The following is a 72,089-nucleotide window of genomic DNA, read 5'->3' as shown; positions in this document are numbered from 1 at the left end:
AATAGGATAAATGTTCGTATTATAATATGGAATAACATCGCATACATCATTTTGCATATTAATTTCCTGCCTCTTCATAAGCTGCAGTCGTTACACCTAATGGCTTCGTACCCTCAACTTCCCGGAGCGACACCGCACATCTCAAGACTTTAATTAAAGTTAAGTAAATAAATATTATAATATATAATAATATATTATATATTATTATAATAATAATATATTAGTATATACTAATATATATATTAACACTAATATATTAGTGTTAGTTATATAGTTATATTATCTATATAACTATATAGTTATATTATTATATATATAATAATATACTAACACTAATTTATTATACTACTAATATATTAGTATAATAAATTAAATAAATAAATAAAATAATAAATAACATTGCATAACAATTATTCTGCAGCTCTGCTAATTGGGACACCACGCTTGACTATGTGTATTTATGTGCAGTAATAACTGATAATCAACAAAAGACAATTATTTACGTATCATAATAAATTATAATCAACAAAAGACAATTATGTGACTTGAAAACACTTGTGTGTCTATCCTTACAATACTTGTGTCTTTATCAGAACAATTGTGTGTCTTTATCCCAATAATTTTCCGTCGTTATCCTAACACTTGAGCGTCCTTTGTTATCAGGAGACAAGTTTACGTCTTTGTCTGAAAAATTTTACGCCTTTATCCGGACAGCTGTGCGTCTTTGTCTAGAAAATTCGTGTCTTTATCCGTATTATAGGGCGTCTCTATCCGGACGTTTTTGGTTTTTATCAAAACAATCGTGTATCTTTATAATTAGGCGTCTTTGCCCGGACATTCGGCCGCCTTTATCCGGACACATGAGTGTCTTTGTACGGTGGATTTTGCGTTTTTTTCCGGACACTCTTGTTTTTTATCCAAACATTCGTGTTTCTTTATAATTAGGCGTCTTTGCCCGGACATTCAAGCGCCTTTATTCGGACACATGACTGTCTTTGTACGGAGAATTAGACGTCTTTATCCGGACACTACCCCGAGCACTCACCGCTAGAGATGCATGAAATCAAAGGCATTTAGTGCACTTAGTTTAACAAGATATATCCTACAGCATTAGAATATGCAGTATTAATTGAATTAATACTGTACATAGAATATACAGTATTACTGTATATTCTGTATGCAGAATATACAGTATTAATTAAATTACAGTATTAATTGAATTAAATTTTTATTCGAGCGAATCAATAATTGTCGGATGGTCCTTATATTAGGCACTTACGGGACACCGTTTTAATTTCAAGGTTTAATTATAATTTAAATCAAATATTTAGCACCACTTATGATAATAATCCATGATAATAAACTATGATGATATATATTGATAATTAATCATTGTAATAATCCATGATAGTAAATCATGCTAATTTTAGTTATATAGTTATATTATTATACATATAATAATATACTAACACTAATTTATTATACTAATAATATATTAGTATAATAAATTAAATAAATAAATAAAATAATAAATAACATTGCATAACAATTATTCTACAGTTCTGCTAATTGGGACACCATGCTTGACTATGTGTATTTATGTACCATAATAAATTATAATCGACAAAAGACAATTATTTACGTATCATAATAAATTATAATCAACAAAAGACAATTATGTGACTTGAAAACACTTGTGTGTCTATCCTTACAATACTTGTGTCTTTATCAGAACAATTGTGTGTCTTTATCCCAATAATTTTCCGTCGTTATCCTAACACTTGAGCATCCTTTGTTATCAGGACAAGTTTACGTCTTTTTCTGTAAAGTTTTACGCCTTTCTCCGGACAGCTGTGCGTCTTTGTCTTCACAATTCGTGTCTTTATCCGTTTGATTGGGCGTCTTTATCCGGAAGTTTTTAGTTTTTATCCAGACACTCATGTATCTTTATAATAAGGCGTCTTTGCCCGGACATTCAGGCGTCTTTATCCGGACACATGAGTGTCTTTGTACGGAGAATTAGACGTCTTTATTCGGAAGTTTTTAGTTTTTATCCAGACATTCGTGTGTCTTTATAATTAGGCGTCTTTACCTGGACATTTAGGCGTCTTTATCCGGACACTAGAGTGTCTTTGTACGGAGAATTAGACGTCTTTATTCGGAAGTTTTTAGTTTTTATCCTGACATTCGTGTGTCTTTATAATTAGGCGTCTTTACCTGGACATTCAGGCGTCTTTATCGGGACACATGAGTGTCTTTGTACGGAGAATTAGACGTCTTTATCCGGACGTTTTTAGTTTTTATCCAGACACTCGTATGTCTTTATAATTAGGCGTCTTTGCCCGGACATTCAGGCGCCTTCATTGGCACACTTGAGTGCCTTTGTACGAGGATTGGTCATCTTTATCCGGACGTTTTTAGTTTTTATCCAGACACTCGTGTGTCTTTATAATTAGGCGTCTTTGCCTGGACATTCATCTGCCTTTATCCGGTCACTTGAGTGTCTTTGTACGGAGAATTAGACGTCTTTATCCGGACACTACCCCAAGCACTCACCGCTAGAGATGCATGAAATCAAAGGCATTTAGTGCATTTAGTTAACACGATATATCCTACAGTATTAGAATATGCTTATTAATTGAATTAATACTGTATATAGAATATACAGTATTACTGTATATTCTGTATGCAGAATATACAGTATTAATTAAATTAATACTGGTTATAGAATATACAGTATTACTGTATATTCCATAGAATATACAGTATTACAGTATATTCTGTATGCAGAATATACAGTATTAATTAAATTACAGTATTAATTGAATTAAATTTTTATTCGAGCGAATCAATAATTGTCGGATGGTCCTTTTATTGGGCACTTACGGGACACCGTTTTAATTTCAAGGTTTAATTATAATTTAAATCAAATATTTAGCACCACTTATGATAATAATCCATGATAATAAACTATGATGATATATATTGATAATTAATCATTGTAATAATCCATGATAGTAAATCATGCTAATCAGCCGACGACATAAACTCTGATAATATATAATGATTATAAACCATTAATAATACTCGTAGTAAACAATGGTTATAATAACTTTATTGTTTATTTNATCATTTTACACAATCATCATTTTACACAATCATCATTTTACACAATCATCATTTTACACAATCATCATTTTACACAATCATCATGTTACACAATCATCATTATACACATCATCATTTTACACAATCATCATGTTACACAATCATCATTTTACACAATCATTATTTTACACAATCATCATTTTACGCAATCATCATTTTACACAATCATCATGTTACACAATCATCATGTTACACAATCATCATGTTACACAATCATCATGTTATACAACATTTAAAGAATGTAAGCTTAGAATTGAATTATATTTCAGTTGTATGATCATATTTGCGGATTGATTTATTGTAAATTTTGTAAAATATTCAGAGAGAAAAAATCTATATGAATTTCTGCCTCTTCAGTACTAAATACTTTATATTGGATTGGATAATAATAACTAATAACTTTACGATGTAATTTTACGTGCCACCATATCCTTAAAGAGCGAATTTATATATATTTAACTGTGACAATGACATTATTACCATAATATCATAACAGACTTGACAATAATGACACTAGTTGCAGATGTGACCACTAGTTGCCGATGTGACCACTAGTTGCAGATGTGACCACTAGTTGCAGATGTCACTAGTTCCAGATGTGACCACTAGTTGTAGCTGTCACTAGTTACAGATTTGACCACTAGTTACAGCTGTCACTAGTTACAGATGTTACCACTAGTTACAGCTGTCACTAGTTACAGATGTTACCACTAGTTGCAGATGTGACCACTAGTTACAGATGGGACCACTAGTTGCAGATGTGACCACTAGTTACAGACATGACGATTAGTTACAGACATTACTATTAATTACAGACATGACCACTAGTTGCAGATGTGACCACTAGTTACAGACATGACGATTAGTTACAGACATTACTATTAATTACAGACGTGACCACTAGTTACAGATGTGACCACTAGTTATAGATGAGACCATTAGTTGCAGAGCTGACCACTAGTTACAGATGTGACGATTAGTTACAGACATGACTACTAATTACAGACATGACCACTAGTTACCCACGCGACCATTAGTTACATAATTACCCCGCTTGTCATGCTTTACCACCGCCTTACCCCGTGTTCATGTCTGTAGAAATAAAAAGCTTTAAAAAACATGAAATTATTTTCATTTTTAACCCTTAATTGTCTGAGGCTCAAAGCTTGTGAATTTTCGGAAAAAAATAATAATTCTTATTTAACAAGCATTTTCTTATTACAGCTAAACCGATAAAAAAAATTTAGTGTAAAATACTTAAAAAACATGAAATTTTATTTTATTTTTAACCCCTAATTGTCTGAGGCTCAAAGCGTGTGAATTTTAGGAAAAAAATAATAATTCTCATTTAACAAGCATTTTCTTATTACAGCTAAACCGATAACAAAAAATTTAGTTTGCACTGTATTATAGAAAAAAAATGCCCCAATTCTGCATTGTTTTACCAATTGACAATACTTAGTAAATATAATATTTTACTTTGTTATAAACAAAATATTACAATTTATATGATATAAATCTCAGTTTATTATTCCCGGGCAACATTCATATAAGTTTCAAATTTTAAGACATATATGTAAATTTTTGATGATTCTATATATAATTAAGTTCAATGATTTCATGAAACTAATTGACGAAAACTATTCCGAGTTGTTTCTAATAGTTTTCCTTTCGATTAATGTATGCTTTTTAGAGTTTCAATCTGTGTAATGGCAAGATTATATGTAAAATTGCGCCAACTTAGGAATAATATCTAAATTGAACATTAAGGTACATAGTACGAATAAACTAAATCCCAAAGAAAGCAATTTAAGACATTTGTCATGTTATAATTTAATCATGTTACACAATATTCAATGTGCAAGCTTAAAACTGAGAGTTGCAAACAAAAAAAAAACATTTTTCAAAATTCAATAAAAATCATTTTCTTACTCAGCCGCAAAAACAAAAAAAGGATATATTTATTGTATACATCAGTTGTACGATCATATATGCGGATTGATTTATTGTAAATTTTGTAGAATAATCAGGGAGAAAAAACATGTATGAATTTCTGCCTCTTCAGTACTAAATACTTTATATTGGATTGGATAATAATAACTAATAACTTTACGATGTACTTTTACGGGCCGCCATATCCTTAAAGAGCGAATTTATATATATTTAACTGTGACAATGACATTATTACCATAATATCATAACAGACTTGACAATAATGACACTAGTTACAGATGTGACCACTAGTTACAGCTGTCACTAGTTACAGATGTGACCACTAGTTGCAGATGTGACCACTAGTTGCAGATGTGACCACTAGTTGCAGATGTGACCACTAGTTGCAGATGTGACCACTAGTTGCAGATGTGACCACTAGTTGCAGATGTGACCACTAGTTGCAGATGTGACCACTAGTTGCAGATGTGACCACTAGTTGCAGATGTGACCACTAGTTGCAGATGTGACCACTAGTTGCAGATGTGACCACTAGTTGCAGATGTGACCACTAGTTGCAGATGTGACCACTAGTTGCAGATGTGACCACTAGTTGCAGATGTGACCACTAGTTGCAGATGTGACCACTAGTTGCAGATGTGACCACTAGTTGCAGATGTGACCACTAGTTGCAGATGTGACCACTAGTTGCAGATGTGACCACTAGTTGCAGATGTGACCACTAGTTGCAGATGTGACCACTAGTTGCAGATGTGACCACTAGTTGCAGATGTGACCACTAGTTGCAGATGTGACCACTAGTTGCAGATGTGACCACTAGTTGCAGATGTGACCACTAGTTGCAGATGTGACCACTAGTTGCAGATGTGACCACTAGTTGCAGATGTGACCACTAGTTGCAGATGTGACCACTAGTTGCAGATGTGACCACTAGTTGCAGATGTGACCACTAGTTGCAGATGTGACCACTAGTTGCAGATGTGACCACTAGTTGCAGATGTGACCACTAGTTGCAGATGTGACCACTAGTTGCAGATGTGACCACTAGTTGCAGATGTGACCACTAGTTGCAGATGTGACCACTAGTTGCAGATGTGACCACTAGTTGCAGATGTGACCACTAGTTGCAGATGTGACCACTAGTTGCAGATGTGACCACTAGTTGCAGATGTGACCACTAGTTGCAGATGTNTATTCACCTCACTATTCACCTCACTATTCACCTCACTATTCACCTCACTATTCACCTCACTATTCATTCAATAGAAACTGCAGATAAAAATGGACGCTCCCAATAAAGGTAATTCCAATGAAGGTAATTCACTGAATGCACTCAGAAAATGAATGGGTCACATTGTCCAAATATACACTTTATTGGCACACTTTCTTCCTGACACACTTTCTTGCTGACACACTTTCTTGCTGGCACACTTGCTGACACACTTTCCTGCTGACACACTTGCTGACACACATTCTTGCTGACACACTTTCTTATAAAGAACTCGAGCAGAGAGTGGCCGTAGCACTGATACGTGCAGCGAGTGGCCGTAGCACTGATACGTGCAGAGAGTGGCCGTAGCACTGATACGTGCAGCGAGTGGCCGTAGCACTGATACGTGCAGAGAGTGGCCGTAGCACTGATACGTGCAGAGAGTGGCCGTAGCACTGATACGTGCAGAGAGTGTCCGTAGCACTGATACGCCCCTTTAGCCGGGCCAAACTGGGTCAGGATGACCCATACAAGAGCAAAAAGGGCACAGCTTTTTGCACAAAATCTCACATATTTCTGTGAGTGTGAGCTTAAATAGACACACATACAATGAGGTCAACGGGGACGCAGAGAGAGTGTGACAGTAACTTAAATTATATGAGTAAACAAATGCCCTCATACAGGCCTGTGTAGTAAACAAATGCCCTCATACAGGCCCGTGTAGTAAACAAATGCCCTCATACAGGCAAGTGTAAAGAAAAGAAGTAATCGATGCGTGATTAAAATATATTACGCTTCTAATAATTTTGTTTATATGTTTGTTTATTTTTGCGATGGCAAAAACGTGTTACATGCGAAGATAAAAACGTTTATCGCCATCAGTTAAGCTGCACATTTCCTCAACAAGACACAAACAGATTTTTTATTGCTTTCATCTTAAATAAAAATCAAAACGTTGAAAGAGAAATAGGTAATAAATCCCAACACAGGTAATCTCGTTTGTATGCTTAAATAAAAATGCGTCAAGGCTTTAATAAAAATGCGATATACGTAGTTAAGAAATGCACGCTCATCGGCCTATTATAAATAAAATACGATACCCTTAGTTTACGATGCATTACACGTCACCAATGCTATTCGTACCTAAAAGCTTGGTGACGAGAGAGATAGTCAGTTTAATAAAGCTGAACCCTTATTTTACTTATGCACTGTTAGAAAAAACGGTGAAAAAACGGTCCCACTGGCGTTCTAGTGGCCGGTCACCCCGTGAAAATTCATACAGGCCCGTGTAGTAAACAAATGCCCTCATACAGGCCTGTGTAGTAAACAAATGGCCTCATACAGGTAAGAGTAAAGAAAAGAAGTAATCTATGCGTGATTAAAAAATATTTCGCTTCTAATAATTTTGTTTATTTGTTTGTTTATTTTTGCGATGGCAAAAACGTGTTACATGCGATGGCAAAAACGTGTTACATGAGATGACAAAAACGTGTTACATGAGATGACAAAAACGTGTTATATGAGATGGCAAAAACGTGTTACATGCGATGGCAAAAACGTGTTACATGAGATGACAAAAACGTGTTACATGTCATGGCAAAAACGTGTTACATGAGATGACAAAAACGTGTTACATGCGATGGCAAAAACGTGTTACATGAGATGACAAAAACGTGTTATATGAGATGACAAAAACGTGTTACATGCGATAGCAAAAACGTGTTATCAGTTGAAATGCAAATTTTCTCAACACGACACAAGCAGAATTTTTCTTGCTCTAATTTTAAATAAAAATCAAAACGTTGAAGGAGAAATAGATGGTAAATCCCATCACAGGTAATCTCGTTTGTAAGCTTAAATAAAAATGCGTCAATATGCTTTAATAAAAATGCGATATAAGTAGTTGAGAAATGCACGCTCATCGCCATATTATAAATAAAATACGATGCCCTTAATTTACGATGGATTACCCGTCGCCAATGCTATTCGTACCTACAAGTTTGGTGACGAGAGAGATAGTCAGTTTAGTAAAGCTGAACCCGTATTTTACTTATATAATTACTGTCTACGCACCTAGAGGCGTGATAAGGAAAGTTACCATCACAATATAAATGGTTTACCTTTTGTGTGAAGATAAACAAACGTTATAATTATATATACATATATTATTATCAAATATATTTCACAAAAGAGTGCGAATATTTCAAAAACTAGACGTACTAGAGAAACAAAAACTATCTTAACCATCGATCAATGATATTCGTAACTAAACTAAATGCCCTGACTGCATTAAGAACTGAATAATATAAACAAATTCAAGCAAACAACTCTGACGCTCAATTCAGTTAACATTCATCTCATTAGTTTAATTATCCCCCTCCCCCTCACCCAGCAAAATTGGGAGTAAAGTTCAATGCACAACCAAGTCTTTATGATTTATCAATTAATTTCGTTAGGTGTGGCTGGAAAAACACGTTATTAATTATATTAAATCATAACTAATGTCCGTAGTTACTGGACATAGTTAATGGACATAATTAACTACAATAAAAAATAACTATTGTCCGTATTGACTGGACATAACTAATTGACATAATTGAATAGAATAAATGGTAAATATTGTTCGTGTTGACTGGAAATAATTAATGCACATAATTGATTAGAACAAATAATAAATATTGTCCGGGTTGACTGGACATAAATAGTTTAATGACATTATATATGTGCGTTTGGCCTAAATATCTAAAGGTTTTGCGGAATAGTTTGATTGTAATCGAACTTGTCGTTCGATCCCAAGTTTCGTCCAATTTTTCACGTAAAGTAATGGCGTGTCCTAAATTATTCACTTAGTATGATCGTATCACCAAAATTCTTTGTTACACTGGGTGATTAAACCACCAGCATAGATACAACTATGCCTAAACTCGGGACGATTATATAACATTGTATAGTTTTGCATTATTCATGAAAAATAGTATTAATTCACTTAATTCAAATATTATTCATTTATTCAGTTATTTTTATTATTATACATGGGGTATATCCCTATCATTTTAATATAATTTCACCCACTCAATACGTGATCGGCACAGATTATTTTCTGCGAGAGAATACAGGAATAGGATACTATAACGTTATAGGAATAGGATGCGATAACGTTATAGGAATAGGATGCGATAACGTTATAGGAATAGGATATGATAACGTTATAGGAATAGGATGCGATAACGTTATAGGAATAGGTTCTGATAACGTCATAGGAATAGGATACTATAACGTTATAGGAATAGGATGCGATAACGTTATAGAAATAGGATACAATAACATGGATTACAAAATATTTTTAATCAAAACTATAACCAAATTTTCGTAGCGCTCATACTAACTCATAATTAAACGTGACTTTCCAAAAGAACTTCGAAGAATTATGAACGTTTTTAGATTTTCGTGAGCTGCTAAAATCCTCTGAAAAAATTGTGTCTCATTAAAACTTCCCTGCAGACTAATTAGGAAGAAGCGCGGCACTTAATAAGCCTGCTGAATCTGCAACAAACTTCGTGCATCTAATTAGCGATTGGGAGCTATTCTTAGGCATGCGTAGGGTGCTGTCATTCTACTTAAAACCAACATCTAATTAGCGATTGGGAGCTATTCTTAGGCATGCGTAGGGTGCTGTCATTCTACTTAAAACCAACATCTAATTAGCGATTGTGAGCTATTCTTGGGCATGCGTGGGGTGCTGTCATTCTACTTAAAACCAACATCTAATTAGCGATTGTGAGCTATTCTTAGGCATGCGTAGGGTGCTGTCATTCTACTTAAAATAAACTTGTTTGTCCTAGATTTGAAAGCTGCTAGAGTCCTAGTAAATCAAACTGATTGACTGAATTGCTTTGATTGTAATTTTGCTAATTATTTTGCTAGTTTGTACAGGAATAAAAATTAAAGCTGACTTTTCAGGCTTGTAATTGTTTAGATTCTTTTAGATCCCGGCAGCCAAAATCGCTTTGAATTAAAATATCGACTTTGACAAACAGTAAAATTAAAATAAATTCTATATAGTAAAGAATTTATTTACATGACTATTTGTTCAATTAGAATTTAGTATATTATGTAAAAATTAAATTAATGATAAGAAGATAGCTGCATAATCAAGCGTTGCTGAGGATTGATGATATCTAAGATTGAAGGACCGCCTTACATGATTTTTTTTATAATTTTAACGCTAAAAATGGCGAATATGAAAGACCTCTTAAATTCAAAACCTTCACACTAACTTCCATTAAAATCAAGTCGAGAAATTTCAATAAATTATAATATTGCAGAAATCGTTTAACATTCAAATTACTCCCAATATTGTTGGGTTTACGAGGAATTTGAAAGTAAACTCCAAATAAATTACCATATCTTCGTTTCATAGACGAGCTTCATCATCAGTTCCAAAATATTTATGGAAAAAAGTGCAATAAAAAGATAACATCTAAATATTCATCGAAGAAATAGGTTTATATGGGGCCCTCAAAACAAAGGTTGGCAATGCATCGTCATACAACAACTAGTTAATAATGAGTCTTGCTAAAATTATTATATATCATATTATATAACTACATATAAAAGCACATATATATTACTATTGTTAATATATATTATTATATATATTATCCAATTATACACGGTATGAATTGCGGATACGAACTTCTTATATATTGACGGTAAAATTTACTGAATTGCTTTACTAATAAACGAGTTTCGTTCAGTTATAAACTGACTTTGGAGACCTGAATTTCAGTATTTCTTTCCCTGCGATGAATACATGCAGTGAGTAACTGTAAATAATTTTAGCAAACCTTTTGTAAGCCTAGTTTTTAATTGTCTATTCTTATGCGCTTGTTTATCAGACCTTTAGTATGTCTATCAGACCTTTAGTATGTAAAGCTAGTCGACAATGTATCAAATAGTTTCATGCTAACTCAGTTGTTCGTAGCTCGCGTTAAAACTGCCCAAAATATTTCGGTTCGTTAATTTATGCCTTCTTATATTTTGTTTATAGTTCTGCGCCCATACTTTCAAAGAAAGTTAAGAGATCGTAAGTTCATCAGCCAATCATTGACGGCCTTTCAAGCCACTCTTTTAAAAACAGTTAAGAGATCGTAAGTTCATCAGCCAATCATTGACGGCCTTTCAAGCAAAATCCACCAATCGTAGACAAGAAAATAGAGCGTAAGTACTTACGTTCACTTAGCGAGTTTTGAAAGTATGGCCCCAGATGATTATTTGTTATATTTGAATGTTATAAGCATACATTGAAGTTTATGGGGTTAATATATTTATATTTGTTCTTACAGATACAGTTTTCTCATTCAATACAAATGAAACTTGTCGGAACTGTGGTTATCCTAAAACTTGAACGCGGACTTACGACAACCTAAATTCAACAAAACGAAAAGTGTTTTACAGTAACTCTTGAATAGAGTAGCAGGGGAGTGAACTATGTTATTTTAAATAAAGTAAGTGTAATTATTAAAATGTATTAAAATAAATCAAATCTCCCCACATTTTTATTATAATCATCATAACCTATCTTACCTGTCGTCTATCTTTTACAGAAAAATGACTGAAATATGTATTTACAAATTTTTAAGAAATGCATCTTAGCGCTTTTTTCTCCCACCCGCCATTTCGCATATGAAGAAATCGTGATTTGGCTGTTCAATTGAAACATTTACAGTTGAAACATCTACAGCTGAAATATTTACGGTTGAAACATTTTGAAACGTTATCCTTACATCAAGGTTTACCGCTGCTATAGATATGGCGGTCATTTCACAGTTGTTTAAAATACGATATCTCGCTCACTGCCCTGGCATGCGACTGGTACAGACGCAAGCAGCTGTACACAAATATGCAGACAACGCTGCGTCAATACAGCTGCTTATGTGAGGCGCATATACAGCTGCAGGTCAAGGTACACTCAGAGAAATTTATATATAAATTTCTAAATTATATATATATGTCTTCTAAATTATTATATTTCTTCTAAATTAGATTATATTATATTATTATTATTATTTAAATAAAGAAATATATAATATAATTATAGAAATATAATATTAAACTATTATATTTCCATAATTATATTATATATTTCTTCTAAATTATATATAAAGTTTCACAGAGTGAAACTTTGTCCAAAGAGTGGCCCACTTTTGCCTTTGTCTGGGTCATCGTGACTCAGTTTGTCCCGGGAAAAGGTCATATCTGAGCTACATGCGGGAAGTGTATCAAAATTTCGACAATATGATCCATTAATCATTCTGAGTGTCTTTTCCAAGGTCACCGACCCTTTGGCATCATAAAAATAATTGATATTACACAAGTTATTTTATTACTATTATTTAGTTATTATTATTTAGTTTATTATCAAGTTGTTTATTCAGTTATTCCATTGTACAGAATATTATTATTATTGTACAGAATATCTTTCACTGTTTCATTTTTGGGTTGAATATACTGGTGACTTTGATATACCCTAATTTTAATCTGACCCAAACACTCATGCAAGTTAACTATCTATTTATATAGAATAATTACCTATTGATATCTATATCTATTTATCTATTTATATCTTTATCTATTTACCTATATCAATTTATATAACATATCTAATGAATTTAATCGTATCCTGTAGTTTTAACACTCTGACCATAGTCATAGTCTCCAGTCATTCATAGTCATAGTCTCATAGTCTCTAGTCATTTGTTACTAAACTCTTCATCTAAATTCTAAAACATGAAGGCATTCCTAAGCGAAATATAACTGTCAAATTCACAGGAATTTGGCTCAGTGAATTCAATGGTAAAAAGTTTTATTTTAATGAAAGTTCAACATGAAGAAAGCTTCATTCTACGTCCAACGTCTCCGTAGTTCGGGTGTACGATTCTTGTGACCAAGTGGCAGGCTTTAGTTCCGAATTCAAATTCATTTAACTTTCAAAATTTGCCGCTTTTTAAGAACCTAATTTCTCGGAGTGGTAGTTTTTAGCTCAGTCTCTTTACACTTTTATTTTTTATTTATAATTATATATCAGTTTTACAACCTAATTATTTTTATTTCAGTCCCATTAACATTTGTTTATATTTTTATTTATAATTATGTATCAGTTTTACAACCTAATTATTTAGTACCGTATAACTTTGACCTTTTATGAACCCGTTTTACAGGTTACTCTCCACGCTTTTCAGTAAAAAAATCAATAAATAACTGCATTAAATTTAATATCAGTATCAATAACCATTAAAACCATTTAAATGTAAAAACTTCTTTTAGAACGTTTTTTACCCGATTCTGGCTGGAAGGTTTTAATGTGATTATTAATTAGTTATGCAGCTCAGTATAACTTTATTTAGAGCCTTCAGCCTCATAAATGATATTAAAATGATATTATTTAGCCTCATAAATGATATTTAAACGTCATTTTTGTGTTGGAAGAATTAGTTAATTGGAAGTTAAGTAAACTTCGACATGAAAACTATCTGGACCAGAAAAATATTTTTGATCCCTCTACATTGTTAAAGAAATATCTTGCTGAAACATATATTATATGCATCAATACTTGATGAAACATATTTATGGAAGGTTTTTATGGGAAAAAAATTTTTCCCATAATTTTTTTTTATTTTATGGGAAAAAAAATAAAAAAAATATGCATATATTATATTATTTATTATTATATATAATTATACAATAATATATAATATTATATTATTTTTTATTATATTATGTTATAGTATTAATATCATATATATGAAACATATATTATATGCATCAATACTTGATTAAACATATGCATCAATATACTCCACATGTAAAAAAAATCTATCATTAGGGGTAACAATTTCAAGAGCTTAAAGGTTCTTTCCAGCGCCTCTGCAACATAATAATTAGTTACCTTTAATAAATACCTTTAATTACATTTAATAAATGTGTGATTAACGCAGGCCCTCGCATGGCACCATAATTACAAGCTAAGATTAACAATAACATTTTTTAAAGCAAATCAACCAACATTTAATTATCCGCTTGTATTAAAATCAATATTGCCATATCTTATATTCGTAATAATATTCTCATTTAAATTCTTGCACAATTTTATTCGTTGGAATATTTTAAAATATCAATTGTGTAATCTCATTTTAATTTAGAGAATATATTGGCCTATGTTATCTACATTATATTGATTTGTCTATTTTTGCCAATCGGCAAATATACATCACTCTATACCATTTCTCATCACGATAATGATTTAAAATTTATAACAATCCTAATTTATAATGTATCACTTAACAATTTGTTACGAAACTCATATATCCAATTACTGCACTTTAATTCGTATACTTTAATAATGGTATTAGTACGACGCAATAAACAATCTATTAAATAGAATCAAACATTTATTTAAATTTTCAAAGTTGACACTAAGCCACAATAGGAATAATAATAGGAATGTCAACACATATATTATTGAGTATTATTATTTATTATTAGTATTATTATTACATATATTATTGAGTATTTTGTGACCTTTTTAAACAAAAACAATGAATTTTCCAAAGACAACACTACAGTTGGAAAAATGAATGGTTCATATTGTCCTGATAATGACACACTCTCAGCTGGTAGCACTGGCTTGTTATTTTACCGGGCCAAACTGTGTTATTTTTTGTGTGCTATTTGTCGCCCCACACAAAGGAAAAAAGTGCACCACTATTTGGATAAAGACACATTTATTTCTCTGGGTGTATCATCAGAAAATCTACGGTATTCCACGTGAGAGTGAAAAGCGGAAGATCAGCTTTATATTTTTTGAGTATTTTTGGCCAGTTTTGAAACTTCTTTTTTTTACTAAATTTACTTTCGAAGTAAAATATGGAGCACACGACATGGATTTTACTATAGAAATCTATTTTCTACATAAATAATAGATTTTTATTTTGTTGCACAATTATATTTCCTTTAATTATATGAATATTATCTATTCCAGGGTGAAATTACTGATAACAATAATTCCTGATAACAATAAATAAGGCCTGCCATCATGGATTTTGAACAAACAGAGAGTAAGTGATAATTCGGGTGAATCTTTTTTATTTTAAATGCGTTATTTTATTAACGGCATTTTATCTCCTGGTTTTTAGTCGTGTTAAATTTTTTACTTATTAATTGATAATCAGGCAGTCGTAATTAGGGCATGGGCCCTTATGCTGATAAATAAATAATAATAATAATAATAAATAAATAATAATAATGAAATTGCACTTGATTATTGATTAAGTCTAAATGCTCAATCTACGTAGTATTCATTATAAAGATAAAAAGCAGACCAGTTAACATAAATTAAATCGCCATACCGCTAAAAAAGCTCAAACATATATTAATAATTCGTAAATTTCGTACGATTATCTGTGGTTAATTTTCAAGATTATCAGTACGTTAATCCGTGATCATTGATGCGGATTAATATTATAATTTTATGTAATTAATGAACAGGATTAACATTGAGATTATATGTGATCAAAAGTCCGTATTTCAATGTCCCGGCCTGAAACTGTGGAAATATGCCTGTCTTTAACATGATAAACATCATAAACATCATTAACATGATAAACATCACAAACATCATTAACATGGTAAACATCATAAACATCATGAACATCATTAACATCATTAACTTCATAAACATCATAACATCATAAAAATCATAAGCATCATAAACATCATTAACATCATAACATCGTAAACGTCATAAACGTCATAACATCATAAACATCGTAAACATCGTAAACATCATAAACATCATAACATCATAAAAATCATAAGCATCATAAATATCATTAACATCATAAACATCATAAACATTATAAACATCATAAACATTATAAACATCATAAACATCATTAACATCATAAACATCATTAACATCATAAGCATCATAAACATCATAAACATCATAAACATCATAAACATCATAAACATCATAAACATCATAAACATCATAAACATCATAAACATCATAAACATCATAAACATCATAAACATCATAAACATCATAAACATCATAAACATCATAAACATCATAAACATCATAAACATCATAAACATCATAAACATCATAAACATCATAAACATCATAAACATCATAAACATCATAAACATCATAAACATCATAAACATCATAAACATCATAAACATCATAAACATCATAAACATCATAAACATCATAAACATCATAAACATCATAAACATCATAAACATCATAAACATCATAAACATCATAAACATCATAAACATCATAAACATCATAAACATCATAAACATCATAAACATCATAAACATCATGAACATTATTAACATCATAAACATCATAGAGTGGAATCGAATAGAAGTGTCGGCATTGAAGAAATAGGCCCATGGCCTATTCATAAACATCATTAACATCATATAATATAATAGAATAGAAGTGTCGGCATTGAAGAAATAGGCCCATGGCCTGTTCATAAACATCATAAACATCATTAAAATCATAAACATCATATTTCGGTCATCATCTCACTTCCTCGCTGCAGTTTGTAGAAGATTCAAGAAGCTCGAGCCTGGTTTTGAGGTCGCCTTTGTTTTTAAATTGTGCAATAAATTCAAGTTATTGACTGGAAATTTTTGATCAAAAGTTGGAGCCGTCAAGAAATTTATGACGTCCTTGGCACCGATAGGATATTTCTGAAGTTTTTTTTAGTTATTTCTTTTTGTTATTCTTTTTAGACTTTGGATATCATCTTTGAACTTTTAAACGAGTAAACTTCAGCTCACAATTTCAAATAAAAAACAACACGTGTTCCATATTTTAAAAATGTAGTTATGAAAGTTTTTGACGCACTTACAAGTCCAATTTTTTCAAATTGAACTTTTAGATTAAATTTTCGTTTAGACTTAGGAAGTTGTGCTTTGAAACTTTTATGATTACTTGAGATACCAAACAGGATTTATTGTAGTCGATAGCAAAAACTTATTTCAAATTATTTCCTCAGTTTAAATACAACTGCCGTGCTAATTTTTTCTAGCTAAAAGTATCATTTAAGTTTCTTGAAATCACAAAAAAATCTGCTCAGTTTTTAGAATTCTGCGATCATGGAAATTTCCAGAAAAAAACAGGCTTCATAGTAAATATATTTTCAACGAAATTAAATTCCGCACAGTTGATTTCAGCACTGATGAACTTTAGAGTTCGGGTTAAGTAAGATTGAAAACTCAAATTCGCCTCAGAAATGCGCGTTTTCAGTAACATTTCATCGTAACCAGCAAAAGTACACGTAGCGACCTATAAGTAGACGTAGCGACCTATAAGTACACGTAGCGACCCATAAGTGCACGTAGCGACCTATAGGTACACTTAGCGACCTATGCGTACACGTAGATATCAATAAGTACACGTAGCGACCTATAAGTACACGTAGCGACATATGTATATGTGCACGTAGCGACCTATAAGTACAGGTAACGACCTATACGTACACGTAGCGACCTATAAGTACACGTAGTGATCTTTAGGTACACGTAGCGACCTATAAGTGCACGTAGCGACCTATAAGTGCACGTAGCGACTTATAAGTACACGTAGTGATCTTTAGGTACACGTAGCGACCTATAAGTGCACGTAGCGACCTATAAGTTTATAAGTACACGTAGCGACCTATAGGTACATGTAGCGATCTATAATTACGCGTTGCGACCTATAAGTACACGTAGCGACCTATAAGTACACGTAGCGACCTATAAGTACATGTAGCGACCTATAAGTACACGTAGCGACCTATAAGTAAACGTAGCGACCTAAAAGTACACGTAGCGGCCTAAATGCGCGTAGTGCTTGTTTCTCGTCAGTGATTATTCAGTAGCTTGAAAATTACTCAATTATTGGCTGAAGGATCGACGAAATTATAAATATTTTCGATACTATGTCCTTAGGCAAGCATCTACATTCTTTTTAGCGCTGATACATTTAATTTCTATATCTTGTGTCACAGGCATGCAGCTTTATTATTTGTAACGATAATAAATAATAATGGTCAAGATAATAATAATAATAATAATATTAATAATAAGATAATAGTAATAATAATAATACTAATAATTATAATTATAATAATAACAATAATAATGATGATAACAATAATAATAATAAGTAGTATAGCCTCATGTTGTAATCATCTCATCAGTAATTAATTCTTGATGACAGCAGAAGAACGACTCGTCAGCCCTTGACATATTCGGGGCACTGCGGTCGCGGCTGCTATGGACGATAATAAATGTGTTCGGGCGACCTAATATTTCTTTATTATCCAATGTAAACATTACGCAATAGGCGACCAATTATTCCTTTATTATCCAATGTAAACATTACGCAATAGGCGACCAATTATTNGGCCTAAATGCGCGTAGTGCTTGTTTCTCGTCAGTGATTATTCAGTAGCTTGAAAATTACTCAATTATTGGCTGAAGGATCGACGAAATTATAAATATTTTCGATACTATGTCCTTAGGCAAGCATCTACATTCTTTTTAGCGCTGATACATTTAATTTCTATATCTTGTGTCACAGGCATGCAGCTTTATTATTTGTAACGATAATAAATAATAATGGTCAAGATAATAATAATAATAATAATATTAATAATAAGATAATAGTAATAATAATAATACTAATAATTATAATTATAATAATAACAATAATAATGATGATAACAATAATAATAATAATAATAATAATAATAATAATTACAATTATAATAATAATAATAATAATAACAATAATAATAGTAATAATAATAATGATAATAATAATAATAATAATAATGATAATAATAATAATACTAATAATTACGATTATAATAATAATAATAATAGTAATAATAATAATTATAACAATAATAATAGTAATAATAATAATAATGTCCTGTGCAGCGATGAAGAAAGTGTTCGCCATGTTTGACCAGGCGAAGACTGGCTACGTCGACACGAGCAGATTTGATGACATCCTCAGACAACTGGGCTGTAATTTTGATGAAGATGATTTGCATAACAAGATCAAAGACGTTGATGTAAATAGTGAGTATTTGATGTAGATGAATTGTATAACAAGAGTTACAAGATCAAATACGTTGATGTAAATAGTGAGTATTTGATAAAAAAGACCAAAGACGTTCATGTAAATAGTAAGTATTTGATGAACAAGATCAATGACGTTGATGTAAATAGTGAGTATTTGATGAAGATGACATGCACAACAAGATCAAAGACGTTGATGTAAATAGTGAGTATTTGATGAACAAGATCAAAGACGTTGATGTAAATAGTGAGTATTTGATGTAGATGAATTGTATAACAAGATCAAAGACGTTGACGTAAATAGTGAGTATTTGATGGTGATGAATTGTATAACAAGATCAAAGACGTTGATGTAAATAGTAAGTATTTGATGAAGATGATTTGTATAACAAGGTCATAGACGTTGATGTAAATAGTGAGTATTTGATGAAGATGATTTGTATAACAAGATCAAAGACGTTGATGTAAATAGTGAGTATTTGATGTAGATGAATTGTATAACAAGATCAAAGACGTTGATGTAAATAGTGAGTATTTGATGTAGATGAATTGTATAACAAGATCAAAGACGTTGATGTAAATAGTGAGTATTTGATGTAGATGAATTGTATAACAAGATCAAAGACGTTGATGTAAATAGTGAGTATTTGATGAATATGATCTGCTTAACAAGATCAAAGAACTCCTTTTAACAAGAACTCCTTTTAAATGGACAAAGAAATTCAACTAAACTATACATTTTTCTTTTAAAAATTGTGTAATTCATAAAAATTTCGTTATACTTTGTTAACTCGCCATGCGAGTATTAAAATCTATTTATTTTCATATCACCAGCATAAAATTGTCATAAATGCACATTTTTTAATTGAGCTTCATTTTAGCTCGACGCGCAAACGCCCCCCATAAATTCGAAACTTCAGCCGAAATTTCGAAATATAAAAAAAAATTGCCAATCCGCCAAAAAAAATCAACAATAAAAGAAATATAAATATTGAAGCAAGTAATTATAATTTTATCACCGAAATAATAAATAAATAATTCCTTTATAACACGAGCGACTTCGACGAAAAAAACTGTTAGCGTTCAACTAAATCTGTCATTCAATCCATGGAACCTTTGCAATATTCAAAGCTAACATATTTTTAAAATATTACAAATTTTGAAATATGGAAAACAATTTTTAGTTATGAAAATATTTTAAAATCATAAGCTTCTTTACCGATGATATCTGGTAATGACAATAAATTGGATTTTAAAAACAGTTCGGTAATTTGCAAAAATGGCTAACTATTCAATTTTTAAAATCAGCGTCAACTTAATAATACAAAATTACTTATACAATAATTTACAATGTAAAGTAAAAAATTTGTCTGCTACAGAGATCGTGTTAATAAATTGGATTTTGGGATTACAGTTTGGTAATGTGCAAAAATGATTAACTATAGAATTATTAAGACTATCGTCAATTGAATAATACAAAATGAAATATACAATCTTTAACACTGAAAATTAAAACATTTCTCTGCTACAGAGATAGTGTTAATAAATTGAATTTTGCGATTACAGTCCAATAACTTGCCTGAATGGCTAACTATACAATTATTAAAAGTAGCATCAATTTAATAATACAAAATTAAATATATAATTATTAAAATCACTTGTTTGCTTAAATCGCAAGTTAACTAGGAATTTAAAAGCAAAAACAATACCACAAAAATTCACCATATCTTTATAAGAGAAAACGTTTCGGAGTCCAACTCCATCGTCAGTTTACAAAATTCAGTTCAGATATATATAATAATTAGCAATGTAAATTGAAACATTTCTCTGTTACAGAGATCGGCTACAATTATTAAAAATAGCATCAATTCAATAATAAAAAATGAAATGTACAATATTTAACACTGAAAATTGAAACATTTCTCTGTTACAGAGATCGGCTACAATTATTAAAAATAGCATCAATTTAATAATAAAAAATGAAATATACAATATTTAACACTGAAAATTGAAACATTTCTCTGTTACAGAGATCGGCTACAATTATTAAAAATAGCATCAATTTAATAATAAAAAATGAAATATACAATATTTAACACTGAAAATTAAAACATTTCTCTGTTACAGAGATCGTGTTAATAAATTGGATTTTGGGATTACAGTTTGGTAATTTGTAAAAATGACTACCTATAGAATTATNCCATCACTAACACATCCCTTATACGTCACTTATACATCACTAACACATCCCTTATACGTCACTTATCCATCACTAACACATCCCTTATACGTCACTTATACATCACTAACACATCCCTTATACGTCACTTATACCTCACTAACACATCCCTTAAACGTCACATATACATCACTAACACATCCATTAAACGTAACTTATACATCACAAATACATCACTTATACATAACTAACATAACCCTTATACGTTACTTATACATAGCCAACACATCACCCATACATCACTTATACATTATTTATTCATCACCCGTAGAAACGCAGCATCAGTTATCGGTTTCCATCGTTAATACATCAGTTATACATCACCCGTAAGAGAAGTACGTATCATCACTCTTAAGCCACTTTACATCACTTATACATCACTTATACATCACATGAATTAAATAAATAAAATATTGTAATTTGAAATGTCCGTGAAGAAAATCTCGCGATATCTTTTATCTGCAAAAGTTTTATCAACTGCGCCATTATTTAAAGCGAGAATATTATATATTATATATATTATCGATTATATTATACGTAAGCAATATTATATATTATACATAAGTGTGACACATATGGAGCTACGTGCAATTATTAATGATAAAAAACATAGCTCCATCTGTAGTTTAAACTTATTTTCTCTGAGTAATGTATAAGAATTTATAATGCAATCTTACAAGATGCTAGGCACATGTCGAAATTCAAAGTGTATGTGATGTCAGTGAAGGGGAAATTCAATGTGTATGTGATGTCAGTGAAGGGGAAATTCAATGTGTATGTGATGTCAGTGAAGAGAAATTTAATGTGTATGTGAGGGCGGAAATTTCTTTCTGAATTTCATCCTGGAATTCAGTACGAATATTGACACTGAAAATAAGATTATGTCAAGAAATTCTATAAAAATGCATCATCACCTTTTTTTATAAAAACAATACCATGTTTTTGATTTGAAATATTACTTACCTTTAATTACCTTCATTCTATTACATTATTAATTCATTCATTACATTATTATTACAATATAATTACCATTACATTGACAAATTTAATAAAGTAAAAAATGTTCAGTAATTAATTATTATAAATTTTATATTACATATACTCTCGAATAAATTTTATTGATCCACAAATAAATCATAAGGTTTTGGATAATTCACAAGAATTTCCAAGAATTAAGTACTTACATATTAATTTAATTAATTAGTCACCCCTAAATTATTACCAATAAAAATAATGCAAGACCTAATAAACTTAACTAATAAATTCAATAATAAACTATAATAATGAAATGAAATAATAAATGTAACATAAAAATATAATAATGAAAAATAATTTAACGAAATAAATAAATCTATAATTAAATAAATAAAGAAATAAATGAATAAATTTGTATATAAATAAGTGAATAAATAAATAAGTAAATTAAATAAATGTAATACAAATATTTAATATTGAAAAAAATTAACAAAGTAAATGAATATATAATTAAATGAATAAATAATAAAATAAATAAACAAATACGTAAATAAATAACCAGAAATAATCTCGTTATGGGCACAGATGAAGGCTTCATCACGACGCAGGTGCTAAAGGAGATCCTGAAGGAGCTGGACTAAATAGATAAATGAATAAATAGATAAATAATTAAATAAATAAATGTAATTAACTAAAAATAATTGCATTATGGGCACAGGGGAAGGCTTCATCACGACGCAGGTGCTGAAGGAGATCCTGAAGGAGCTGGACCCGAAGTTGACCAAGGATGACCTGGAGAACATCATAGAGGAGGTGGATGCTGGGACAGTCAGTGGGACGTGGCTGGGACGGTCAGTGGGACGTGGCTGGGACGGTCAGTGGGACGTAGCTGGGACGGTCATCACTCATCACATCACAATACTATGCATATATATTTATATGCTGCTTATAATCAAATAACTACCAAATATAATTATTTTAAATTCCTACGTATATACGTACGTATACCTACGTACGTATACGTATACCTAACTTATTGTGCCGCACTTTTGTCTCGGCACATTGTACGTAAGTTCAAGTCTTTATTCAAGTCAAATTTGAGGTTAAATGTTTTTTTCTTAAATGTATTTCGGTGTTATTGTAGAAAATGTGAACTGAGAGTCCACTTCCGGGTTCAAGTTCCGGAAAAGTTCCGATTGGAGCAGCGAGTTGTGGGTTCGAAACCCTCAAATGGGTGCATAAGTTATTGTCAAAATCAGTGAGGTTTAATCGATTTTGACCAGAATGAGGCGTTGAGGTTTTTGATTTGAAGTTTTTAATCAAAATCGTTTAATAATCAGCGACATGCCAAAAGGGACCAAGGAAAGCTAGCTCCCTTATTTTATATTATTAAATTCAATTTAAATATTTAAAATTTATGTAAGATGTTTAATATTCATTTTCTTCTCCCCACAGAGTTCATGGAAATGATGAAAGGATGAACATTCTTACTATCAAAACTCAACAGGGATATTAATGTTCGCAAATTTTATAATTAATAAAATAATTTCGAATCAACAAAGTCAACAATTGACAATCGGATCTTTAAAAGCAAGTTTTCATCTACATCCTGCATTTTTTCCAGTAAACTGATTCGATTCAAAGTATTTTTTATCCCTATTTTTGTCAGCCATTCAGTCTTATTTCTAATTCTGTAAATAAATAATTAAATAGTTTAATGATTCATCAATAATTAGGCTCAACCGAAAACTAATTTTTCGTGGAGACTCAATTAAATCATAAAAGTTTTGTCTCCAAGTTTACTTAGCTGTTACTTAATCAGAATAAATCCAATTTTCCGCCAATCGCATTGAGCTTCCCGGATTTTTTGCGCGATATATTTTTTAGGGGAACGATGACTCAAAAAAAATATCTTTAATTGAACAAAGAAAATATTTGACATTTTAAAGGACTTTTCTCCAGTAATGCTAAGCCAGCATCATGAATATTCTCGTTTTATAAGCAAATAAATAAATTTGTTATCAATTTATCAACGCTGGCAGAGTTCGGGGTAAGAAATGCGCATATTTGGGGTAAGAAATTCGGCAAAAACGCAGGGATATCTAATTCAAATTTTCAGGGACAAATAAACAATTTGATTACGAAATTCAATTATATTAAATTCACTTTCTGTCCTTTTCACATGCCTTTCTGCTAGGTCATACTAGGTCAGGTTGACCCAGACAACTCCAAAAATGTTATCACTATTTATTACAAAGTCTCACTTATTTCCCTGAGAGTGTCCAGGTTAACAGAGGGTAGAAAATAAAGGCAAGAGAGGCTGGATAAGTGAGGGAGATAAGTGAAAGAGATAAGTGAGTGAGATAAGTGAAGGAGATAAGTGAGGGAGATAAGTGAGGGAGATAAGTGAGGGAGATAAGTGAGGGAGATAAGTGAAGGAGATAAGTGAGGGAGATAAGTGAGTGAGATAAGTGAGGAAGATAAATGAGATAGATAAGTGAGGGAGATAAGTGAGGGAGATAAGTGAGGAAGATAAATGAGATAGATAAGTGAGGGAGATACCTGAGATAGATAAGCGAGGGAGATAAATGTGATAGATAAGTGAGGGAGATAACTGAGGGAGACAACTGAGTGAGATAACTGAGGGAGATAAGTGAATGAGATAAGTGAGGAAGATAAGTGAGATAAGTGAGTGAGATAAATGAGATAAGTGAGATAAGTGAGATAAGTGAGATAAGTGAGATAAGATAAGTGAGTGAGATAAGTGAAGCATATCACAGTTCATCAGGCAGCCCAGCAAGCCCCCGTCGCGCCCTGGCCCTGGTGGCGCGCAGGAGGCGGCGGTGGCGGTGCAGCTCCGCGACGCTCAGGCGGCCGTTGCCATCGTCGTCCGCGTGCGCGATGATGTGCGCAACTATGCGCTGCGCCGCGCGGCTATGCGCAAAAATTATAAATTATTTACAATTTATTATGATAAATTATCTTAATTTATATAAAGTAACAATTGCGAGCGTGCAAATTAAATACAATTTTTATATTCATATAAAGTATAAATTGTGAGCTTTTATACGCGCGGCTATGCGCATAAATTATAAAATTATTTACAAATTAATATAATAGATTATTTAGATTAATACAATAAATTATTTGAATTTATATAAGACCGTTGCCGTCGTTGTCAGCGTGCGCGATGATGTGCGCAACTATGCGCTGTGCCGCGCGGCTATGCGCAAAAATTAATAAATTATTTAAATTTATACAATAAATTACTTAAATTTACACAATAAATTAGTTAAATTTATAGAATAAATTATTTAAATTTATATAATAAATTATTTAAATGTATATAAAGTAATAATTGCGGGCGTACAAATTGCAACTATACGCTGTGCCGCGCGGCTATGCGCACAAATTATAAAATTATTTACAATTTATACAATACATTATTTAAATTTATACAATAAATTACTTAAATTTATATAATTTATATATTAAATTTATATATATTTGCGCAAAAATTATATTATTATTTACAATTTAATATAATAAATTATTGAAATTTATATAAAATAATAATTGCGAGCTTACAAATTAAATAAAATTTTTATATTTATATAAAGTACAAATTGTGAGCTTGTATACGCGCGGCTATGCGCACAAATTAATAAATTATTTATATTTTAACATTTATAAAAAGAACAAATTGCGAGCTTCAATAGCAGAAGTGTTTTCTTCATGGCTGCACGGGAATTAAATTGTAAGATTATTTACAATTTGATATGATAAATTATTTTAATTTATATAAAGTAATACTTGCGAGTGAACAAAACAAATTAAATATAATTTTTAAATTTATATAAAGTACAAATTGCGAGCTTTTATAACAAAAAATTTTTTTCATGGCCGCAATGGAGAATGATATTTTGTTCATTATCATTTAAAACGAATAAAATTAAGTGCCAGGGGCCGTACAATCAGAAATACTTACAAGCTCGTAACTTGCGTTTGTCATGAGCATTTATTAAAATATTTATTCTAGGTATTTATTATTATTATTATTATTTAAGTATTTATTCAATGTATTAGAGTATTAATTACTAAATAAATCAGCATTACTTACCTGTGTCCTGCCGACGCCCACAATCTGATGGCACCGAGCGGTAGATTGAATAACGGTTCAGGAGCAACTTCTACAGTCGGGAGATCTGGCAACGAATATTGTGGTGGAAATCTGGCAACAAATATTGTGGTGGAAATCTGGCAACAACTATTGTGGGGGAGATCTGGCAACAAATATTGTGGCGGAAATCTGGCAACAAATATTTTGGCAACGAATATTGTGAAGGAGATCTGGCAACGAATATTGTGCTGGAGATCTGGCAACGAATATTGTGAAGGAGATCTGGCAACGAATATTGTGGTGGAGATCTGGCAACGAATATTGTGAAGGAGATCTGGCAACGAATATTGTGAAGGAGATCTGGCAACGAATATTGTGGTGGAGATCTGGCAACGAATATTGTGGTGGAGATCTGGCAACGAATATTGTCTGGAGATCTGGCAACGAATGTTATAATGGAGATCTGGCAACAAATATCGTGGTGGAGATCTGACAACGAATATTGTGGGGGATATCTGGCAACGAATATTGTGGGGGAGATCTGGCTACGAATATTGTGGGGGATATCTGGCAACAAATATTGTGGGGATATCTGGCAAAAAATATTGTGTGGGGATATCTGGCAACAAATATTGTCTGGGATATCTGGCAACAAATATTGTGGGGGATATCTGGCAACAAATATCGTGGGGGATATCTGGCAACGATTATTGTGGTGGAGATCTGGCAACGAATATTGTGGAGGAGATCTGGCAACAAATACTGTGGGAGAGATCTGGCGACGAATATTGCGGTGGAGATCTGGCAACGAATATTATGGTGGATGTCTGGCAACGAATATTGTGATGGAGATATGGCAACGAATATTGTGGTGGAGATCTGGCAACGGATGTTGTGGTGGAGATCTAGCAACGGATGTTGTGGTAGAGATCTGGCAACGAATATTGTGGTGGAGATCTGGCAACGAATATTGTGGTGGAGATCTGGCAACGAATATTGTGCTGGAGATCTGGCAACGATTATTGTGGGGGATATATGGCAACGAATATTGTGGTGGAGAGCTGGCAACGAATATTGTGGGGGATATATGGCAACGAATAATATTATGGAGATTTGAGAACGAATATTGTGTTGGAGATCTGGCAACGAATAATATTATGGAGATCTGGCAGCAAATATTGTGGTGATCTGGCAACGGATGTTGTGGTAGAGATCTGGCAACGAATATTGTGGTGGAGATCTGGGGCAACGAATACTGTGGTAGAGATCAAACACAACAAAATACCGTTGCCTAAACATTTAAAGGGATCAAGAACATGAAACAACATTATAAAATATATTGAGACACTTTATAAAATATCTATGCCTATCTAAGATGTGTGCACCATAGTTCATAAAAATATAGCTCAGTACTCACTGCAATGAGTGAAAACGAGCGCATTTTCTCGTCGATGAAAACTTGAGGTCACGGACGGACGGACAGACAGACAGACGGACATGGCGAGCACAATAGTGCATTTTTTCTAAAAATGAGAAAATGCGCTAAAAATGAATGCATTTACGTATACAAATGTTAAGTTATCAGTTTTAAATGGTCACCTGCAAATTGCGGAAGAGCGTCCAAGGACATACGGAAAATGAGCGGCAGGAATGCGTCGAAATCGTGATCGAAACTGCAATACGTAACACGCTATCAAACATTACAATAATTATCAATTAGTTATACATAGTCTGAATAATTAAATTAAATTTATTAATCTTACATTCAATGCCTAACAACTGTTTTATTTGGTCTGATTTAGGTTATGGCTGTTAAATACATAATTAAAATTAAAATTTTCGAAGAATCTATTGGCCTTTTACTTGTGATTATTTTGATCATACAAAATGCCGTGCTACATAGTTAGTTATATGAATTACTTAATTACTGAACGTTTATGAAAATTGAACCAAAAAAATCCCTTTGAATTCTGAACACTGATTTGTTGGCTGATTTGCTGTCGATCACAATCTTCAACAAATGATCTTACTATCTTATTTGATCAAAATAATGTATTACTTTCATATATCATGAAAATATTCTATTAATTTCGGTATATTTAAAAAAACATCACATTAACATAATACTGACAGATGAAGCTTCTTCTTCATTGAAGTCAATACTCATCTTTTGTATGTGGCTATTGTATTGAAATATTCACTGTGAATGAATACGTTGTTCGCACTTCATCCATGAACATTTTACTCGCACTTCATCCATGAACATTTTACTCGCACTTCATCCATGAACATTTTACTCGCACTTCATCCATGAATATTTTATCGAAATTATCAGAAATTCACATGTATTCACTTGACTCACGGGTCCGATGAGTAGCCCAAGTCTTTTGTAGCGTCGCTCTGCCCCTGAAAACGAATTTAATCAAATGAATTCCATGAATAGATTTATTAACTTTCTTGAATGAATTAATATTACGTTATTTAAGCGTTATTTTATAAATAAATCAGCAAAATTCCCTTCCAGAACTTTTTTTCAAAATTTTATACAAGACTTTTGAAGAATGGATTTAAAATTAATGACCGGGTTAGACAGATTCATCTTATTCCTACATTTATTTCTGCTAATTCCCTTCTTTAGATAACTAAATAAATATTCTTAATTAAATAACATAATAATAAGGTAATATTACCTCGGTGGGCGGCGGTGCGCGTTGCGCTGCCGCGTCTGGGTCCCTGTAACAGAAGAGACACTAATTATTGATAAATATTAATAAATATTGGTAAATATTGATAAATATTGATAAATATTGATAAATATTGATAAATATTGACAAATATTGATATATATTGATAAATATTGAGAAATATTGAGAAATATTGATAAATATTGACAAATATAGATAAATATTGACAAATATTGATAAATATTGATAAATATTGATAAATCTTGACAAATATTGATATATATTGATAAATATTGGTAAATATTGATAAATATTGATAAATATTGATAAATATTGGTAAATATTGATAAATATTGATAAATATTGATAAATATTGATAAATATTGATAAATTGATAAATATTGATAAATATTGATAAATATTGATGAATATTGATCAACATTGATAAATATTGATAAATATTGATAAATATTGATTAAATATTGATAAATATTGATAAATATTGATAAATATTGATAAATATTGATAAATATTGATAAAAATTGATAAATATTGATAAAAATTGATAAATATTGATAATTGCTCATAAAGTTTAAATAGTGATGGGTTTATAACAGGAGTTTGATGTACACTCAGACTAATGCAGAGGTCACATTGACCAAATAGTGACACGCATTCTTAAGCATGAGCACAGAGCGAACGTAGCACTGATATGCACTTTAGCTGGGCCAAACTGTGTCAGGATGACCCACATAAGGGTAATAAGTGCATCGATATTTGGACAAAGTGTTCATAGAGAATGCAACCATTAATTTTAATTGATATATTAATTCAATTATTACAATTTCTGCAATTGATTAATAAATAATTAATAACAAATAATTAATGCATGATATTGCTACTAATACCGATAAAAATGATAACAATATTAATATTTATAATAATAATAGTAATAACAATAACAGTAATAATAATAATACTAATATCAATAATAATAATAACAATAATAACAATAATAATAATAATAATAACAATAATAATAATAATAACAATAATAATAATATCAATAATAATAACAATAATAATAATAATATCAATAATATTAACAATAATAATAATAACACTAAAAGCCTCTCCATTCACAAACATCACCTGAATGCCTCCAGCATCCAGGCATGGAGTTCCTCCATGTCCACCTCCATGTCTCCATTTTTATCCATTTCCTGCACCAGGCGCAGCAGCGCTGCCTCCACCGCAGCTGAGGGCACCTCGTCTGACGTGGAAATTAAAATTTCATTTATATTTTTTATTTTAAAATTGAAACACATAAAAAAACGAATTTCTTGGACGCTAGAAATACCAGCATTAAAATTTTATTTTTATTTTTTTACTTTAAAATTGAAAGACATAAAAAATGTAACTCAGTACTCACTGCAGTGAGTGACAGAGAGCGCATTTTCTCGTCGACGAAAACGTGAAGTCACGGACAGACGGACAGACAGACGGACAGACGGACGGACGGACGGACATGACGAGCACACTACACTTAAAAAAATAAATGGGCAATATTATCCGAATAGTGGCACTATTAACCCACAGCACCTGAGTAGAGAGCTGCGGCGTGGTGCTGATACGCCCAGGCTAAACTGGGTCAAACTGACCCACACCAAGGAAAAAAACTGCCTCGATATTTGGACATAATCTCAGTTATTTCTCTCAGTGTACGATGACGGTTTTGAGACTTGAAAAAATTTTCTATATTAATTTCTTTTAAAGACGCATTAAAATACGAAAGGTTATGCAGCAAAATTCACCTCCGCTAAATCAGTAGTGATAAGCCATTTAATGTAATATTAAGGCTTCGACTAGCTCCTATTATAACTAACACGATTTTAACATTTTACCATAATGATATCAAAGCCGATATTAAAATTAGTGTTTAATAATGATGTTAATGAATACACCAGTAGCATTAAATAACATTCTCCTCCTCAAACGTAATAGTAATGCTATAATTAGTTTCGGAACTTCTGCAAGCTTTAATCATTCTAAACATAATGGCTAACATTTCATACATAATAGTATAGTATAGTATAGTATAGTATAGTATAGTATAGTATAGTATAGTATAGTATAGTATAGTATAGTATAGTATAGTATAGTATAGTATAGTATAGTATCTTCGGCATTAAAGAATAGGCCTGGATAGGCCTGTCGCCGATTCTTATACTTTTCTTGACTAGACTGGCCTTTTGATCAAATCTTTTCAACTGATGGTAGATTTAAAATCGCTTCTGAGTTATTTAATGAGTTAATGAATGTAAAGTATTATATATTTATTAAGACCATTAAAAAAAACTAGCACCCACCAAGATGGCTGTACAGGGTCGACAAGCGTCGGTATTGCTGCGCCGTCAGACCCGCGGGGGAGCCCACGCTGGTGTGGGCTACCCACAACATCGTTAACAAACTCACGCACAAACTCATTTTGCTCGCAAATATGGAATAAATAGAACGAAATTGTTAATATTTTCACCGGAACAAGAAATTGGAATGAAGAAAGTTAGTTATGATTGATAGCGCTAGCGTTACTTCTGAATGATGGCACTATCATTGCATATGAATGATGGCACAATCATTGCATATGAATGATGGCACTATCATTACATATGAATGCTGGCACTATCATTACTTATGAATGCTGGCACTATCATTACATATGAATGCTGGCACTATCATTGCATATGAATGATGGCACTATCATTACATATGAATGCTGGCACTATCATTACATATGAATGCTGGCACTGTCATTACATATGAATGATGGCACAATCATTACATATGAATGATGGCACTATCATTACATATGAATGATGGCACTATCGTTACATATGAATGATGGCACTATCATTACATGTGAATGATGGCACTATCATTACATATGAATAATGGCACTATCGTTACTTTTTAATGATGGTGCAATCGTTGCTTATGAATTCGTAATTTTCGTGCTAACTAACGCAATCACACAAATAATGAAGAACAATTTGTGATAAAATAAAATGAAAGTGATGATGAAATTCGGTCGATCAAAAAAATAACTACTTTAATTATATGAATAAAATAAATAATATAATATCGAACACACGAAACTTGAAGAAAATAGTTGTAAAATATTCTAGTATTCGTGCAGCAATCCACGTGACTTCACCAGACACCACACAGAGATGCACTGTATCGTCATCACCACCACCTGCATCACTCGACAGGCTACAAGACATCATTAATAATCATGGTGACTGTTTAAACTTAACCTTATTTACTTAGTTGATGATAGTTGATATTATTTCAGGAGTTACGAGTTGAGAATATATGCTTGTATTCGGTCTCAAAATAAGCATATTTATGGTTGTTGAATTAAAGGTCGAAGTTTTAAATCATTACAATAATGCGGTATAATAAAAGTTAAAAATATGATAATAAATGTATGAGAACAGCATGGCCGGCACGAATGCTGATGATGTTGCACTGCACCTGTGCATACGGAGCACAGCTGCTGGATTCTCGGCTATCGGTCAGCTCAAACTTTAGTTTCGACGGGGCGCAGCCGTGGGTAACAAAATTGACTCGTAAACAGGCCCTGGGTCCAACGCCAATCATCAGCATGCAATATCTACACATAGCCTCAGATCAATGAGCTGTGGGTAACTCCGGCTAACAGTAAATCCGCTTTGCACAACACAGCCACTGCTTCACAGAGCTGGAGTACAACTGGCCGGAGCGCAACAGGCCCTACCGCAAGAGGCGGCGCAGGTTAGGTTAGGTTACGTTAGGAGTAGCTGTTTCGGTATGGCCTGTTGCGCTCCGGCCAGTTGTGCTCCGGCCTGTATGCGCTGCGGCCTGTGACTGAACGGCGTTGTTGTGGTGGGCGCTTTGTGTCAAAAGCCGTGAAGATGCCCGGCTGCGTTACGCTGCTAATACTTTAGCTTCGAGTTCAACTCTCACTTCCGTTCTGACTTCGGCTTCAACTTCAGCTCACACTTCAGCTTTGAGTTCAGTCTTAACTTTAGCTTCGCATTCAGCTCAACACAATTATCTTCTTATGAGTAATCAAAATTATTCAACATGATACATAAAAACCGATTTTCTTTTACGTTCGCTATAATTACGTATAGTGGGGAAGGGTATTATATTAGTATTATAACAGTTTCAGCGCTAAATGGGCCGTTAAACCTGTCACCAATTTTGGACATCGCAGAACACTCACAGTTTAATGCGGGTCTCGAACACGCAATTCACGTTTTCAATTTTTTTGGGCCTAACCGCCCGGTCCCCTTGCCGATTTGACAAGAGCTATCACAGGAAGCTGGGATCAAAGGCACAGCGCACTTCTCCAATCCTAGTACTTTGGACTGTTACCACTGGTCCACTCTGCAGCACCTTTGTACTGGCCACAGCCCTGCTCTCCGCCGGGTCTGACTTCCTAGTGGTTCGACGGCTTAGTGGTAAAAGGGTGCTCAGCCGTAGGCCAAAAAATCATCTCTTAAAAAGAACATGGAGACACCGTAAAACCAAATTATGCGCTAAGCGTCTTTTCGCCTTCTACTATCGTTTCCGTTTCCACTTTTTCTTTCTGACCACCCTGAGCCACCTCTTGATTTTTTCCCACATTTCCTTGTGGCACCGCCACCACCACCACGCCCCGTAACCAAAGCTCCTTCTAAGCATGCACAGCTAAACTCAGCCTCAGAGCTACAAAGACGCAGACCCGCAAGAATCGTCTGGTTCCACAACAGTGGGCCTATACTTTCAAAAAAAGGTAAGAGATCGTAAGTTCATCTGCCAATCATTGACGGCCTTTCAAGCAAAATCCACCAATCATAGACAAGAAAATAGAGCGTAAGTACAGGGTGCGGCGCGGGAACTTACTTATTTGAATTGCGCGCCACGTGGCGGCCATTAGTCCTAGGAAGGTGGCTAAAGAATTAAAACGCTATCTTTAATACTTTTTACTTTGTGATTTTTTTAAAAGAGTAAGTTCCCACGCCGCACCCTGTACTTACGTTCATTTAGCGAGTTCTGAAAGTATGGCCCCAGTTCCGTAGCGGCCATGCTGCCGTAAGTCCATAACCACTTATAGTTCTACAGTTTATTTAATCTTCATGGATGCGTAACCCCAGCATGGCCCTACCTCCACTCTTACCTCACCTCTCCATCCTGCTACAGCAAGTGACCTCCTTCACTTTCTCTCCTGTCTCGCATCTCCATCTAGATGCAGGTAAGCTAATAAGGTAAGGTTAGGTCCGTAAAAGTTTGTTTGGGTTAAGAGTCGGGGCCTATACTTTCAAAACTCGCTAAGTGAACGTAAGTACTTACGCTCTATTTTCTTGTCTTTGATTGGTGGATTTTACTTGCAAGGCCGTCAATGATTAGGTGATGAACTTACGATCTCTTAACTTTTTTTGAAAGTATGGGCCCTGTCTCGCATCTCCATCTAGATGCAGGTAAGTCAATAAGGTTAGGTTATGTCCGTAAAAGTTTGTTTAGGTAAAGAGCCGGGACTGGATTTGGGGCGTGGTGACTCTGAGAAGGACATTCCGGAGTCAGTTTATAACGGCCATCGGCCACGCAACACATGTTCATTTTGTTATTAGGAGAGAAGAGGGAAACCATGCCAGGTAGAAGCAACATTTAAGCAGAGACCAGGGGTGTGTGAAAGTTTGTGTTAAGGGTGAGATGAAAACAAGGGAAAGAGAAATTCATCTGATAATTTTTTCGGTTTACTATTGCTATCTCATTTGCAGAGCTGGGCAGCGCTACTTTGAAATGTAGCGGCCGCTACCGCTACCGCTACATGCTCTAATTGTAGCGGGCACTACCGCTACCGCTACACCCACTAGATTGTAGCGAGCGCTACCGCTACAGTAAAATGTAGCGCCGCTACATTAGCCTCTACAATGGCCAAAATTATTGGAAATCTCTAAATATTTATTCTTCTGCTATTGGGATTTACTATTAAACATTTAAGGATAATAAAACATTTTCAAAACATATCAATGCAACTTTATTGCAATTAACCTAACCGAAATAGTACGGGTTAGATGCGTACAGTAAATAAAAGTTACAGTTCATTTTATGTTTTACCGTTCTCTACATGGATGTCTACTTTAATCTACCAATCTTAAAAATTATCCACATATACCTACATATAAAGAATCAGTCTTTTATTTGTATATATATGTGGGTTACTTTTGAGATTGGTAGATTAAAGTAGACATCCATGTAGGGAAGGTGAAACATAAGAATAACTGTGTAAAAATAACTGTATGCAAACTGAAACATGAAAAAATACCTGTAAGTTGTAACTGATAACAACTTAACAAGTAACAACTAACATGTTGACACTAGTAACAGGCTGATGGTTGATAACATTACACCGAAATCTTTCGTACAGTTTTATTCTGTAATTTATGTTATGTATGTATCATGCTGGTTTTTAAATAATATTTAATACTCTTAAGTAAAATCTAACGGCTTTATCTATAAATGTAGCGGTAGCGCTGTAGCGGCAAAACCTCGTATCGCTACTTAAATATGTAGCGGGCGCTACCGCTACTTCTACATTGCCTTAAATGTAACGCCGCTACCGCTACCGCTACTGAAAATGTAGCGGCCGCTACATGCAGCGCGCTACTGCCCACCTCTTGTCATGGCAACAGTCACCCCTACTGACAGACAGACTATCATTGCAATCCATTGGTCTCCAGTTCGCTCATACATCACACCATCACCCTCACCCCTCTCATCCACTATCACTTTCGTCATTTCCAGTTTCTCCCTCTCATATGCAACACACTCCATCATCAGATGCTCCACAATTTCACTCTCCCATCTGCCACACATAAAACAAATATCCTCTTTTTTTCATTCCACCTGTATATCCATACATTCACACTCGAAACTTTTGCTCTCACATAGAACATTAGGTTCCCACCTTTAAAATGCCATCTTAAATGCACTCATACTATAAATGTTTCCCAATTTTTATTGACAGTGATAAGATGACTCGAGACTTTTATCAGGTTTATTGATGGCGAGTTTCTGTACATGAAGACAAGACAATGTTGTACGACGAGATAAAAAGGTTAACGTGATCTTCACCAATATGATGCAAGAAGATAACATACGAAAGAAAGACATCAGGCGAAATGAGCTCACCTAATCATAGGAGGAACTGGGGGTAAATTTCGAATAACAACTTAGCGAAACGAATAGCGAATTCCAAGGTTGCGTATTGCCGTGGGTCTATAAACGTTCTATCTACTGAATGATATTGGCTCCACACTGCACCTACTATTACAGCATTAAGGGATGGAATCAGTTGAGCACGATAAGCCTCAGTACATAATTTGGCATCTCTTTTATCTTGTACAATATCAGGCTGTCCTTTCTTTCCATTCCTTGCTTCCATACTCTTAAACCACATCATTTCATTCTCTTTTCTATTTCTTTCTTCCATTCTTTGACATCCCATTCGATCCCTGTTACATACTGTACTGTTATCATCCATTCCTCTCTTGGTCTATTATTCCCAGTGCGCGCATATGTTTCATGTAACTCACACTTCCGTACTACACCGCACGCGAGTTCGCTGAAGTGTCGAATCGGTGTTCGCACGCGAGTTCGCTGAAGTGTCGGACCGGTCCGTACTACAGTATTGCGTGACACTGACGTTCCCATTTGCTCACTCTCAGTTCAACAGGTACATCTCACGCGCCCGGCGTCCATCATACATTCTTACCAGTCGCACTTTATATCTCAACGCTGTTTTCATTCTTCTCTCTCTAAACGTACTCTATCCCATATATCCTCTTAAAGCCTCCACCGCAGTCCATCTTGGGGCCCCAAGAGCCAGTCTAGCTATCCTATTCTGCACATGCACCTCCAATTTATCCAATTGCCCATCATTCCGCGCAATGTAGTCCATTCCAATTTCCATACAGGCCTGTGATCCGATTCTGTCGCCGATTCTTGTACTCTAAAAAATCGTGTCATTTGACTGGATCTTTTCAGGACTGGCGATAGTTTGGAATAGCTACTAAACTTCCACCGGGTTCGATATGGTGCTAGGCATTTCCAGTTTGAACATATATTTTTCCAGAGCTTTATTTAGTCTGTTCTTTAATGCGTTCATACTTGGAGCGCCAATGATGTAATTGAGGAGGCTGTTAAAACCTGTTCCGCATGTCGGTGATTCGAAGCGAGGTGATTCGAATTCTTGTCGGTCGAACACCCCTCAAAGGCCCTCATGCCACCCAGTCAGTCTCCATATCTCCAAGCCTATATTTAGCTCGAGTATTTACATACATACTTTTAACTATCCACCCATACTTTTCACTCATACCAATTTTTTCCATCTTCTGACACAATAATTTTGCATCGACCCTATCATTTGCTTTTCCTACGTATATCTATGAACGAAGAACGATAAGTAGACTCTCCTTCCATCTCTCTTCATTCTTTCAATCCATTCATTCACAACAAATATGTTATCTTCTGCTCTCCTGTTACACCTGAAGGCTGAAACCATTCTGATCTTCAGCAAATACTCTTTCACTCTCCAAACATTTTTGCATTCATTCAATCAAAACTGCACAGAAAATCTTGCTAAAGGTATCAGCAGGAGCAATAATTGGCCTGTAGTTTCAGCCCTTTTCTTGCTCTTGTGGCATCCCCTATGCAAGAAGGTTATCCGGCTTTCATTCCATGCATCAGGTACCTACATATTCACTTGTCCAAAGTCCAAACAACATTGAATAGACCGGTCAATCTGCCATGTGCTCTCCCACCTCCATTCACCATCCATACTTGATACTTATACATCTTATATGGTATCTCTTCCATTTCAGCTGCCTTCAGTGCCCAGCTAGTATGGAATATATCTACTTGGCGAGTCGCGACTGAATTTTTCGAGCCGTGGTTTTATGGATTTGCCAGCCGTGATTCCATTTCTACTTTTTTTAATCAAACAAAAATTTATGACATTCGAGCCGCGAGATTTCATACCTACTGAAATTATATGATATTAGAGCCGCGATATTTAAGACAAAAATAGGACTTTTCCAGACTAGGTGCCCAGTGGTACTAACTCCCGTTTCACATCCCATTTGTAATTACTGTTTCAATAAAACTTAGGTCATTCATTCCCAGAATTCCATCACAGCTTCAGCCATTTCTGTTCTCTCAGTCACATACACTCCTTCTACATTCAGCCCATCCACTCTCGGATCCTTTTCCCTATTGTCACCTCTTTCCAAGGCATACCATTCGCGTCCAACTCTCTGTCACTTCATTATAAATTCGTTCATCCTATTTTGCTCATACTGAACAATATGGTTCCTAATAGTAGTTTTGGTTCTTCTCTGTTGTTCTTAATACCTCTGTCATGTTTCCTGATATTCCTGCACACATTCCTCACTCTCGTACCTCTTTTTCCACAGTTGCCTGCAGATTCGATTACATCTTTTTCGTTCAATCCTTGCCACTTTCACATCATTTCTCCACAATTTTTTATTCTTTCTTCGGTTTTTGCATACATTCTTATTGGTCCTTGCACATGTGGCCTGGCAGCCTCATTCATACAATTCTTGAGTTGTCCATTCAAAGCATTTACGTCATGTGTACTTTTCAATTCTATATCAGTAAGTTTCGCACTAAAATTATCCCAGTCCACACGTTCCACTCGCAATTTTCATTTTTTGTCAGGCTTTCTCACATGTGTAACGTGAATTTCCAACTCAATAAAAAGCATTTTATGATCACTTCTGATATCAAGCACACCAGCTTCATCCACCCAGATGCGAATCACTTCTCAAATCTTTTCTCATATATTCAGCACTCATTTTCATCAGCCTCTGGAACACTTTCTTACTTACCGCTTTTCTCATTTGCTCATACATTCCATCTTCCCTTGGACGCCACAGAATACCCATCACAGCCACTGCCAGTCTGCCAGTTGTATATAATTTGCCTCTCTGGTTGCTGTTGTAAAAGTAAATGAAATTGGGGGCCGCAGGCCCCCTGAGTTTTTACTCTGCGTCTTTCGCATACTATCGCTGTAGGTAGTCCCTACAACTTTATCTCATATAATCGATCGAGGCCTTGTGGGGTCAAAGTTTTAGCTCTCGCGCTCACAGCTCGGAAACGGCTGCTCCGATCTTGCTGAAACTTTCACCACTATAAGTCAAAAATGAATTTTAAAGCTGTTTTATTTAATGTCACTTTGCGAAAAAATGTCGCCTTCATGCTTTTTTTTTTGCCAAAAAACACTGCATTTTTTAGATTTTTTTAGCAAAAAATTCACTTTTTACTTAATTGCTCCTAAACGGCGTAATCTTTTTGACCAAACATCCTACACTCATTAAATCGGTGATGACAAAATTTTTGGTGTATGACTCATACAAATCCTATAGGTTTGAGCGTGAAAATGTTGTTCACAATCAACTGGGTGAAATTCACCTGATAAAAACCTTGTGGCTCCAAAGGTGGCATGGAAGGTTAGTGTCGCAGCTCTCCGAGTACCTTAATATATTCCACACTTGCCTGCAGGCATGAGTTATAAACGCACATATATCTTTGAATTCATTTCATACTATGCTGTGATCTATTACTTATTTAGCCCTTGAAGATTACCTAAAGGCATGAATTGACTTTGAGATTTCTTCAAAAGAATTTAGCTGAATCAGGTGGTTAAAGCACACAAGAAAATTCTTTTATTGTAGGTACAGTTCTATGATGACTGACTATAATAGTCATGGATCCTATCATAGTATGAAATGAATAAAAATATTTATGTGTGTAGATATTCAATGCCTGCAGTCAGGCATGGAATATATTTACTTGGTGAGCTTCAACTAGAGCCTCCTTGCCACTTTTGGAGCTTCAAAATTTGCACTAGGTGAAATATCTCCTAGTGTAATGAAAAAATTAATTTGAGAAATTGTCACGCAGTTTGTCACATTTATGGAATTGTGCTGTTTGTGACAAATTGCATAATCTGAGGTTCTGAGGTGTGCTTTTCTGGTTGCTAAATTTAAAAGGGTAGTTATTTTTTTAACCATATCCATGCAATAACTGCTTTGTGGTCTTTATCTTTATAAATAGAACAGGTTGATTGAAAATGCCTCCAAAGAAAAAGAAACAAACACTCAGATGTAGCATATGTAATATCCTTGGACATACCACAGCAGAGTGCGATGACACTTCATACCCTGTCGTGGGAAGCCCAGAGTCCACACTTGCAACGTTGTCAACTGCACATATCCCTGAGGTATTTCCTTATTATATGTACCATTGTGTATCTTTCTTTCAAAATTGGAATACTTGTTTTATTTGTCCTTTGTTTAGAACAGAAATTTTGTTTGAAATTTGACTCTTAACCTTTTTTATTCAATTGTAACAAATCATTTGTGGTTGACAGAGCCTGTCGGGAGATGATGCAACATTATTTATGTGAGAAAGTTTGAATGGCATGTCTTAGTTCCAGAGTCAAGGAATTGGAATTTTTGGTGAAAGATTTGGGCACAGATCACAGAAAATAATTTAATCTAGCTGCACGCGCAGTGCAGTGTATATATATATTATGTAATTTCATCTGAACCAGAAAATTAATCTAAATAATGAACTGCATCATTAACTTGACAGAAAATTAATCTGTCAGAAAATTAATCTGTCAGAAAATTAATCTAAACTAAGGTCTGAATTTTTGATGACAGACAGACAGACACGAAACGAAGCTAAGAAAAATGTGGTAACAAAGTGACGCTGATATTTGTATTTATTCCTACTGAGGAGTCTGGCTATTAATTAGATATTTTTTAGATTTCATGCAGATGCATTCAGAACTGAGGGAAAACTCATCCCGAATAGGAAAAAGTATCAAATGCAGCCTTATGCAGGAGATCCTTATTGTGATACTTTTATGTAAATTCTTTTAGGAGATACTTTAGTGTAATGTGTTTGCTGTTGTAATTCTATATCCTAAATGCATTCAGTCTTGTAAATGCAATCTATGTCGTAAATACTATCCATGGCATATATGCCTTCAGTATCATAAATGCGTTCTATATAACAACTGGTCAACCCACAAAAACACTTGAAAAACTTTTATGGATGAAAAAGTCCTTTGTCGGTCAGTTCTTTTCTTTTGTGGGAAAAATGTTGAATTACAGATTGTGAGATGTGCTTTATATTCTAGCAATGTTCACGTTATGGGTGCCTTATGCTCCCTCTGCAAATCTCTATTATTTTGATTAATTGGAGTAAAAACATTTCCTCTTATAGGCGAAGACTTCTAACGAGATGACGGCAACTGTCCCTGATATTAACTCAGCCATTACAATGAAGAGGCTCTGCTCAGAAGAGTGCAGTCCTGTTGAGGATGTAGCAGACCCTGAGACTGCAACTTCTCAGTCAACAACTGCTGAGGTGTTTGAGGTATTTACATTTCATAAAATGCCTCCTAGCATGTCTATTTTCCATGATAATGGCCATATTTTATCACCATTTTATTACAACACTTCTCTTTAACTTCACTTCTTGTTGTTTGTTTGTCTGTCTGCTACAAATCTTATAATCAATATTTAACACACTTCTACCTTTCCCATCAATCTGAAATTTTACACACTTGCGTAAAGTTGGAGACAATGCATGAATCAATTGACAGAATAAATAATTTTAAAAATTATAATTTTGTAATATTTGGTAATAAAATTAGAAATTCATTGTATGTGTGTAACATCAGAGACACTGTATTCTTGAGATGTGTTGTCTTTAAAAAGTAATTTTTAAAAGCATATTATTTCCAATAGTAGGCACGTTTTGCAGATGTTACATTTCACCTAATATCATACTTATATTTGCACAATTTTGTACGAGTAATAGTAATTCTTTGTGTTTCAACAAGGAAATTGGTAACATATACAAATCTGTTCAGAAAATATGTAATACCCTTTATGTTAGTACCACATGATGAATATAGCCGTATATAACAAGCTAGCTATTATATCATCCCAATTGTTTGAATAATCTCAGCATATTTCACAGGGCCCCCTGCAGAAAAGAATTAAAAGAGAGCCTCCAAATTCTGCATATGTTGATGCTCCAGTGCCGGCAGTGAGTTTTATAGATGAAAAAAAAATATATATTTTTTTTAGTTTCATCGAAAGTATTCTTTGTTAAGTTTACATTTTATGTTTACCCTCGGGGACCTAATTTCTTGATTGGTTTTTTTCATAAGTTCCCTCTACATTTATTGCTGAATTTCAGTAAATTGCAATCATGACTTTACTAATTACTGATTTATCTGTGTTCTAGAATTTTCGAACTGACGATGGAGCTGGACTCCGAAACGTTTTCTTTAAAGATACTATGAATTTTTGTGGAGTTTTCTTTGCTTTTAAGTTTTTAATATCCTTTGATATTACAGACACTTTCAATGGAAGACTGCACGACTGAGCACAGCTCGATGCCCCACAGCCCAGCAGATCCTTATGCTGCCTGTCCGTCCTACGGAGAAGTTGACGTGGCATCGTCCCATGCTGATACGAGTCTATCCTTGACTAGTGTTGACCTGCTGTTGGTGAGTACTAAACTCGACCAGTGTAGATCTGCTGTTGGTGAGTACTAAACTGGACTAGTGTAGATCTGCTGTTGGTGAGTACTAAACTGGACTAGTGTAGATCTGCTGCTGGTGAGTGCTAAACTCGACCAGTGTAGATCTGCTGTTGGTGAGTGCTGAACTCGACCAGTGTAGATCTGCTGCTGGTGAGTACTAAACTCGACTAGTGTAGATCTGCTGTTGGTGAGTGCTAAACTCGACTAGTGTAGATCTGCTGTTGGTGAGTACTAAACTCGACTAGTGTAGATCTGCTGTTGGTGAGTACTAAACTTGACTAGTGTAGACCTGATGTTGGTGCGTATTAAACTATACCAGTGTAGATCTGCTGTTGGTGAGTACTAAACACAATTAAAATATTTCAACATTTACACTCCATGTACACTCTTTGGACTGCGTAGACAAAACCTGCCCTACGCAGGTCTGGACATTCTTTAACATTACAATCATATTTTTCAAGGTTTGTTTATATTGGCTGGCAATTTTTGGTAAAAAGTTACTTTTTAGCCATGCTAGACATGCTTACCTATCCACTTAACTGCCTAACATGCATTTTTAAAAGAGATAATAACGCTCCTGAATTGGGGTTGAACAATCTACCAAATGAAGTTGTTTTACCCGTGACCGGTCGTGTTTTACCCCATAGTTTATATAGATTTTCATGCGTTACTTGAAATAATCATTTCATTTAATCACTCACTTGTCTTGCTTTGGGCAATAAACTGGGGTGTTATAAAAAATTCCCTGCTACATGCTGGAAGCCCGATGCGCCAATATATTGTGGTAGGTACCTATATACCTATAGTTTTTTATTTATTCATATGCGTAATTATAAGCTATACAGTGTACAAGCTTGTTTATGATTTTAGTCCTTTCTCTCTCCACCTGACCAATCTACGGCCTAATAGTATGAAATTTATTGTAACTTTTGAAAATTTTGAAGCCACTAATGACGAGAATTATGCTTCTTTGTTTTTAAACTCTGATATAACTTTTTTAAGCCATCAATAATGAATTGATAGCTACCAACGTCACTATGATCCTCCCTTAACATCTTTATAGTAGCTGCTTAGGGTTCATATTCTGTCTTCTCAGGGTTGTAGTAATGTTTTATTTTTTGCTGATTTTAATTTAAATCATTTTCTTAAATTTGTTTTTATTTTTTGTTCCTTTTATCGCTCATAATTTCCTTCATAGTTTCATCTAGCTATCTGAATAGCATAGAAATGCGATTATTTATTTGATGACTTTAATTTAAATCATTTGCTTGAATTTGTTTTTATTTTTCGTTCCTTTTATCGTTCAAAATTTCCTTCCTTGTTTTCATCTAACCATCCAAATAGCATAGAAATAACTATCCGAATAGCTTGAAAATGTGATAAATATGAAGCAACTTTACAGGGCTACCCTGAGACGAAACACGAGATTGAGGCTACAGTATCAGCGGAGACAAGTACGCTGCTGGCACATGTGAGTACTTGAGCTTAAGATATTTCCGGTTCTATCTCTCCCGTGGACAGAATATTAGTCGTATATAAAACTATGGTATTTTTAGCGCATTTTCTCATTTATGCAAAAAATGCACTATTGTGCTCGCCATGTTCGTCTGTCTGTCCGTCCGTCCGTGACCTCAAGTTTTCGTTGATGAGAAATGCGCTCTGTCACTCACTACTGAGTTATATTTTTATACATTTTTTCAATGAAATTTAACATTTTTTCAATTAAATGTAAGTTATTCATATCTATTAAGTTCGTAAAGATTACGACGTCACTAGGACGTGTACCGGTACTCGGCAAACCTAATGCAATAAACTTACTACAATTGTAGTTCAAGTATGAATTTCATATCGTGCTTTTCATATTCAAGTTCCATTAATATCTAAATGGTTTGCATAAGTGCAATGATTACTGAATTGTTTATAAAATATCAGCACTTAAAATTCCTCTATCAATCAAAAATAAAATATCAACACTTGAAATTCCTCTATCAATCAAAAAAGTTTTCAACGAGTATCCTAGGTAGGATATGTACGCATTGCATGAATTGTATTGCATTTTATTTCGATACAGAATGTCACTCCCGCCTCCTCTTGTGGCCAAGCCGAAATCCTCGCTCATGATCAAGATATTTTGAGTGACACGACCGAATCCTCAAGCGAAGACACCGACGAAAAAACTTTGTCAGCGCTTATTGATCAATTAACGGCGAATATTGATCCTCCCAACGAGTGTGCGTGCTGCCATCGATGTGACACAGCTGAATATCCCCTGAAATTGAAGATATTTAGTGCGATACGAGGAGACTCGCAATCTTATGGTGATCTACATTTGCCTCATACACCATTTGTCTGCAATGAATGCACCGTGTATTTAGAATTGCACGAGGAGAATTCACAATGGGCCCATGCATGGCCAGCTGTCATCTACACATTTCTAACAAGCGACACATTCTCTTGTGATCCAAAAAAGTTTATGGAAATGTTACCACAGACCATCAGGAACAGTTATGTGTCATTAGTGCCAACATTGAGCGAAAAAATTTCCGCAGTCTTGAATTTGCCGTCGAAATTCGTTGATGGAACGCATGACTTGATTAATTTCAAGTCGCATTTATTCGACCATGCGGGTATATTGGCATCCAAGTTGAATGCAACTTGCTTCCCTTCCGTCAAGTGCCCCATGGGTTGCAACACTTACCTTGATGGAGAGGTTGGCAAAGATGTGGATTATTTGCCCCTCTCACATTATTTGTCCTTCATTTGTCCAGAGTTTACTTCCTTCCAAGCTGACCCTAATTGCTTCAGAGGAGCTCGTCCTGACTGGCCCAGTCGAGGCGAATACGAAGGTTTTAAATTTGCTCCTACTCTTATAGTTGATGCAGAGAAAGGACTATGTGTCGTTACTTGCGCGCAAACTATCCACGCCGATGGCCGTAGCCTTTACATCCACGTACCCCGCAATCCGGTCCTGGGTAGTACATCCGAACTTTGCCCCGATCTCATCGCTCCCGTGTCTGTAAATCCACATTTAGTTAGGCCTGGTCGTTCGGACAAGATGAACAGCAGTCATGCTGTGTTTCGCGAGTACGGCGATACCAGCGGCACTTCTTGCTTTAGCCTGACTCCAAAACCGTACCTTGACGGACCGTGCTCTGTGCCACAAATAGAAAGTATGGGCTTAGCTCTCAACCAACGCGAAGAAATTTTACACACCCTTGTTAAGGCAAAAACCCTGCCGAATGAATTTTTCCATAAACTTGAAGAGTCTTATGAAAAACATCGATTGGACGACGAGGTTGTGGAAGAAGCAAAAGCAACAGGGACCTACGTAAACTTCCACGACGCCTCCCTAATGATGATGCAGTACCACAAAAAATTAATGAGCAATTCTCGCAAGAAACCTCAAAGGGATTTGAGGCCGATAGGGAAGGATGTTTTGAAACTCGTTCATCCCGGCAATAAAATAGGTCGGTTGCCGTTCAAGCTTGCGCTCCTTGGTAAACCAAGGAGCCACAATGGCCTATTGCTTCATAATATCTTGACATTACTGCTTCATAGTACACACCTTTATCAAATGTTTTTAACTAAGTTGGAGATTGAACGTCCGGGTTCTATACATCATCTAGTTCAATCATGCGTACTTAAAATTGCGTCTGGTATCAAATTAAGTGAAGCCTTGAAAATTGAAAAAGAAATTTTGCGGATGTCTTATGACAAAGTTTTTTGTGGTAATAACTGTCAAGCTATTCTTGCTCTTCTCTGCGGCGTGAAAACTGTCTCCATTCATTGCAGTTTTCAAGGTCTCGAAAGTATTGCGGACGGTTCGGAAGATGTTCTCTTGGTAGACAGTTCAGCAGTGCGCTCCAGAGAAGCCCCTCAGACACTGTGCAATGGGCGCTGGCAATTAATGCTGTCTCTTGCATACCGCATAGTCGGAAGAAAGAAATCCCACTTTGAATTTGATTTCCGTTGGAGTCCTGAATTGAAGTGGCACCACTGTTCCTCAGATACAACTACTCTTTCGCAGGTCGGCGACAATCCACGGCCATTTTCATGGAATATTCTCTTGTACATTGAGACCGATTCAGTTCTGTGCATATCTAAATACGATTTTCTACAATTTTATGGAGCGCAAACCACGTTAAAATGCTCTAAACACAGAGCGCTATCTATGATAAGCGTACTACCAGACTCGTCTGTAAAATGTTGTCTTCCCCGTTGTCCATCTTCAGCTCGTTATCGTTGTAGCAAAGGCTACGGCCAGAAGTGGATGCCATGCGCAGCAGGAGTGTGCTTGGAGCATGCGCGGCTCATTCTGATGAGCGGAGAAAGGAAAACTTTCATCGATCCTCCGTTAGATGACATTACTTTGCCTGAGCTGACGCATCACGACGACGTGGATTCTATGCATGATGCTACAATGGCTACCCTAGACGACCTGCAGCCTCTATTTCCTGATGAAATGAGTAATGTTGCTGAAGCGCACTCGCAGCCTCTCGACGCTCTTTCTGGGCAACTTCCCGTTGCGACTGAAGGCGTAAATCTTTCGTATTCGAGGGGCGCGAACTCTACTCCTGGTCATTTCCTCCTCAATACGTGTTTGCACATGTCGAGAGTAGAAATAAATGAGCAGTCATCTGCTTCTTTTCAGAACGTATTGACGCGCGTTAATGACATATCGCCTAAAGAGTCACGACTGTTTTTGTATCCAGAAGGGCTGTTATTCCCGACAATCTTCTGGGCGGCCGTTGGTCGGAGTGTCATCGGTGCTCTGCCTTCTGTATTTTATTCCCCTTTAGGTCGAAAGTCTGTTAATGGCGAATTTGCATCTCTCGATGACCATCTTCGAGTGAGGTTATTGGACATGTCTCTGCTCACTGCTCACGATCCTAATTACTTGGCCTTCTGCTTCGACATTTACCTTAACAGTTTACTCCGGAGCAACAAAGTTTTAGTCGCTCTGCACCAAGGTTTGGAGCACGTGAACCGCGCAAGCGTTATGATTGAAGCTAGTGGTAGTTCATTGAAGTCTAATGAAACGGATGATAGAATAGAGGTCAAACGCTTGTCCGCTATCGTAGATGAGAATCCATGGGACTTTTTCCTAACCTTGACTTGCAACGACTCAGAAACCATGGGCGTAGCACCAATCAGGAGAGCACTAGAGCAGAAGTATCACGGTAAAGAACTCGACAAGCAACTGCAGAATGCGTGCCCCCTTCTCTGTCGAGCTTGGGCCCGTACCGTGCATTACCTCTTCGAATTTCTCGTGCACGGCAAAGAGAAGATCTTCGGCGAGCTGAAAAACGTGTGGTATAGGTTCGAGTTTCAGAACGCTGAAGGTCTGGGGAACAAGCCATGCGTTCACGCTGGGATCACTCTGAAAGACCGCTCTTGCAGTGTTGAAGAACGCATGAAGAGAACTCACGACAACCTCGATGAAATGTTCAATAAAAATGCAAGGACTGATATGATAAGCCTCTTAAGCGATGGCCTAGTGAAAGATCAAGCTGACTTCGTTAAACTCTTTAATCTCGCAGACCGGTTTACTCAAAGTAAGTGCGCAAATTCTAAACTGAGTTTCATGAAAAAGATGCCTAACGGTGGAAACGAGAGGTATTGTGTTCCAAAATATGATAATGAGACCCAGAAACACCTATCACAACTTGGGTTTGGAACAAAAAAGTACCCACCCGAACCCAACTCAATGCACAAGCCTTGTAAGGATGAGGTCAAGAAAACAACAGTGGTTGAAAGCTGCTACTCGTACGACGCTGTGTCTCGCGTGTATCGAGTGCCCTCGCATGGACGCATTTTCGCTATGTTGCGTTCCACGGTCAAAGTTCAAATTTGCGACCACGAGTTCGCGAGAAACTCTTTCGCTGAATATGCAGCGCGCGCCGACGAGAAGCGTAAAGTTATCATGACATTTTGCAAGAAAACTACTGCAGACGTCGATCAGCCTCGCGATCTCTGCCACACCAAGATCTCTGTATCTAAAAAAGAGCAAGGTGATGAAATGCGAGAAGATGCGACAAAAAGAGCTCTGTGTCGGACAATCACCGCCACAGAGATGGTCTGGTTTACGCATCAGCTCCCTTTCGTTGGATGCACTGCACATTTTGTGAATTGTTTCACTCACAACTTCGAACGCAGGCAGGCGATGTATCGTAAACAAGCCGAGCACATCCGTGACTGGATGAATGCTGAAAGCATTTATTTCCCTCTGGGGAAAACGGATGAACGCGCCTGCTTCCCTCGGTGGCGACGTTTCACACGTTCTCAAACTTTTTTGATGAACTCTTTTCCGAACTTCGATGAGAACACGTTCTTGTTCAGCGTTCGACCTCCCGAGTTGCGTGAGATTATGAGACTCACTGATTATCTCAAGTGGTTCAGTGTCACTCTTACAACAACTATCGCGGTTGCTGAAGATGTGAGCGAGTTTCCTTGGATCGACGCCAAAGGCAGGAGAGTTCGAGTAAGAAAAAGATATGTGAACGAAGTGCTTCGTTTCTTTGAGAGCCTCGCAAACCGTGCTCACCCCAGCCCTGGAACTCGGGAACTGTATTTACTTTTTAAAGATCTCGATCGCGACGTTGTTGAAGGACGTAACTCCGAATGTGTGCATCGTTTCGTCGATATGGCCGCTGACAGGGATGTGGTCATTGTTTATAACTGTATCGAGCCAAAATCCACTTCCAATTTCTTCTTTCACCTCCTTCTCACATTAGGTTCTTTTGTTACGGAACTTGACCTATTACGAGGTCCAACTTTACTGCACGCCTTCCAGTATGCAGGTCTCATTGCTGACGCCGACAATCCTACTGAAGAAGAGGCTCTGTCCATCATCAGACAATACGTAATCACTCAGCTGCGGTGTTTGCCTTACGATGTGGAAGAATTTTCACGGATCTTGCGTTTGGCAATGGATAGACTACTGGATTTCTTTGAGACGAGAGGGCGCAAGGTGCATAATGCCGTCCTGTAGGACGAGCCAAAGAAATGTAAGTGTCTTTACGATCACCAATGTTCTAGGACCCAGGAACAAAGATGGTCAGTCAGGCACCAGTTGCTTCTTCAGCGAAAAGTTAGAAAAGCCTAAAATTTTATAAGCGACCCAAGCTTCAGTACAGTTATGTGAACCATTATTGCTTCTCAACTGTAATATTGTTGATTTAGAAGCAAAACAACAGTTTCTTTCCCAGGTCTCCCAAATACCAATAATTTGGTTGGTAATGAGATTACTAAAGACTAAATTTCGAGAGCCAAAAAATACCATCAACAAGATGTTAATAATGACTAATATAGCACATGTGGATACATTTGAAATTTAATGCCTAACATGTATGAACCTAAATATCCAATAAACTTTCACAAACAATAGATTTATTCTTCAGCCTGAAACCTTGTTTGACGAATAAGTTAGACCTTGTTTATAACGCACGCGTGAAGTACGTCATTACTCATTACTAAACGAAATTTGTGACCAGTTCAATAAGTACAAGTTTGTAATAATTTCACAGAGGATTCATTGAATCTTATTTTGTGAAGCACTAAAGGTGGATGAAAGATGAATTTATTAATTATTTCACCATTTTCCACCAGGCTTGACAAATTGCCTAAAAAACGGCCAAGTCCGCGACCAAAAAAAAGGCCTATAGCTCAATATCTACTAGTATATTTGTGGGTTCCGTTGTAAAACTTCCATTTTTTCTGTTTATAACATTCAATTAGGAAGACTCCTATCATAAATTTTAGTCTGCCAACGCAATTGAAAAGCACTAAATCACGGAATTTGTCCGGGAAAAAAGACCGTCTGGCAACCCTGGCGTCCCACTTGCCATAGAAACGCAATCAATTGAGAAATCGTCGTTCGTTTTACCTCTCGAAGCTGCATCCGATTCCGGTTCGGTGTATCCATGGTTGAACTAGTATAAGGTTGACTCATCAGAAGCCCATTTTTGCGGATATAGTTCGTTGTTCGCTTGTGACGTCACTGATCTCAGTGACGTCACGGCCATTAGCCAATCACCGAAATGCGATCAAACCAGTCAAGCAATTCGTCATGGGAATGACGGGTTTGTTTACGTTTCTCGATCTACGTGACGTAACAAAAAAAACTGAAAGAAGGAACTTCTCGTGGGTCACCTTATATAGTTCAACCATGAACTATATAATTCATGAACTCTCATCAATTCGGACGTACCAGATGGCGAAATGGGAAATTCGTAGGCTCATTGCTATTAATAAATTATTTATCAAATTTCGCGCAGATCCGTCCAGATTTGAGGCAATTATGCACCGGGCATTTTCTCAAAAATAGCGTTATAATATATAAAAAAAGCCACTCAGAAATTTTTGCAAATCACTAGACTGACAATGACGATTTGCTATTTATAACTTTTATATTTAATTTCATGCATGTCAGACATAAGATGAGGCAGATTAAATGACATGTTGTTATTTATCAATCTCGTAGCCCATTCAATGCACTGAAATTTCAGTAATCGGTTGCAAATCCTCCAAATGTTTTTTAAATGGTTTAGTGATTTAATAGATTGTTTATTTTAAAAATTTATCTAGCAACTTCCGCTAGTTTACGGAATACGGGGTCTCCGAACAGTTGAAACGATCATTTGTTCGCCGCGTGTGCGTGTTGTTTACTTTCGCTCGGGCGAGCGCAATTGTATTTGTTCACTATCTGACAACAAGTTAGGCTTTAGGTGGGCGTGTTTAAATGTTAGGATCTTATACAAGTTATCAACGGAAAGATTCTGGCATTTGCAATTGTTTCTATATATTTAATAATTACTAATTATGTCAACCGACTACCAGAATGTTAAAGTTGGAAAATTACGCCTCAAAGGAGAAAAGTAAGTTGATGACTTTGATGTGTGTTCCTGAGTCCTGACATAATGAGTGAGTAGCCTAGCCCTAGCCTACATCAAATCTATGTCTATCAGTGTATAATCAGTCTCTATTATTGTTTTATTTATTTATTATTGTAGGTAAGATGGTTTAGGACATTAGCCTTTAGGTAAAGGTAATGTTTAAGTAGATATTTTGCTGGGAGTGTAGTTTGAGCTGTAGTCTGTAGAAGTTCCCAATTTCATCAAATGACATGTTGGCAAGAGCAAACTATAATAATTTTTTTATCAAACAAAAACCAGGGTGCAGAAAGTAGGTGAATATCAAAATTTCTTTGGAAGAGTTATAGGGTAAACGTGGTTGCGGTGTATTCCGACACATTAAGGACGCATCAAGAAATGAAAAACTATAAAAAACATACCCGTATGCGTTACTCGAGTTCTGTTTGCTTTATATGACTTCCAAAACACCGTACTACGCGCCACGGCGCGAGCAACGACGAAACGTCACAAAATGTTGCCATATTTATTTGAAAGCCTTTAGAATACAAACCTACCAAATCCCTATATGCTGACACTCAGTGTCAGCATATAGGGAGTGTCACTCAGTGTCCAATTCATGGTGGCAGGGAATTATTGTGAGTACTTATCGGTCCATCGCCGTGCGTCGGTCTTAACCCTTCGCAAGGCCCTATGCCCTTGGCCCTTGGGCCCCTCTTGCAAGTTGTAATGGTCTAAACTCAACAGTTCGACCCCTGGCCACATCCCCATGGTCTCATCACAACTCCCTTTAGAAATATGTGGAGTTTCGAAATTGATAGTAATAAATCAATAAATATTTGAACTGGGAAATTCCTTACTTACTTACATTGGTTCCACAATGATATCAATGACGTAAAAAATTATAATGACATCAGTTAAGCCTCACTGCCTCAGAGGCTCAGCCATGATTCTAGCTTTGCTAAGTCCTTACACTCTTACCTCGTAATTCATGATGTTAGAACTTCGATATTCAAATGCTGAATATCTGTCAAGTGTCAATATCACAATCAAGATTATTTCACAATCAAAAATATGTTATAATATCACAATCGAAAATATTATTCACAAATAACCATTCGTAAATTTCAGTGTAAAACTTATTAAAATTTTACGTTTCTGTGTGGATTTTGATGCTGTTAGCATTGAAATACTTGACAGTATCTCTGATGCAAGAAATACTGGCTAAATACATTTTAATTTAGAAATTAACGTCAATCGAAAATTCGAAATTGCTGCTGTCAGGGCTATGTCGATTCTTGCGAACCGATTGTTGTATCCAGTCGCTTATATTGAAAATAAAATGATTTAAGCAAGTATTTCTTGCATCAGAGATAATTAAAAGTTTGCTAATGTTAACAGCATTATAATACATGCAGAAACGTACATTTTTTATAGATATTAAAAATTTAGGCTCTATGACTTGTATACTATGTCTATCACAGTCTATAGGATTTTGAATTGCTGCATGCATTCAAATTCAAATTAGGTCCACCCACGCCCCACAGCCAGTGTAGCTGTCAGCTCATCTTCATCAGAAGTGTGAAAGCTTTTGCCAGTGAAGGTGTGTTATACGATTGGTCCATAAAGAAGTGTTGATCGGTTCAAAATGACATAAGAACAGGTTCTTTTGAATAACCTATGGATTGGCACCATGTGACACTGTGTGTGGCAAATGGCAATATCCGGCACGTGGTGAGGCGTATTCCGTCCGTGCTTCAAATTCTACTGATACGTAATGCCGTCATCCACGTGTTTGTATTCCGTTTGCTGTGTGAGCTGTATTGGAATACAACACGGCTTTGAATTAGAACACTAATGAATAATGAACACTACTTAATTACGCTTTCTATTAACAACAATTAAGCTTTTAATTAAGCAAATTTTAATTTTTGTACATAGCTTGGAACGATCTGTGTGTGTCCAATTCAAGTTGTGATGGAATTAGTTTTCATGTGTCTAAATCCATTTCTCAACTTAATCATCTATTAATTTATTTACCACTTGAAATCAGCGAATACAAGTATACTTAAAGGATTCCTAATATATTCACAGACGTATTTTAAAGTCTCAAACCATAATATTCTTCCTATACAAACAGTTATCCACTATTTGGTAGAGCAAGGTCAACTGTCAAATTTGACACATTTTTCGATGATCTCAGTCATCTCACTGGGTACTGGGTAGTGTCACTAGTGTGCATTGTCTCCCTTTGGATCTCAATATTTTCCCACTAGATGGCCAAGACCTAGTGTTTTGGCAGTAGTTCGACGCACAAATGTATGACGTCACCATTTCAACCATCAACGAACGCATGGAACTAAAACAAAGCTTAATATAAAGGAAAAACTAGAGAGGTGACGGAATTACCCACGATGTCAAAATATACCGCGTTTACCCTACTATCAAAGTTGTTAGCAGCATTTTCTTATTAAAAATTAACTGGTGTGCCATGGTCAGGAAGATGTGCCAGGTGCGTGCTGCGTGGGAATTTATATTGTCATTTTAGCAATCTGCGCCGGTAAAAAAAATGCAGTAAAAATATGCGCCGTGCTCTGAAAGTTGTTTAAAGATTGATGCATGGCAATGGGCCGCGTTGACTAGGTAGATTTCTAAAGTGTTAACTGTTAACCCAGATTCTAACTCTCCGCCCACTCACAGATGGGAGATGACATGACTCCACCCACGCCAAGTCGCCAACTTCTAAGAGTTGGCACAGTTATGAATATTTATTAATTATTCATAGATCACAATTTGGTTGGACATGAATTACAAAACTGAAGAATAAAAGGAGACAATCCACATGGCTTGAGATTGATGTCTTCTAATAAAGGACTGATTTTTGCAAGTATGCCATGGTGCAGAGGGTGGATGCGGCATCGCCAATATATGGGTTTTTAAGCCCTAAGCGTTGCCGGGTAATTTTAAGATGCGTCGCCGGGTAATTTTTAATGAAAAGCCAATTACGCTGAGTAATGAAAAACTATTTACAAGCCACAAACTTATTTACAAGGTTGCATGCTTGTGTTACCCCAAATAATTAATTTTACCCTAAAAACAGTCCAATTGTACAGCAAGTGTCAACTGAACATGTGATAATGCAGTCTGACCACTCTAATGTGACCACAACTACATAATCGTAAACTTGATGTTTACATTTTTTTGGTGGGAACTCATCGCAACTGATTTCCAGACAAGCTTCACTGCATACTGATTAATCCAACATACTGGAAACCTTACTTTTTTAAATAGTTGGTCGAAGACTGACAAATATATTAAATGAAAGAATTTCAATCTAAATGTGTCAGCAAGATCTTCTGAAGGCATAAATTTTGCTACTGAAGCATCGCCAAAGATCTTGCAATATTCATCCACTCTCTGCACAGTGGCAAGTATGTAGTACCTACAAACCTGTATTTCTATGTTGGGAATATGTTACATTCCTAACATCCTCCCAGTTGGTGGAATGGGTTTGCTTGGCGCAAACCCATTGAATAAAAAAATACAGGTACCAAAAATTTTTTTGATTATCATTTCTCATTTTTTGCAACTTTGAAGGTTATTTATATAAACAAACAACAATCATTAATAAAATATGAATAGCTTCAAGGGAAATATTACCACACATGTGTAGAACCACATCACATGACACATGATGTATCAGCAATTTTCAGCATTACTTTAAAGTCTGTAAAGACAATGTTGCCATGCCATTTGGTTGGGAATTTCTGATGACCGCTATGTCTAGACATACCTATTTTATTTACAAAAGTTTTCACACTCAAAAACTATTTTTCTATTAATTAGGATGAAATTATTTCTGACTTCATTCACTAACTGTAGAACCTGTAATAACCCTATCATCGTATGATTAGTATAGTACTATATATGTTAGTATTAGATGGCAGAATTTAATTGTTTATACACGTGCGATTGATGACCAGAGAATTAGTTGATTTATATTATCAGGGAATGGAACTTTTCTTCAGATGACGGTAGATCAAAAGGCAAATTTCAGGAAGTAGTCTTTCTTTATTAACGACGTTTCGAATGCACCAAACATTCATTTTCAAGTTAGAAGAGGCATTAAATATTGACATTTTACCAATTATGAATTCACAATATATTATGAATTCACAATGTATTATGAATTCACAATATATACTATATATGTATATATTGAACAAGCAAAATAAAAAAATCGGATGGAATATTTGATTACCTAGATACAGAAGGTAAACAAGCAAATGAGGCAATGTTGCCATAAGAAATTTGTAGATAATTTCTTTTGAAATAAATTTCTAGATTTTACTTTAACAAAATTTTTATATTAAGGAAAATCATATATTATTGAAGGATAATTAAACACACATTGAATATTTTGAGTTTTTTGTTTGTTCTACTGTTCCTTGATAAACTGTATTTGCGCCGATGACTGCGCTGGGTGAAATGAATGACCGGAATTTGTACCAACATCTGCGCAAACAGAAAATTTAAAACTCATTATGCGCAGGAAAATTCTCTGAAAACCTGCATAACTCTTAGTGTGGCCCGGTGACCCATCTTGAAAATGGCTGGTGATGCTTGAAGTTTGGACTAAAAATCCGTATATTGATTGGGGTTGCACCCTCTGCACCCTGGAACAAAAACAGTTTCAACTTAAAATACTTGTTAGGAGCTCTGCAATTTTATATCAATTAACCTAACATAAATTATGTGATACCTATTAGAGCTGCAATATTTCAGAAAAAAAGTAATTTTCGAATCCTAGGTTAGACTTTAGAGCATAGCTAGATTTGAATTTTCCTACTTATTCCTGAAATCTTACTGTACAAAGGAAACAAATTTTCTATACATTTAGTATCTGCTAGCCCAATAATGAATAATGCTCCTTTGTTAACAATTAGATAGGAGGTAATTCATCTAACAATTCTAGCAAGAATAGTGCAGTTCCTAAAATTATGGGACCACTTTAGTTGTAGCTCAAAAGGTAGATGTTTTTCATGCTAGAAGCAAAGTAGCAAATGTCTGATGTATGAAATATTTTATAAATCGATTCATTTTGTATTTTTTGATCTGTTATATTTTATTCAATACTAATAGCCTTACAAGCTCAAACATGAAAATTGGGCAAATGCTGTCTGTAAGAGAGATAAAAATGCTCCTGCTTGTGGTCGATTTCACGCATTCCTAATTTCCTATGCCCCTAACTAATTTCTTTGATAAAAATAAAAGAACAATGGCTTGCTCTTGCCTGTGATTCTCAAGAATCACCAATGAAACAATCATATTGTAGTCATTTATAAAATTGTATTGTTAATTTATGTTTTTTATGTCTAGTAAAGTAGGCACAATAGCAGGTTGTCAGGGGCAGATAGATGCCTTAGGTGCATGGAGACTAATATTGTTATTTTCCAAATCCATGCTGTGTGCCTAAATAAATTGAGAATTAAATTTGCCATATATTTTTAAATAAAAATGGTTTTTATATGTTGTTTGTACAAGTATAAAAACAAATCCCTTGAATTATTAAATCCTTGAAGTTAAATCCCTTAAATTATTAAATCCTTGAAATAAATCACTTGAATTGAATTAAACAAATCAAATGTTTAATGCCAGCAGCAGTGAGCAGGTAGCTATGTGACAATGTGATTGTCTCTTTGAGCTGAGGCATTCATTTTGAATTATTCCAATTTTAACCTATAATTTAAAAATGTAAGAAATTTAAAAGGTCAACCAACTGTGGACAAATTAACTGAAAACATATTTTGTTATCAGTTAATCCAAATTAGTATTAAAAGCATACTTTTCTGCCAGACAAATATCAATGTTTTCACTATTTTGGAAAACTGATTTGAGTTGATGTTTAATTCAGGGTGAAGAAGCACAAGAGCAAGAAGCGGAAGCATGATGATGATGGCGCGAGTGATCTTTCCTGTTCACAACAAAAATCCTTGACTGATAAAGACACTGAAGCTCACGGTGGCTGGTGGAAAGTCATGGCTGTGCATGAGGTGGGTGCAATAATAATAACCAATTAAAACTTAAAACTAATTATTGCAAACTTTATTTATTAGTACATTAACTATTTAAATTGAAATCAATAATTTAAATAAAATACTAATAAATAATAATGAATTCATTTAGATCATTTTTCGATTATTGTAAACTGTTATAACTGCTTCTGTATTCTTGCACAATTCTGTCCTGACAATAATTGGATGCAAGTCCATTTTCTTACCTATTTTCTGATAATAAAAATGTTTCAACAATTATCAGTAGTATATATTTCAATCATCCAAAAACTCTTCTTCTCTAATCCAGCACAATGTATAATTTTTAACTCTGTGGTTTATGGGATGGTTTATTTGTTGTTTAATAGTTTACCTACCTAATTCAATGTTTTACTGGATGAAATTTGAAATTTTTAATCATACATCCCATCTGTATAGTACCGTATAAGTACTGTCAAAATGTCATTTTATGTAACAATTTGTAAATGCCATTGTTCAAACAGATAACTTGTGAATTTTGACTGACAAACTGCTATTATTTTTGGTTTCTACTCTACAAAATTTGTTCATTGTTTTATATTCATAGAAAAATAAATCTCCAAGCTACTTCTTATATTATCATAGTTTTTGTATTGGTTAATTACCGTAGCTATGTAATTTTACTGCCTTTTTGTTTGAGAATATTCTTAATCAGAGTTTATTTTCCAGATTAGAGGGAGCATTGCAATACAAATGGGGGATGGTCCAGTTTACATGAGAGCAATGGATGATGGACTGTTTGCCCTTGGGCCTCCACATGATGAGGGTGAATAAAATTTAACATTTTTGGTAAATAATGTTATAGATCTCCAGTTGTCCACTATATATATATTTTAAAAGATTTAAAGTAGCTTGGTGAATTATGAATGAGTTGTTACATTTAATGTTAAAATAAAATCTTGTTTCATTTAAATCAATTTATAACCTATGTAGTACATTTTATAATTCATTTTAAAATTTTTAAGTGTGCAAGTAAAAGACCCAGCCTCAGCATGGCTGGTATTTTGGTTAGGGCTCATTGCTTTCCTTTCCCTTTGCAAGTAAATGTGACACCTCCACCAGCCGGTTTGGTATGACCAATGTCATACAACTTAATGTAATACGCTATAGTAGTGTAGTAGCACTAATATATGATACCACTATAATTAAATGCACTGAATGGTTTGCAGGTGATGGTCCTCATCCAGAAGAGGTGCTAACAGCGCTACCAACAGGTGACATTCGCAAGGTTGCATTCAAGTCTGGCTATGGCAAGTACGTTGGTGTTGACAGCAAAGGACGGCTTATAGGCAGAGCTGAGGCCATTGGACCTCGGGAGATGTTCACGCCTGTTTATCAGGTAGCTCATGAGAGTGGAAAATGATAGATTTTTTTACAAACCACTTCATTTTTTATTCCTGATCATTTTGGAATTTTTTGCACTTTTTTTGTATTGTATCATATTTTTGTGTATCATGTACTTATTTCCATCAAAATTTCTGAATTCAATGCTTCCTATAACTTCAAAATGAATGTTGTCACATTTTAAACGTTGCTAATAAATTATAATTACTTCCTGAGACCTGCATTTCGATCAACCAACGTCATCTGAATAAGTTGTTTGATCTTGGAAGTTTACATTAATGCATTCTATGGTAATTAACCGCCCTAATTTAGACAAGCTAATTCTGCCATCAAATTACTACAGGCTTGTTTTGTAAGGGATTTTGTGTAAAGCAAAAATTTGAATTATTAAAAGATTAATATATTCCAGGATGGCAAAGCTGCTCTGCTGTGCTCCACTGAATGCTTTGTTGGGATAGATGATGAAGACAACATCGTGGCGACCAACACTACAGCCGGACCCCTGGAAATGATTTCAATACGGTCCAACACCGTCAGGTATGTACAGTCCGGCCCCTGTAAATGATCTCAATACGGTCCAACACCGTCAGGTACGTATGATCGGGCACCTGTAAATGATCTCAATACGGTCCAACACCGTCAGGTATGTATGATCGGGCACCTGTAAATGATCTCAATACGGTCCAACACAGTCAGGTAGGTACAGTCTGGCCCCTGTAAATGATCTCAATACGGTCCAACACGGTCAGGTAGGTACAGTCAGTCCCCTGTAAATGATCTCAATACGGTCCAACACAGTCAGGTAGGTACAGTCAGGCCCCTGTAAATGATCTCAATACGGTCCAAAACGGTCAGGTAGGTACAGTCTGGCCCCTGTAAATGATCTCAATACGGTGCAACACAGTCAGGTATGTACGGTCGGGCACCTGGAAATGATCTCAATACAGTCCAACACGGTCAGATAGGTATGGCTATTCTCCTAGAAAAGATCTTAATACGGTCCAACACCGTCAGGTATGTACGGCCGTTCTCCTAGAAAAGATCTCAATATGGTCTAACGCGCTCAGGTATGTACGGCCGTTCTCCTAGAAAATGTCTCAATACGGTCCAACACCGTCAGGTATGTACGGCTGTTCTCCTAGAAAAGGTCTCAATATGGTCCAACACCGTCAGGTATGTACGGCTGTTCTCCTAGAAAAGGTCTCAATATGGTCCAACGCGGCCAGGTAGATTAACAGCATTTCAGGCAAGTGCAATCATACACACAAAACAAAGTGTTATTCTACTTAAACATACCAGTTATATTTTTATTTTGATTTGCTGAATACTACCTCATTTTGTAACGACTGGTATGATGATATGGCATGCCAACACGTAGTTTGATCCATAGTTTTAATGCAATTGAACATAATCTTACTGTTTACATCTCACAACAGCTTTATTTCGTTTGATTTTAGATTATGGCTGTTGATGGGGAACACAAAACAGTGTTTTTTTTAAGACTTAACACATTTATTGGCCTACGTTAAAAGTTATTATTATATTATAGATGCTGAACACAATTTCGACTTTGTTCCCTGTTGCAGGTTCAGAGTTTTTTCCATACAACCTTTTATATACAGTAAGCTATTTGCTCTGAATTTTCCCCATGCTCAATTTTATATACGCTAATGATTTATTTGCTCTGAATAGTTCTGGCCTAATTTTCTCACTCATTTGTCGTCGTGATTTCACCAAATTCTATCCTACCTATGCTATTATGTATCATACCAGCATTTTAATTCTATCCTGCAGATAATATATGTATATTCTATTCCACCCAAGCTAATAAACATCCTGAATTTTCAGAGCTAAGGACAAGAGTGATGAGATGCCGGCAGAGGAGCAAGGATCACTCAAGGATGTCGAGGTGAACTACGTGAAGAAATTCCAGAAATTCCAAGATAAAAAAATGCGAGTCAACAAAGATGGTTACGTCGAACTACGAGATGCGCGAGACGCGGGCAAGCTTCACGAGACTCTGCTTGACAGACGCGCTAAAATGAAGGCTGATAGATATTGCAAGTGAAGGCAATTATATACTAAAATTGTCCTCAGATATTGCAAGTTAAGGCAGATAAAGGCAATATACAGGCAGTCATTGTTAACCGAGGCATATGAAGGTAGATATATATTACAAATAAAGGCTGATGAAGGCTGACTGCAAGTAAAGGTAGATAGTGCAGCAAGTGAACTCAGATGGAGACTGAAAATAAGGGGAATTAAATGCTGGTTTGTAAATGCAGGCAGATAGATACCCAGTCGTCACGTACAATTTGAAATCAGAAATAATTTATAATAAATATTTTAGGATAGGTGACTCAGCGCAGTCACACTGATATTAACAATCAAATTAGCTGCACTGAAACGAAGGTAGTTAGATGATGTTGGTAAAATTTCACTTTCATAATGAATAATATCTGCAGAATGTATATTAATGTTTGAGTTGTAGTTAATAAGGTCCAGCAACGTCTGTAAACAAAATTCAGGGGCCGTATTATCAAAACTTCGTAAGTACGCAAAATTGACTTACGAGAGGTGTAAGTGCTGACTTGATGACGTAACTCTAGAGGTGGTATTATCAAAACATTTGCGCGGGAAGATAAGTAACGTAACTGTACGCCTGCTCGGAGATGTCGTAAGTGAAGTTCCCCACAAGTTTAGAGTGTCTGCTGAAACGATATGAAACTATTGATTTACAAGCAAGTAGCAACACCTTGACTTGTCATAGAATTTTGTCAATAATCCGACAGCGCGGATTATACACGCATAGAATGATGGCTCTACTTGTGATATCTCCACTACTTGATCGTGCAACATTTGCGCGATCAAAATATGTGAATAATGTGATCGTGCTAAACAGTGCTATTGGAAAAAAAATCAATTGAGTTAATCCCAGAAACTGATTTTGTTTTCCTTTTAAGTTATATTTTCTAAGCAAATGTTGATCCTAGAGTTTTATGTTGATCCTAGACCTAGAGTCATATCCCAGAGTTTTATGATCATTTACTGAAACAATATCTTCATGCCTTTTTGATTCAAAATTATATGGAGGTTGACCAGCCAACCATTTTTTAGATCCATACAGTTACACAGATTTCTTTCTTCTTCATTCTTTCACCAATCACCATAAATATTCTAATATCGAATTATTTTGATTGGATAGGGTTAGTCTACAACTCTTATGTTGCCGACCTTCAATGAAAACCATCTGATAGAAACTTACCTCAACTTTCTGGCATGAACAGTACAAATTTGCAGTTAGCTTATAATGTCAGCTACATATTGTAGTTGACAGGTATTACATCATTTACATGCCCATGGTTATAAGTGATAAGTGGCAACTTTTCAAGTTTAGTGAAATATCTGCTTAGTAGCATCAGGAATATATTTATTACAAAGAGGAAAAAATTCTTTTAAAATAAGCTATCTCACAAAAGTTATCATTTCTCTTACATTTTTTATTTCAAGTGGGCAACTTAGAAATCATGGAAAGTCCAGTGGCATTAGAAATTGCCTCACTTCATTTAGATCTACACACAGAGAATAATAAATGTAAGAAGCGCTCAGTTTCAATTTTTTATAAAGTAAGATTGTAAGAACCATATATTTTTTAGTTTGGGAAAAGCTTTTATTAGCTGTAAATATGGTATACCTGTTGCAGGCTGTTGGTAACTTTGCCTGTGACTTAATTAAGTAGGTAGCCCAGTAGTTCCCAATCATTTTGTGATGGAATTGCATTTGAAAGTCCTATAGAGTGATCTAAAGCATAGTGGCAAAGCAGAGAGTTTTTTACACTCTTCCTCAAGTGAAGAGTGTAAAAAAAAGTTCAATTTTTAGTACTATAAGTAGGCCAGTAAAGTATCATGGATAATTGGACAGCTACCAGCTTTATCACACATAAGAAGTTGGTTTAAATATTGAGTAAATGAGGAAATCAAAAATGAACTGATGCTAAAAAATCTTTGGTTTGCCACTATGAATTCTATAGCCACATAGTTATACCTCGTTGATATTTAGAAATTATTTTCAATTGCCTGCCATTATTGTTGTGGACTTGTGGTGCAGGTTTGCACATTATTGCTACTAACTGTTTGATTAACCTTCCTTATTGTTTGCAGATTTCAAATTAGCAATATGGAACTTTTAGTTGCATACGAGTACCAGCAAGCATTAAGAAGAGAAAGAGTGTACAGGGACCCACTAGATTTAATACATATTTGTGATCAGGAACTTATCAGAAAATACCGGTTTCCACGCCACGAAGTCATTAATATGGTTCAGGAATTAGAACCACTGCTGCAGAGAAAAACGTCAAGATCCCATGCTATACCTGTCATCACACAAATTTTGGCTACCCTTCGCTTCTTGGCAAGTGGATCATTTCAAAATGTCGTTGGTGACACCAGTGGACTATCGCAACCAAGTATAAGCAATATTATCACGTCTGTGACAAATATCCTATCAGAAAAAGCTGTAAATGAAATCAAAATGCCTGCTGGTGTCATTCAACTCCAGCAGGGCATGAGGGATTTTCATACTTTGGCCGGATTTCCAAGTGTCATCGGAGCAATCGATTGTTCCCACATACCAATCAAAGCACCCATGGATGATGAAGCCATATTTGTTAACAGGAAAAAGTTTCATTCAATGAACATTCAAGTTGTTTGTGATGCAAAAAGAAGGATTCTCAATTTTAACGTCAGCTACCCTTACTAGTCGGTGTGTATAGAGGGTAGAGTGGTAGATTTATAGGACAGAAAAGTAGTAGATCTATTGATAGTAGGTACCTATCTGTTGTGTGACTCTTCAATGTTTGGAATGTCTCCATTCCTGAAGTGTTTTTGTATATTGAAGCCATTAAGTGGTCAATATTTAGCTCATTACCTTGCTCTATACAAATGAACAGACTCATCAATAATTGTTTACCCAAAAATCCCTAAGTGGTTAACACCCCCTTGGCCGTTGGCCATTTTTGAAGGCAATAAGTGCCCTTTTTAGCCATCCACTATGATCCAAATACTGTTTTTGTTAGTAGGCTAATTGCAACATAAAACTTCTCAAAAATACCAAAAAGCTGAAAAAATCAAATATATAAAAAATAATGAAAAAATAAAAAAAATCATTGATTTCTTTAAAAAATAAAAAAAATCACCAACCCTGTATCTACTTGACAGTTATTAACACTGCCTGGCATCATTGATTCTAAAATGTAAAAAAAATGCGAGGGGATTTTTGCATGTCTTCTTATGACAGATTTATAGATACATACTTATATATACTACTAGCTTTGAGCATTCAATAATATGTGCTCTTCCTATCCCCACAGGTGGAAACCTCCAATATTAGCCTTTAAAATGTGCCAAGATTATTGCTGCCTGCTTGTTACTTCACAACCGCTGCATTGTCAGGAACCTACCAAATCCTGATGATTATGAAGAGAGAGGAGACGACATGGAGCCTGAAGAAGAACGAGCTCATGATGAAGGACAAAGAGGTCTTGGCAGACAAATTCGCCAGATGCTTGTTCATAATTATTTTTGATACACGAATGAACAGTTCTTGTCGTGCAAACCTACTGGAATTTACCATTTCTTTGCTACGGAAGGTATATAGCTATTTTGCTTTTTATCTATACCATGAAGCTTATTATTGCCCTAATGCAGGTGTAAACACTTCTGTATATATAATGATTCATGCTGATAAAGTGAATAATTTTTAATTGTGATTTAAAAATTTTTATAGCTGTGAATTTTGGTAACTATTATACAAAAGACCTAATTCTGTTGCCTACCTTACATTAGGTATGAAAAATCTTCATTTCAACATGATGCAAGTTTATTGCAGAAGAACATTGTATCAATATTTTAGTATAATTATTGATCATTAAGGCAAGTCCTAACATAAGGTAGTGTGAGTTCTAACTTAGTAAAAAATAAATTTACTTATACCTATTTCACTTGTACTTCCTCTTTGGCACATTGTACTTCCTCTTTGGTTTTGTCGCAATTGATACCAGTGCAAACTTAATAGATAGCAAACGTTTTAATTCCAACATTGCAGTGAAAGTCCTCAAAAGAAAATCTTAGAAATATAAAGTAGTACAATTGAATTATTTCCTCTAATGCACAAAATGGTGCAATTGATACTAGTGCACGAAATTTACTTATAGCATATTCTTATAAATCAAAAAAGCCAGTGAGAGTATTCCATTTGCATAAAAAATTAGGATACCAAAAGTTATCAGGAAAAGAACAAAAATTTTCAATAATTAATCTTGCATGATGTTCAATTCATCAATCTGAGAGACATCGCTTTTCATTGGAATCCAACATGAAAGTTTTATTTTAATGTAAGCTAATAATCTTGCAGAAGTACTTTGTTACAAATCATGCTCTGACACAGAATTCTAGTATCTTGAAAAAATTATTTAAATACATATTTTGATATTAATAAATTACTGAAAATAATAATAATTATGACAAGTTATATATTCTATAGGTTTCCTGTAGGATCTACATAAGCATTTGCAATCTTTGTTGTATTTGCTGCAATAACTGAAAGCGCTGATGCCAATGTTTCAGTACTAGATGCAATACGTTGGGTATTACCCACTAAGGCATTAATAGAAGTCAATATGTCCCTTTGAACACTCAGCAATTCATTTGCCATGGCGTGATTAGGAGCATCACTTTGACGTTTTCTTTTTCGTGTGCGCGTTTTACCGGATTCATTTGTGGTCACACTTGCAGCTGGAGTTGAGCTACACATTGCGGTCTCTGGGACATTTGTGGCGTGCATGCCATGCATAGCGGTAACTGAGGGCATTTGTGGCGTCAATTGCGTAACTAGGTGGAAGGTAGCATGAGATGCATTACTTGTAGGGTTAATAACCCTATAAGGGGCTGTGGCATGAATGCCTGAGGGACCTGCAGCATGAAGATAGCAGTCTTCGTCAGCTGTTGTCGCAGTTCCAGCAGGTGAGGTTTGTAAGAAATCCAGGACCTCAAGGCACACTTCACCAGCCTCCTCAGGCTGCTCATCTTCTCCAACTGAAACAGAACACATTTTTAAATCTTTTTTAAAATTCCATTAAATATTATCAGAGTCCTTTTTACACTGTATAATTTATGTAAAAAAATATGTTTTTTAGTTCCAAATTGAAATGATACTCAATGAGCTCAGAATTGTTTCAGATTTTTCACACTGATTTAATTTAATGATTGAATAGAAGGAGGTCTTGTTTGAAAATTTTTAAATTTATTCATCAATAATTATGAATTAACTACAATCAATTTTTGTAAATTTAAAGGTTGTAATGAAATATGTTCAAACTGGGTAAAAAGTTACTCTTGTTATATTATTTCCAGTGGCAAGCTGCTATCATAAACCCAGGATTCAACTGAAGCCAGTGATGAGTAGAATAGGCGATACATGTAAAGGACTTGAAACCACAAATGTAAAATGAAATTCTAGACTTGCCTGCACTGGAAACATTTCCTTCACTCTCCGGATAGCCCACGCCAAACACAGCAGTGTTAGAGAGCAAAGGGAGCATGGCCTCTTCAGCAGCAGAATATTTCAGGTTCATAGCAGGCCCTCCACCTGGATGATAAGATCAGAAGAAGAATGATAACTCAAGGAAAATTGTTAATACACTTTATGTTATTTTCCGCAAGTGTGTAGCTCCAGTGGAGGATTCATTAAAACGGTGCCAGTAACATTTTGGAACAAAAAATTTCTCTGTAATGTTGTGAGCTTTTTTATTGCTGAAACATGAGTAATAGATAGAAACTGAATAGTCATGAGACTTTTCAAGAAACTCTTGATAAAAAATTCAATACAAGTGATTTATGAAAGAAATTGGTGAAAATGAGCAACTCTACTCAAGCAACTCTACTCAATGAGCAACTCACAGGCACTGTTAAATTGTTTATGAGCTTGGGCAGTTTTAAGTCAAAACTGCCAAATTTCATAAACAATAAAATTTAGACTTTGAGGTAGCTTCTACAGAGTTCGTTTGATCTATGGTAGTATTATTTAGGAAAATTTAATAACAGTTATTTTTATAAAGATATAGGGCAAGTAATAATGAACAACTGGGTGTAACTGATACCTCTGATATGAAATTATGGAGTGACAGTGACTTTAATTGCACACAGCTTTCTACTGAATTGTCTTCTATTTGCAGAACAGAATGCTTAAAACATACTTGGAGAATGAAAATATGCTTCAAGTATTGTTGAAAATTATGTGGCATCGTAAATTCATATAAGAATCCAACCTTGCACTATCTAAAATAGGCATAAATAAATCTCCTGTCTGACAAGTAAATCATGTCTACTAATGAGGTAAAAGGTGGTGTAAAGCATTAGAATGGATGGTAGATATTAGAAACTATGCAAGTGTTACAAGTTCAAACAATATTATTGCTGGAAATGAGCATTACATTATTAAAGTATAAATGTACTTACCGGTTTTTCCACTGTGCTTGCTATCAGCTGCCACTTTTTTTCAAGTTTGTTCTGAGGTCGTAAAATTTCTTACGTACATCAGGTGCACATCTTTTTACAAAAGATACCGCATTGACACTAGGTATCTGTCACTTTTTGCCACTGCACTGCTTTGATTTTTGCAGTAACATTATTTTCAAATTTGCCAAGCAATATCGCTTGCCTCTCCTTGACTGCTGTTGCTAGAGCTATTGTCTCTTCTTTGCTGAAATTTGGTCGGCGTTTACTAGAATTTGGTTGTTCCATAATTGAATAAAGACTGGCCTGAAACATAACACAGCAGAGAAATCAACTTTATTAGGTTTATTTGGGGCGTCGTGATACTGAAATGATCTTCAGGGATGTCCAGCCTTGATATCAGCTAGCTGCCACGTTTCACACATTCATTTCATTTAATTTTGGTTTGAAGAGGGAAAAGAGGCCAGAGAGGGAGCCACATATGGGATGCAAGATATTGGGACAAAATTTACAGCACAGAGATAGTTTAAGGGTAAGCTAATTATACTAATAAGAGTATGTAATAGACTAATGAAGTGAAAATAACAGTGACAATAGAGGAAAGGGAGAATAATTTTAATAGAAAAGTTTTTCTGTTGGTTGGGCTAGTTCCAATTCATTGCACAATGCACAGTAGTTTTGTTACTTTTGTACATTTGTATCATAATCATAACATTGTTAACTGCCAAACACTAGATAATACTTTTTTCACTTTATATTGTAATACTATTACAATTTTTTCTTTTTTTATTTGCTTTCTTCTTTACACCCTCCCACCCGGCTGCCTCTATTCTCACCAGACACCAGTCACCAGCCTTCTCCTCTCCCTCCGGCCTCCTTCTCCATGCAGCCTTCAAAAAACGCTTTAAACTATCAGTCAGGTCAGTCTTAAATCACATGTTCTCACTCTCTTTTCAAGCTATTTCTTCCATTCTTTGACATCCCATTCTATTCCAGTCACAGCCTGTACAATCATTAACCATTCATCGCTTATTCTGTTAGGGTACGCACACAGTGAATGCAGGTTTGCCCGCTCGGTCAACCTGCTCCAACCTGCCACAAGAATTTCCCTAAAACTTCACAAGAATTTCCAAGAATTTCCTCGATTTTCAGGCGCCAGCCTCAGCAGGTAACCAGCACGCTGGCAACCTGATTTCACTGTGTGAGTACCCTTATGCACTGGGTACTGGTACTGGGTAGACCCATATCTTATTCAAGTCACGTTTGCGTACAAGTGCATGACGCAGCTAGTTGACGCTTACGTTTCCATTTACTCACCCTCATGTTCCACAGGTACATCTTTCGCGCCCAACACTCATCATTCATTCTTTTTAGTCGGTACTTTATATCTCTGCCAACCATAATTTTTAGCTCCGTACACAGATTTCTTCTTCAACGCACGCTGTTTATTAAAAAGAGTTCACAACTATTTTAGAACGGCTTTTTCTGGGCCAACAAGGAGCAATACCGACTCAATACCGACAGACACCATACCATAGTCGATACCATCGAAGGCATCGATTCCCGCCATCGAAGTTCACAGAATGTACACAAATCCAAAGCCTCTGATTGGTCAGTTGGCCAGATGGTTTAGATAATACGCTTTTAGCTAAGTCTTACGTACGAATGTTTTGATAATGCCAAAATTAGGGTGTACTTACGTAATACGTAACTTTTTTGTCGGAAGTACAAAAAGTTACGAAGTTTTGATAATACTAGTAGAGAGGTTGGCGAACTACTGGAATTAAATGTTTGGCCAAGAAATGTTGCATCAAATGAGATGAGAGTGCGGGAGCGTTGTCGTGATGCAGTTGCCAATTTTTCGCGCTCCACATGTCTGGTCTTTTGCGTCGAACTGCGTCACGGAACGCCGGAGAACATCTTGATAGTACTCTTTTGTCACTGTTTGTACTTCCGGTGCGTATTCGTGATGCACAATCCCATGGTTATCAAAGAAGAAAGTCAACATCACCTTGATTTTGCTTCGGACCTGTCGCGCTTTTTTTGGCCTTTTCGGCCTTTTTTCGACGAACACGTTGTGGGGCACCTCGCTCAGCGACTGATAGGTAGCGACCGACGCGATGGAAGACCGTGACAAAATTAACACATACACATAAATGTGTCTTACGTACTTCACTGTGTAGAGTGGAACCGCGCTTTCGTCTCTATTTTGCATGGGAAAAATAAACGTCGGATACTTTTCAGACAGGCCCCGTATATTCACTACCACAGCGCTCCTCCGTCTTCACCATGAGAAAGTCGTGAATTTTGTTTACACCAAACTTTTACTTTTAAAAAGTAATTTAATGTGCGAACTACTAGGAGGTTAGTGCAATAAAATAATATTAGATATCCCATTACTTTCAGTATTCTTGTTGTATTAAGGCTGTTACCTATGTCATGTCCAAAATAATGCTATTTTACAATTTTTCTGACCTCTCAGGGGGGACTTCTGACGTGTGTCCTTGCTCGTCAGAAGTCCTATGGGATTTAGCGCTACTATGGGGATTGTTCCTGATCACCGCTGAGTTCGCAGTGTCTAACTGTGGGTCTCAGTTATGGAGCCAAGTTATTTTTTACCACGTTTTTCTTAGCTCGCTTTCGTGTCCGTCTGTCTGTTTGTGATGATCAAATCTTGCAATCGATATTTCATCAACTTTCCCGCTAGCTAGTGCTCTGAAACTTTTAGGGAAGCTCAGCTCCCGATGACAATACAATAATTAATAATTTGTTGCACGTTTCCAGGCGTATTTATTAAATGAAATGTCGACCGAGAAATTGTGGACCGCTGGCCTAACTAATATTACTATCACTTAGCGCCGTTCATTCATTGCTTCTTTTATCGTATTTTAATGTCTTTCATTACCGAACCTTTCTTTATTACAGCCACGCACCCAGATAAATACGGGAACAACAATGTATCCCCTCGAATACAATTTTCCACAGAACTTCGAAAAGAATTTTCTTTCGTGCATTTGCGTGGTCAACGAGCCGAGGGGCTGGTCGGGTCGAACATAAACGTGGGTCGGGCTGTACGTTCACCATCAAATTGCTTTTCATTGTGCTTTTCGCTTTAATCATAAATCTGCCCGACACACGTTTTCTTGGGCGAGCCATAATTTATTTTCTACTTTTTAGTCCACAAGAAAAACGTGGTTTTTTAAAAAGTTTTGTTTAAGTATTTTTTGTAAGATTCCTTACATTTCCCTTCTCTGTCTCTCTCGTGCGGGCGGCCGACGTCCCGTGTAAACGACTTCTTGTTCGAGTGCCTTTGTTTCTGTTGCTTTTCACCTGTCCCTCCCTGTCACTTCGTCTCTTTGAGATGTTAACGCTGCTTCCAGAGCTGGGCAGCGCTACTTTGAAATGTAGCGGCCGCTACCGCTACATTCCGTTATTATTATTATTGAATGAAAAAGTCACTCAATGAATGATTTAAAAAAAATAATCACTTCTTACTTTGGACTGACCGTGTTACCCAACTGACCGTGTTTTTCCCCATAACAGAAGGGGAGGACTGAACGGGTAAAAAAACTAGAGCATTGAGGAATTTTTCTCTTCCCCTCAACCCCACTGGGCTCACCCCATGCCTCTACCTGCCTCCCTATTGTCCTCCTCTACCTCAATCGTCTTCTGTGTTGTTATCTCAGCCGGTGATCGGTGCCTCTACACCGATGCTGAGGGATGCCTTTGCTCTCACGTATGTATACTGTAAACAACTGATACAAGTGGCATCGCCGTACCACTTTGCCACGGCATGTACTGTGCGCTGTACCAATACCGTCAAGAATTTAGCAATAAAGACATGCAAAAATTGCTACTTACTAATTGCAGTCGCATTCACGGACTATCGAACAGGTTCCTTTGTATTATTGTATAAATTTGTTCAATGACTGACGGGTATCATTCATTAATAGATATTGTAGCATAGCACTGTTCGCTAATTTATACTTTCTAGTACTGAAATGTAAACGTTATTTGTATATGTACTCATGAATTCATTGACAACACCATCGTTAATATTAAGAGATTAATTAAGATTATTTCTCCGTA

General features: G+C 35.3%; 3 protein-coding genes across 4 annotated transcripts; 2 read left to right on the top strand and 1 right to left on the bottom strand.

Moving 5' to 3' along the window:
- Nucleotides 1-25,440: 25,440 nt before the first annotated feature.
- Nucleotides 25,441-32,035, bottom strand: LOC108683366. Its single transcript, XM_018172680.2, has 7 exons — nt 31,877-32,035; nt 30,660-30,780; nt 29,514-29,556; nt 29,186-29,229; nt 28,423-28,496; nt 26,824-26,908; nt 25,441-25,637 (listed from the first exon to the last, which is right to left on the bottom strand). Exons 1-7 carry the CDS (start codon nt 31,992-31,994, stop codon nt 25,478-25,480), a joined length of 645 nt encoding a protein of 214 aa, XP_018028169.1. The 5' UTR covers nt 31,995-32,035; the 3' UTR covers nt 25,441-25,477.
- Nucleotides 32,036-40,661: 8,626 nt separating this feature from the next.
- Nucleotides 40,662-50,556, top strand: LOC108683367. 2 transcript variants are annotated; one of them, XM_018172681.2, is made up of 6 exons: nt 40,662-40,839; nt 41,853-42,005; nt 42,615-42,683; nt 42,997-43,149; nt 44,587-44,655; nt 45,256-50,556. In XM_018172681.2, exons 1-6 carry the CDS (start codon nt 40,690-40,692, stop codon nt 50,173-50,175), a joined length of 5,514 nt encoding a protein of 1,837 aa, XP_018028170.1. In that variant the 5' UTR covers nt 40,662-40,689; the 3' UTR covers nt 50,176-50,556. The 2 variants fall into 2 exon arrangements, with proteins under 2 accessions (XP_018028170.1, XP_047738696.1); XM_047882740.1 differs by lacking the exon at nt 41,853-42,005.
- A 1,271-nt stretch (nt 50,557-51,827) lies between these two features.
- On the top strand, nt 51,828-62,008 carry LOC108683365 (protein FRG1 homolog). The gene is made up of 6 exons (XM_018172679.2): nt 51,828-52,060; nt 57,969-58,107; nt 58,816-58,912; nt 59,316-59,485; nt 59,900-60,027; nt 61,339-62,008. The coding sequence occupies exons 1-6, from the start codon at nt 52,005-52,007 to the stop codon at nt 61,556-61,558; spliced, it is 810 nt and encodes a 269-aa protein (XP_018028168.1). The 5' UTR covers nt 51,828-52,004; the 3' UTR covers nt 61,559-62,008.
- The last annotated feature ends 10,081 nt before the right edge of the window (nt 62,009-72,089 follow it).

Source organism: Hyalella azteca, unplaced genomic scaffold (genome assembly GCF_000764305.2).
Source record: "Hyalella azteca isolate HAZT.00-mixed unplaced genomic scaffold, Hazt_2.0.2 contig11208, whole genome shotgun sequence".
Classification (NCBI taxonomy): Eukaryota; Metazoa; Arthropoda; class Malacostraca; order Amphipoda; family Hyalellidae; genus Hyalella; species Hyalella azteca.
The sequence above is the reverse complement of the archived record's forward strand: the minus strand, read 5'-3'. Positions and strand labels throughout refer to the sequence as shown.

Bases quoted from the DNA above. Each gene is read 5' to 3' on its own strand.
- LOC108683366 (XM_018172680.2), bottom strand. From the start codon at position 31,994: ATGAGTTTGTGCGTGAGTTTGTTAACGATGTTGTGGGTAGCCCACACC. The intron at 30,781-31,876 runs GTGGGTGCTAGT...TTTCCACGTCAG, and splicing joins GACCCTGTACAGCCATCTTG to ACGAGGTGCCCTCAGCTGCG. The intron at 26,909-28,422 runs GTGACCATTTAA...ATTCGTTGCCAG, and splicing joins CGCTCTTCCGCAATTTGCAG to ATCTCCCGACTGTAGAAGTT.
- LOC108683367 (XM_018172681.2), top strand. From the start codon at position 40,690: ATGCCTCCAAAGAAAAAGAAACAAACACTCAGATGTAGCATATGTAAT. The intron at 43,150-44,586 runs GTGAGTACTAAA...GCAACTTTACAG, and splicing joins CTAGTGTTGACCTGCTGTTG to GGCTACCCTGAGACGAAACA. The intron at 44,656-45,255 runs GTGAGTACTTGA...ATTTCGATACAG, and splicing joins CAAGTACGCTGCTGGCACAT to AATGTCACTCCCGCCTCCTC.
- LOC108683365 (XM_018172679.2), top strand. From the start codon at position 52,005: ATGTCAACCGACTACCAGAATGTTAAAGTTGGAAAATTACGCCTCAAA. The intron at 52,061-57,968 runs GTAAGTTGATGA...TGTTTAATTCAG, and splicing joins TTACGCCTCAAAGGAGAAAA to GGTGAAGAAGCACAAGAGCA. The intron at 58,913-59,315 runs GTGAATAAAATT...AATGGTTTGCAG, and splicing joins TGGGCCTCCACATGATGAGG to GTGATGGTCCTCATCCAGAA.